Source organism: Corylus avellana, chromosome 3 (genome assembly GCF_965113065.1).
Source record: "Corylus avellana chromosome 3, dhCorAvel1.hap1.2, whole genome shotgun sequence".
Taxonomy (NCBI): domain Eukaryota; kingdom Viridiplantae; phylum Streptophyta; class Magnoliopsida; order Fagales; family Betulaceae; genus Corylus; species Corylus avellana.
The window spans coordinates 1,903,709-1,964,656 of NC_142492.1; the positions used below are offsets into that span (position 1 = coordinate 1,903,709).

The following is a 60,948-nucleotide window of genomic DNA, read 5'->3' on the forward strand; positions in this document are numbered from 1 at the left end:
GGTTTATGTTCTAATCATCATCTTAATGGCTTTATAGGATGCATAACCTCCGTTTAATACATTTCGTTTCTGGGTTTAGACTTGGCTAAACTCTTAAGGCTGATCAATAATAATTTTTTTTTTCAGCTTATTTTAATTCTATTATTGAAACTAATTCAAGGATTTATAGGCTAGTCATAAACTTATTAGAGTAATGCTATTAATTCTTCATACCCAATTATCACACTTATTTCGTACCGATTAACATGTTATATTTTAAGTGATTTTCATGTCAAGAACTTTTTTTTTAATCTATATCAGTAGCTTAAAAGAATAAAAAGAAAATTACTTAAAATACATCACATCAATCAGTATAAGATAAGTATTTATGATAAATGGACGTAAATAGTAGCATTACTCAACTTATTATTGAATATCAAAAATTACTCCTTTTAAGTAGAAATTGGGCAAGGCAAATCAATCCCTAGTTGGGATATTTATTTTACAACCTGGTATATATATCTTTGCAATATGTGAATTAGGAGAAATATGACTATAATCACATGAAAAAAATAATGTTTATACATATAAAATCAACCTAGCTATGATTTTGAATAGTCCATATATATATATATATTTATATTATCTTGGGACCAGCTGGATGACTCTTGAACTGATCCACTGACCTAACTCTTTGGAAAAATCATAAATAGTGTCCCACCTAAATTTCTCTCTTTCTCTAGCTCCATCGAGGATTGATGGGTGAAAGTTTTTGAACCCACAAGGCGACAGAATAGTTGGCTTGGGAATGTGGTGGTAGTAGTGGGTGAAAGTTTTTGAACCCACAAGGCGACAGAATAGTTGGCTTGGGAATGTGGTGGTAGTAGTATAGCCATAGGGCAGATGATGTTTCTGTGTCAGAAAACGACTATTTAATCAAAACCATCAACGATCGTACATGTATTCTGGTTTCTTTTGAAGTTCTAAAGGATAGACATGCATGAATTTTGCAGCCTCAATTATTGCTAATAATTCGGTGAATAAATGTAGAAAAGTTTGTAGGCTTTAGGGAAACTATTTGTTTGAATACTGGTTTAGTTGAACAATCATATATATATATATATATATATATATATATATGTAAGAGAATTCTCTCATGTTTTTTCTGTTCAATTCGAATAAAAAAATTGCTGAAAATGTAAAAACAATTGCTAAGAATTGATAGAAATTTGCCTGATCCTTCTTATATTGGGCTTTTATTTCATGCACAGTAAATATGAAAAGATGTAGCTGCAAAGAAGCTTAGGAGAGAAACCATTGTGTCGGCCTTTCCTCATCTCACATCGCTTTTATGATACAACGAATACATAAAGTGTATACGTTCACATACATGCACCACATGCACAAAGATTGGCATCCTTAGATTTAATAAATTAGGTTTCTTATATATGCGGGTTAAAAATTAGGTGTCTACTTTATTTATAGTCACTCACTTAATTATAATATTTTAAAGTTGAAAAAATTTAACATATAAATTTAATGATTTAGTAATGTTAGATGTTTTAATTATCACGTCAATTTAATTATAAAAAAACATTTATAGAAGCAAAAGCAATAATTCGAACTCTTTTCCTTTAATTGTTTGCTGACTGGTCGTTTACTTGATTTGGATTTTCAACATATATTAAAACCGATCGAAGACAATATTAAAGTTAAGAAATGGAGCCTACTTATGCTCCTTTCTTTTTCTCTTCGTCTTTTCTTCCAAAAAATCATGTTGCACACGTCCCTCCTTGCGTCATTGGGACACAAAGTTTGACCTTCAGCTACATGATCATCGATCTGTATATGATACAAATAATTCAATACTTTCCCCAAAACTCCATCATTGATTCCTCAATCGAAAGCTACATTGTAAATTGTCTACATATATATATATACACGTGTGCGTTATCCCCTTTCTGACGTACCATCTTACATCATTTTATTGTCTGTAAACTTTAAATGCTTATGGCCACTAGCTGAGCATACCCATTTTGGACACAGACAAAATCGTCGGCAATAGACGACTTCTTTTTTTTTTTTTTTAAGATGTGATTGATATAGATGTACACATTTTTGTCGAGGGAATATTATAAGATTTTAGAATTACTTTACTTCAGCTCTTTTATTATACATACTAATACTAATCTTTATATTTATAGATGATATTAAATAAGTGTGGTAAATAAAAGTGAATAACAAAATTTTTATATCATATATTATAAATGAACGGTACGGTTAAGATTATGCTACTTCGATTGGGAATCTTATTTAAAAATAAAATTTTTAATTTGTTTTCTCCTATATTTTTTTGGCCAACCACCATTTGAGACGATGATCAAACCATTTAATTAAGTTGTTTTGGACGGTTGGGTTGGGTTGGGTTGGGTTGGGTTACCCCAGTTGATTGTTATGGGGTTGATGGACCATTCCCTTAAAGCATGTTTTAAGGGCTATCCTTGTCCAACCACTTTCATCTAATGACTCTAATTATTTGGGTGGCTAACCACCCCAATTTATTGTTGAAGCATGGTGACCAGTTCAAAATAGGTTAAGTCTTTTTTTTTTTTTCCTAGATGTTAAGATAACGGAGTTCGTTTCTAACCGTTCATTATAAACGAACAACTGAGGTTGAAGGAACTATACTATATATTACTTTTATTTAATCTTTAAAAGAAATATTTGTAGGAATTATTATATATGAACATATGTTACAAATAGAATGTAAGTCTGATAATAATTACGTCAATCCACATACACAAAACATGTATATATAACTCATGTTTACTTTATGAGTAATGTTACATATATATCACACAAACAAGCTGATATGGTAAGCTCTTGCAGCCATTAATTTTTTACTTTTTAACAATGACTAATTCAATAGCTACTAAATCCATCTTGTCACGTTAGCTTTGAGTATAGGCTAGGAAGATGTGAAAAATTTTCCTGGCATATATGACTTGCTCCCATCGTTTTATCAGAGAGCCCTCCATTGCCTTGGCTGGCTTCCCGCTAGTATTAGTGATGGTCCCTAAAAAATTAATGGCTACCTAGACCTTGTCATGTCATCTTTCAATATAGTTTAGGAAGATTTGAAAAATTTTCTTGGCATATATGACTCATAAACCACGAAAGTGTACTTCATTCCGGGTGTATGAGTTTACACCATGAAGTAATTTATAGTGTGACTTTCCATTTTTCTTTTTCTTTCATTCTAATTAGGTCTTAATATCTTGGGATTCAATTTCTTTGTAATCATTTTGTACTATAATTAGAGTTTTAATTAAAGAGCATAGACTAATCTCTTTACCATAACTGAGGTTTTAATTTTTTTTTTTTATAAAAGAAAAAACCTTAATTATGTTATTTTTATTTGAGGTCTTATTTTATTAGAGGTCTTAAATGACAGCCTACTTCGCCTAAACAATGAGTTAGTTGTCTGACTCAAAACACAATGGATATTATTGCAAAACTGTCAAGTGGGAAAACTAGAACAAGATTCTCGATTTCAAGTTCAAATGAATTGGAGAATATCCAATTACTTATATTTGATGGGTATTTTTCTTTTTTCGCTTTTTGATGAGACAAAATTACATATCCACTCTGATTCATTTGAATTACGTTGTTGTTTTTTTTTTTTTTTTTTTTTGCCTAAAAAGAGTAAGGAGTAAAAGAGTAATAATAAGAGGATGTGAGGGGCTCTTGCCTGAATAAAAAAAGCCTATATGAGCAAAAGGTACTAAAAAAACTGTTCATTCACGTTGTTTTTAAACTGTATAAATTGTCCAAAGAAAACAAACGAGAACTAGATCTCATCATTTTTATTGTCGTCCTTCGATTTATTTAGTCATGGATTGAAGTTATTTAGTGTCTTTAATTAAAGCAATAAACCATATATTATTTATTATCTATTTTATATTATTTTGGTTGGATATTGTGCGGTAGATTACACTTTCATGGGTAAAAAGAATTTTTTAACTGTGTAGTAATTGACAACACCATAGCGAGTGAGTAGTGAGGATTTCACACCTTCAAGTTGAAGCATATTTTAATACATATATAAAAAGCAGAATTAATACACATGAAACAAGCAGAAAGATAAACCTTATAGAGCTGCTGTGGTTGAGAGTTTATAATCTACACAACCAGTACTGCAACCTTATTGGCATTACAAGCTTAGATACAAAGATAGCATAGGACGACGAAGGATTTAATTTGTCTAATTTTTGTTAGTTTCACTTTTCAGTTTTCAGTTTCTGTCTCGCCTGCAGCACCGTGTCCATGGTGACCGTGATGATGGCCATGATGATGGAGATGATGACGATGATCATGTCCGTGGCCGTGGTGACCATGTCCATGCCCGTGGCTATGGTCACCATAGTTGACCTCCTCCACAGCCTCAGTTTCCTCTATAGATAAAAGTGAGTTAAATTCACAACATGGCTATGGTATAAACTATAATTTCAAAATTAAGCATAAGTGCTTAAACAAATCCTATATATGAAACACATGAAATATTTGGTGCTCCCTAATTTGTTAAACAAATGTAGAGATGCAAGGCACATGTCATTATACTAATATAATTAATGTCATGTTTAAGCACTTATGCAATTAAAATGGATTAAGACTTCGAAGTACTCTATTTTGTTTTTTCCTCGTCCGAGGGACGTATATTATCACTTTGAGAAATGTTGCGCATCTTAAATTTTCTTTCCAAAAGTTGATTCTTAAATGATGTGTCATAATCCCATGAGTTCGTGACATACTTCCTAAAATCATAAATCTTATGAGATGATGACACATCATTTAGAAACTAAGTTTTGGAAAAAAAATTTGGGATGTGTAGCACTCATCTATCACTGTATATGAGGAATTTGCACATTATTAATTAACTCAAAAAATAAGGAAGAAACTCACGGGTTTGAGCGGCCTCAGCAAGCAGCTCACGAGCTGAGACATGGGAGATAAGAAGCACAACAGCAAAGACAAGACCAAAGAGAAGAAAAGTCTTGGAGTAACCCATTTTTCTGCTAAAAAGGAAGAGAATTGGAGACAATGTAGTACTCTAAGATGATTCTGTGTGTAAGTGAAGGGTGAGTTGCTCTGCATTGTGGCTCTCCCTATTTATACACAAGTAGTAGGGACTAGCTAGGGAGGGAGCTGGTAGCAATTGGGCGGCAAAAGTTTGCTTTCCTTTTGATGCTACTGATAGGATCAGTGCGCCAAGTAAAGATTGGAGTCCGACAGTCTTTTTCCTTTAGCAAAAGGAAATGATTCCATTACCCAAAAATAAAAAAAAATAAAAAATTGAATTGGATATGTATGATCATACTCACAATGTTGTCATTGTATAAAGTTGAGCTTTCATCTAAGATTGAAAGTCGTGGTACGTGGACAAAAGGGAAACAGATCCTCTTCAGTCCTAAATGGATTAGAGAATATCCGATTAAAAGTTAAGATTTATTTTTAAAAATCTTAAGGCCTCAAATGGGACATCTGTCTCACTACTAAAATATAATAAAATATTATTTATCGTTAAAAAAAATAAAATAATAAAATAATAAGGGGTGGTTGGTCACCCCATTGCCACCCTAATTAAGGGGTGGCCGGCCACCCCTGGGGTGGCTTCACATGGCCCTTAATTGGGGGGTGGCTCAAGGGCCAAATCAAAAAATAAAATAAAATTGATCTAGGGTGGCCTGGCCACCCCATTTTGCCCTAAGGGGGTGGCTAGCCACCACTGGGATGACTTCGGCCACCCTAGACCGGCCGGTCTGGGGTGGCTTCGATGGCCCTTGGGGGTGGTTCCCCCAAGGGCAAACCCATAATTTTTTTTTGGCCCTTGTGGATGGCCGAACCACCCCCAAGGGCAATGGGGGTGGCCAACCACCCGCGATCATTTTTTTTTTTTTTTTTTTTGATTTGGCCCTTAGGGGTGGCTCGGCCACCCCCCCAAGGGCCATAGGGTGGCTTCAACCACCCCAGACTAGCTAGTCTAGGGTGGTCGAAGCCACTCCTTATTATTTTATTATTATTATTATTATTATTATTTAACTATAAATGATATTTTATTATTATTTTAGTAATGGGACAGATGTCCCATTTGGAGCCTTAAAATTTCTAAAAGTAAATCTTAGTAACTAGATATTCTTCAGTCTTAAATGGACTGTAGAAGATCCGTTTCCAGCCAAAAGTGATGTACCCATTCATATCACATTAACTTGTCTCCATTCCTTTGCAGAAATTAACCTTTGCAATTTTGCATGTTCGGGTATATTTTGTGGTTTCTAGCATTATTAATATATACTCTCGTGCATGGAAATATTTTTGTTAATTAGATTTATCAAGCTTTTAGTCTTACTATATATGGGGATAAACGAATATTTAATTAATGTTTTAATAGTTGAATTTCTATTCTAAGCAAATATCCGAGCTAGTTTAATGTTTTAGTTACCATCTTAATGGCTTTAATTAGTTTCTGGGTTTATATCTGGCTAAACTCTTATTAATTAAAGCTGATCATTGACATTTTTTATCAGCTTATTTTAGCTCTATGATTGCAACTTCTTAAAGGATTTATAGGCTACTCCTATAAATAATGTCCCACCTTATCTTCTTACTACTCTATATCTAGGAATGGGTGGAAGTCTTAGAGCCTGGCCACAAGGAGACAGAATAGTTGGCATGGTATAGGACCGATGATGTTTCCGTGCCTTTTTTGATAAATATATATATATATGGGCAATTTCTATTAACAACTGAAAACAAATACACACAAAACCAGCAAAAGCCAGCTATTTAATGAATCAAAACCCAGCAACGAGGATCATATGTAATTATGTATGATGGTTTCTTATAATTGAGCTTTTCTTTTTTGCAAATCTAATATTGTGAAAAGATGTAGCCCCCATGCAAAGAAGTTTGGGAGAGACCATGCATTGTCAGCATTGTCTCATCTCACATGGCTTTTTTATCTCTTCATGATTTTCTCGCTTTTTCTAAAGATCTTCTACCAAATTGATTTGCAAATCAATAAGGTAGATTCCCCTTCTCTTGCTATTGCTAACGGACCCGAGAAAAAAAAAAAAAAAAAAAAAGGTACTGTTACTCATTACACCTATTTATAATCATGCTCATTTAATTAACATGATCGACATATTTTAAATGATTTTTCATATTAACTTGTGTACAATGAAAGTAAAGAAAAACATTACTCAAAAAAAAAGAATTCAAGAGATAGAATAAAAAGAAAAAGAGATTATTGCTTTCTTATTTTATAGATCTTTTTGACAAAAGTAGAGGGGACTTTGCTTGCTAAATCAAAAGATGGCAATTAATTATCTATCCTATTTGATTTTGTCTTGAAAGCTTTGTACTTATCGATCGCCTTGTCTTTCTTTTGATACAAAAGTGCGATCTTTCTTCTGATATAAAGTGTATATTTTCACATGCACAAAGTTTGGTATGTTAGATTCCAAGAAATTATTTCTTTTATGTGCAAATAAGAAACTGATAAATAAAGGCATTAGTTGTGCGTCTAAGCCCCAAGACAACCTTTCCTATTAGTTATTATTGAAAAATGTTTGAGTATTATTACAATTTTCTCTCATGTGATAATATCTTACAAAATGAAGAAATTCATCATGTAAATTAATTTAATTTTTTAATGTTTCAAAAATTTTCACTACTTTATGTTTAAAAAATCATCTTTTTTTTTTCACTACTCTTTTTTTTTTTTTTTCAAAATAACTACTTTCACTATTTTATTTGAATATTATTTCTTTTCAAATCACCTATATTTCATAGTCATGTACATCTCTCATAGAAATCTATTTAAAAAAAAAAAAAACTAAAAAACTAAAAACTAAAATAGCTAGGGAAATATAACAATTTTTTCACCCAAATTTATGTTTTAACTAACCAAAAAAGCCTTGTACTCAGGGTGGAACTGTGTAGGCCTTTGTCTCTCCAAAATTTTAAAATTATCCTTAAAATTTAAAATTTTATTCCTAAAATTTATGGGTTTTTATGAAATGTCTCCCTAAAAACGAAATTTTTACCCCTAAATTTTTATTTTTAAAATTTTGTCCCCCACTCTTAATTGTCTAGTTCCTCCCCTGCTTGTACTCATCTTGCACACGTCGTGTCATTGGGAGTCTGGGACACAAAAAAAAGAAAAAAAAATTGAAACCTTTCCCCAAAGTTTTTTTTTTTTTTTTTTTTTTTTTTGTAATATCCAAAGTTAATTGACTCGGGGACCATATGTTGTGTTTCACGAGTGATGATGGAGCCTTTGGTATGATTAAGTCCCATCATCTTATGTTATTTTTATTGTCTATAATTATAAGAGGATTGCTACACATCCTAAATTTTCCTTCAAAAAATTAGTTCTCAAATGATATCTCATCATCTCATGAGATTTATTATTTTGGGAAGTGTGTCACCAATTCATGGGATAGTGACACATCATTTGGGAACCAATTTTTGAGAAAAAAATTTGGGATGTAAAGCATTTTTCTAATTATAAATTGATATATGCCTATGGCTGAAGAACCGGTGTTTTTTCGACATAGACGTGTAAGCTGTGATTGATAACAAGTCATGAGTGATACGGAAATCGGGTGCACCGCTAATGTGCTAGTTAGTTATTGGTGAGGGATTAACGTATCTCGTAAAATCTCTATAATTTTAAAAAATTTTAGAATATTAGAAAAAATGTAAAATTATTTAGTGCATGAAAATTTGGTTTTTTTTGTTAGAAAATCACACCACGTAAATTTTGAGTTGATGTATAGCATTATTTTTTGAATTAATTTCTTCGCTAAAATTTAAAAAAATTTGGTGATTTTCTTTTTGGGTCATACGTTTGGGCCGAACATGAACTTCAGGGCTCATCAAGTACAGTCCCAAATTGATATTGCAAACTTTGAGTTAGGGCCTTAGGCTACATAAGGCTGTTGGGCCCAATTTTGCATGCCCATATTTTCGCGGTAACCAAACAGCCATTAGTGTTTCGTTCGTGGTGAGATCTCATACTCCGGATCGATTCTGAGTTCGGTTTCATCAAACCCTAAATCAAAATTCAAATTCCTAATTGTTCTTGCGGGAACTGGTTTTTCTCTCCCAGATCGAAGGGAAAATCGACATGGGGTTCTTGGTGACAACGCTAATTTTCGCATTGATTGGGATCATTGCGTCTCTGAGCACCAGAATTTGCTGCAACAGAGGACCCTCCACTAATTTGTACGTTTCTCATAATCCAATCCATTTTTTATGTTATTTTCTTGAGGTCATGTTTGTGTCTCAACTTTTGTGTGTGGGTGGGTGTGTTATATTGCTTATTTATAAAATCTAGGTTTCTCAAATCATCTGCACTAGTCAGATGCTAATGAAATACTATCTGATGGTGGTTTGAGTGATTATGGTAATGGGGCATTTAGATTTAATTGAAATGTTCATCAGCTATCTAATGAAAACTGTGCATGTTAATGTATTACTCTTTATTCTTTTTGAAACTTTTGTGTGTATATGCTTTCAATCATCTTATATTCTTCTGGTAATGTGCAAAATGGCCTAATCTGCTTTTTTCATTGAAGGTTAATGTATTATTCTGTATTCCTTTTGAAACTTTTGTGTGTATCTTATTTCAATCATCTTATATTCTTCTGGTAATGTGCAAAATGGCCTAATCTGCTCTTCTCATTGCAGGTTCCACCTAACATTGGTTAATACAGCAACAACCTGTTGTTGGATGATGTAAGTGCATGTTTAGTTTGCATGTTTTTCGTTTCATCAGCTATCACTAAGTATTCAAACATCAGAAGTCCATCTAATTTGATGTTGTATGTAAAAGTCATTGCACATGTGCACCTCTTTAGGTAGCACTTCATGTACACTTTTTTTTCTTTTTTTTTTAAGGTCGAGTCATAGCCTAACCCCAACTCCACTAAGGGGATAGCAATAACAAGTTGGTGGAGGATTAATGGACATGGGTCTCGTTCCTTTAGCATCATGTCCATTGATATCCTCCCCTCACCAACCCAGTGGGATAAACTAGGATAAAAAAGGGACATTTGATCAAGTTTTGGCTTAAGTACTATAAAAAAAAAAAAACTACAGCACATGTTATGTAAATTTTTAAATGGTCCAGATTTAATTTCAAATTTTTTATGAGAAAGAAAGAGAGAGTGTGAAGTTAAATCTGGATTGTTAAAAAAACTATAGCACATATTCTATAGTTATTTTTTACTGCATCTAATCCAATTCCATTTGACCAACGCCATGAGATATCATTCTCTTTGAAGACAATAAAAGCCTGTTAATCTGACTTTTCTTTTCTCTGTTCTAGTTGGTCTCAATTCTAATTTGAGAAAGCTTATGTGTAGTTGTTTCTTGGTTGTAATGTATTATTCTTGTTTTGCTTGTTAGGTGGGCGATTGTATATCTTGCACAGATGAAACCACTCATAGTCCCAATTCTGAGTGAAGGAGAATGAAGTTCTGTGTGGATTTACATACGGTGCATTATTAGTAAACCAATAACATGGGTTATGGATTGGCTAGCAGAGCATCTGATTTTGGATTCGCGGGTAATTCAGTATCTTCTTGTGTATGTAATTCTTGTTTAGAGCATGAACCTTGAATTAGTTTTGCATTGTTGCTCAATATTCCATGTGATAAAATTGTTATATTTTACCCTTCATTTACTTTCTGATATCATTCTATCAGACAGTAAAGGTATATATATATATGTAGTTTGAATGAAGTAAGTGATGATGTACATTTCTTTTTAATTATATCAATGCTATAAAGAGATAACCTTGCATTATCTCTACATGTTTATTTTTGAGGAATGCTACATGCTGCACAAACATCCCACAAATATCTCACAAAACTGACGTGACAAGGTTTAGTAGTCATTGGATCCGCCCTTGTTAAAAGAAATATATCCCTACTAGACCTTAACACGTCAGCTTTATAAGATATTTGTGGGATGTTTGTGTGGTATTCAACCGGTCTATTCCACTCCTCCACTCAATTGTCTTTCCATCATCTTGCTAGCTTATGCTTCATCCATTGCGTGCAACCCACACGCCGTCTTGGCGCGCATGGACTACACTTGTCGATATCATTTCTTGTTTCTTGCGAAAGATCCTTTGCTCCCCCCTCCACCTCTCCTCTTAATCTCCATGGTTGGTGCCCTCTCTTTTGCCTATGTAGCCTTCCAAGTCCAAGTACGATGTCCACTAAGCATTCATCGCCGGGCACCTTCTTCATCGGACATTGTGTTAGTGCTCCTCTACGACAGTTCTAGTCTAGTCATTATCAGTTCTATCCTCTTTATTGAGACTCAAGTTCTCTTGTCGAAATAGCAATTGTTTCAAGCAACCCATTCACTAAATAGTCTTAACAACCGTCGTTTTTAACAACTTCCCTTTTTTTGGATTGTATGCCAAAAATCTATTGGACCGAGCCAATTATTCGACCATTCCCATATGTTAGGTTTGTTCTTGCGATGTGATGTTTTTACTAGAGTTTTTATTTGGTACCAAATCTCTTTTGTTTTCACTCTTCTTTTGTTAATGCAAAAAACAAAAAACAAAAAAAAATGTAAAGTCCACCTACCCCTTCAAATTATTGCTTAATTGATAATGTTCTCCCCAAATTTTCAATTGTGACAATGTCTCCCCCAAACTATTAAAATTTGTCAATGTCCCCCAATGACGAAAATACTCTTAAAATAAAAATGAAAAATTCAAAACAAAATCTAAAAATAATTTTTTTTAAAAAAAATAAAAACAAAAACCATGGTATGGAATTAAATTTTTTTTTTCTTAAATAAAAAAAAAAAAACAATTTGTTTTTGTTTTTTTTTTTTTTTTTTTCTTCAAATTTATTGGAGTATTTTATTTTTTTTTCTTATTGAAAAAAAATTAAGGTCATTTTTTTTTTTTTTTAGCCTTGAGTGGACATTGTCAATTTCTTGATAGTTTAGGGGGACATTATTGAAAATTTTAGGAAGTATTGTCAATTAGGTAATAGTTTGAAAGGGACATGTAAACTTTAAAATAAATAAATAAAAAAAGTGTATTTCATTTTTTTTAACCGTGCTGCAGTTTTGTTATTTATAGGCTAAGAAAAAAAAAAGTTAATTAATGAGAGAGAGAGAGAGGGAGAGAGGGAGTGATAAAATCGCATTAAAGAAAACAAAGTAAACGACAACGGGAGAAAAGAAACGAAGAGAAATTACAGTTAAAAAAATCGTAGTAATAAATTTCCTCTTTTTACGTTTCATTTTTTGGTTCATGAATGCCCAGAGCAAACCTGGACAGAGCATAGAAAACTTTATACTATGCCTCTTTCAAATCTAAGTTTTCCAAATTAGAAAACTTTTGTATTCAAAAGAGAAGTTAATTCTTTCTTCAAAAAAAAAAAAAAAAAAAAAAACTTGTGTATATAGTTATGAATTATGACCTAGTATGAAATTAAATTTAAAATTTGCTTGCTTTTATTTTACATAAACGCGCACACACATAAAAGAATTATATGTATTTGAGAAGTATTAGGGAGTCAAACAAATAAACTTAAAAAAAAAAATTTCAAATTGACGTGGCAAGGGTTTTTAAATTTTTTTTTTAAAAAATGCAATTATCTCTCTCTTATCTGCCACTCACGGTCTGTCACGTCAGTTTAACAATTTTTTTGGGTTCATTTGTTTGGCTCTCTAACACTTCCCTATGTATTTACGTAAGTTCAGACCCTCCGGCAAAAAAATTCTAGTTTCACTCATGTCATTGGTCTGAAACTACCATATCAATAATGTAAGATAATTATAAAACAAAATTTTAATATATATATATATCAAATTTTCAACGTGAGTAACCCAAAATATTTGATAAGACGGGAAATTTAATTCTCAAATTATTGATCATAGATGATACCATAAATCGAATTAGGATTCAAAGTTACATAAAGGCCTACTCAATAGAAATGCTAAATAAATGGAGGAACCTCTTGCCTTCTATAATTACCTGCACAACCACAAGTTCATTATGTTTATGTGGCAATTAAACATGGACCATCTTCAAAGACCCTCCCATAAAAAGTCAAGCCTCCTTAAATGAGGGATCATGAGGACTAATGACATATAAATTTAGTGACTAAATAAAAAATGTCACATCAACTATTATATTAGTGATAAATGTTATACGCACTCTTACTGCTCACTCTCTATCACCGTGCCATGTAAAGAGTGCGCATTTGAAAATGTGTAAGTGAAAATGTGTAGCATTTCTCTTACTTCAATTTATTAAAAAAATAATTGTAACAAAAATTAAAATACCCTTACAAGTTACAACACTCAAAAAATAATAATAATAATTTATATATATATATATATATATATATTAATCGATATTTTTGCGGTGTTTACTCAGGAAACCAGCCTGTTTATTACTTTTTTTTTTTTTTTTCTTAAAACAAAACAGAAAACATAGGTTCAGCACACGGGGGCGGGGCCCATCCAATCTTCGTGACGTGCCACTCCCACATATCCGAATCCACCAAGAGAGTGAAAACTGAAACGGTTTTGTTTTTGTTTTTGTTTTGAAGTTTCTATTAGTTCATTTTCCTAAAACCCTAAAACCCATTTCTTTCTCTCTGTCTCTCACTTCCTGTGGCAATGGCAATTCTTCAGCTCACAAACGCAAACGAGCTGATCTCAACCTCTTCAATTCACACCCCATTTCACCAAAAGACATTCCCTTTTAGAGAATGCCTTTCTCAAAGAAGATGTACTTTCCGGAAACAACACCGTTTTGGGGTTGTCAGCTGCTCCTTTGCCCCAATGGAATCGGCCAAGATTAAGGTGGTTGGCGTCGGTGGTGGTGGCAACAATGCCGTTAATCGCATGATTGGTAGCGGTTTACACGTGGGTTTTCGTTTACATTTTTTGGGCCTAGGCCAAACTCCGATATTCCAACTCTCTCTCTGTGTCCCTCATTTTGGTTCTGACTGTGTTTTGAGTATTTTGTTTGATGCCCATTTGTGGTTTTACTTCAATTATGCCCTTTTTTCGAGTTTTCATTTATTCCTGTAAGTATATATATTGGTCATTTTCCGCTGGTCTGGTTACATTATAAGCTGTGACCATTTGCGTTTCTGTTAATTATGCTTGTAATCCGCATGAAGATTCACTTTTGATGGTCTCGATGGTGGTTTCTTGTGTTGTGTGTTTGTTGCGTGTTTGCTTCGTTACCGGCTAACACAGTTGTAAAACATTTCCATTGCTTGATATGCACATGCATTTGTTGATTTTGTTCAGTGCTTTCACCTTTTTTATTCAAATTTTTGGTGCATAACTTCCGAATTGGATTCTTGAGGCCTTGTGTTGTTTGAAGTATACATGGGATAGTGTTAAACTGGAAAATAAGTCATTATTGATCTTGATGTTTTACAATTTTGACATTTCAGGGAGTTGATTTCTATGCGATAAACACAGATTCACAAGCACTATTACACTCTGCTGCCGAGAACCCACTTCAAATTGGAGAACTTTTGACTCGTGGACTAGGTCTGGTGTTCTCATTGATATGTTTAATTAACTATTTTGAATCTTTAGGCATTGACCACACAACCAAGGCCAGTGGTCTGGTGTTCTCAGCCCACTCACACTCATGTTTGCACTTTGCATAATTTCCATTGTGGACTTATTTACTTTATGGTGGTAGTATTGTGTCTATTGATTGAATTATTTGATAGAGCTGCAGGTACGGGTGGGAATCCACTTTTGGGGGAACAAGCTGCGGAGGAGTCTAAAGAAGCCATTGCAAATGCTCTTAAGGGGTCAGATCTTGTGTTTATAACTGCTGGTATGGGTGGAGGAACAGGGTCTGGTGCTGCCCCAGTTGTTGCCCAGATATCCAAAGAGGCAGGGTATTTGACCGTTGGTGTCGTTACCTATCCTTTCAGCTTTGAAGGACGTAAGAGATCTGTACAGGCAGGTGTCCTTTTGGTCTTTATTTGGAATTTTTGAATAACTTATCTGTTGTTCGCTAATATATTAAATCCAAAACTTCCTAACCAAATGTTGAGAAGTGCTTTAATTGAGGCATCATCCACATATCTTGAATTGAATGGAAACAGATGTCATACGTTTTCTTTCCTTTTGGACACATGTTCAGACTCTTCGGTCTAAGAGAATTTCCCTTGCATTTGTTCTCCCATAACCTGTTTTGGAGCTAGAAATATATTTATGACTTCAAACTTTTCTCTATTTGCTTTGGATAGACAAAATCAATATTCAAAGGATTGCCAAAAGGTTGGACTCCTTGACAGATGTGTAATGTATCCAACTCTTTTTTAAGCTGTACTTTATAATTTGTAAATTGTAATTGCCAAAAAGTTACTTTTACATGAACAGATGTTTATTGAAAGTGCTTCAGTAATTGAGCTCCTTCCATCCACTTTGGCCAGGTTTGGGATTATGTGATGTCTTAAGATGTTCATGTTCTTAAAAAAAAAAAAAAAAAACAAAAAACATAACCCTGTTGTAGTGCTTATCATTATTAATGTGCACTATAGATGAGTTGCTTAGCTCATCTGTAAAATATATGTTAATGGTAGTGTAGAGACTAGACACAGAACTAAGCTGGAATTTTATGATATTGCGGCAGCAGCTTTGATGCACATCAATTTCTATAGCTTTAGGAGTTTCAAGTTATATTATATTTACTTTTCTTCAGGCATTGGAGGCTATTGAAAGGTTGCAAAAGAATGTTGACACTCTTATAGTCATTCCAAACGACCGTCTGCTGGATATTGCTGATGAGCAGATGCCCCTTCAGGATGCTTTCCTTCTTGCTGATGATGTTCTACGTCAAGGAGTCCAAGGAATTTCAGACATAATCACAGTGAGTGTTGTGTGAAACACTCAACTGTATTTCTACATTTCAATCACTTGCCCATTTTATTTAAGAAGTTGAAGTCCTTGGCTACCTCAGTTAAGCATAATATGATTGCATTATTGATTATCTATTAATTAGTGAATTGCACACGCACACAATGCCCTAACTATTCCTTATTATTTTAACGTAGCCATATCTGCTTCTTTTCCCCTTCCTAAACATTATCATTCTGCTTATCCTAGATAATTTGAAGATTGAAACTTTTGCAGATTCCTGGACTGGTAAATGTGGATTTTGCAGATGTAAAGGCAGTCATGAAAGACTCTGGAACTGCAATGCTTGGAGTAGGGGTTTCCTCCAGCAAAAACCGTGCAGAAGAAGCAGCTGAACAAGCCACTTTAGCTCCCTTGATTGGATCCTCAATTCAATCAGCTACAGGGGTAGTGTACAATATTACAGGAGGAAAAGACATAACCCTGCAGGAAGTGAATAGAGTGTCTCAGGTACTTGAGATATTGGTTTTTATTATTCTATACTCTAGTCAAAGAAGGCACACGGTCGAATTCATTTTGTATTTAGGGAAAATTACAGTTTACCCCCCCAAAGTTGTCACCGATTTGCAATTTCGCCTCTAAAGTTTCAATTTTTGCAATCCACCCCCTTAAAGTTTCAATTTTTTTCAATTCAACCATTCTGTCAGTCAAAACCGCTTTGACTGACAGAACAGTGATCACGTGCGACGCACGTGATCACTTAAGGCGTTTTAGTACCGAAAATGCCCCCTGAATATTATTTTTCACATTCTGCAGTCAACCACCTCCGAATCTCTTCCATTACAAATCTCCCATGCTTCTCCCTCCATGTTCTGGTGCACTGCAAGCTCTTTAGAGATTCAACAGTAGATTCTCTCAATCTCTGCGCCACTTTCGTTGCTACTGTCTTCAAATTTTGTTAGTGTATCATTTCCTTCACAAATTCATCCAATATTTTCGGAATCTGTCTGCTTTTCCATCAGGTATTGTTTTTCTTAAGATTTGAAGCATACCCATCTGGTTTCTTAATAATTTATGTCACGGGTTTCCTCCACACTGTTGTTGCCCCTCTCCCTCGCTGTTGCCTCCAAAAGGAAGAAGATTGATCTTTCCTTGGCCAAATGGCCCAAATCTCACAAAACTATTGGGATTTTGGCCATATTCAATCCCGAAACACCTTGGAAACGACAATGGAACTACCAAATTGAAACAATTGAAACAATTAAATCCAAGAACCGAAGTCCTTACATTTCACGCATAAACAACCGTAATTCAAAAAAATTCTCAAATTTATCACAACCCAGTACAATGTGAATGATCGAACATATGATTCTAACATCTATTAACATAAATCAACCATCAATTCCGATAAATTAATCTTCTCTGTCATTGCCGGAAAGGGATCAATATTTTCTGTTGTTGCCGGAGAATGACCTTTGCCGAAGAATCCAAGAATCATTCGTTCAAATGAACAGGGGAACATAGAAACAAAAACGCCTTCTTCCCAAGACTTGCTTTGCCTCTTCCTGCAAGACCCTTCTCACTCTTTCTCGTTTCTTGCTGACCAATAGCAGATCGATCGGTTTGGCATGGAGAAGATGAGGTAGGCGGAGAAGAGAAGGTAGGGATGGGGGCATTTTGGGAAAAAAACAACCAACAGCGATCACGTGACTTGCACGTGATCACCGTTCCGTCAGTCAAAGCGGCTTTGACTGACGGAATGGCTGAATTGAAAAAAATTGAAACTTTAAGGGGGTGGATTGCAAAAATTGAAACTTTGGAGGCGAAATTGCAAATCGGTGACAACTTTGGGAGGGTAATCTGTAATTTTCCCTTGTATTTAAATTGATGAACAATATTGAATTATTCCTAGTGCATGTTCTCACATTGATGCATGCCTGACATTCCCCAGAAATCAGCAAGCTGAGTTTATAATTACTGCATCCAGTGCTGGGATTTTTCATCTCTCTGTTTTCGGGATTCAGCATACTAATATCTGCTTATGTAATAAACCCTTTTCAGGTTGTTACAAGTTTAGCAGATCCTTCTGCTAACATCATATTTGGAGCTGTCGTGGATGACCGCTACAACGGAGAGATTCATGTTACCATCATTGCTACAGGCTTCTCGCAGTCATTTCAGAAGATACTATTAACAGATCCCAAGGCAGCAAAGCTGATTGACAAAGTTGCAGCGGGCCAAGAAGGTAAGGGAATGCCCTTTCCCCTCAAGTCCACAACCTCACCTTCAACTGCACCAGCAAGACCGGCTCTGCGAAAACTCTTCTTTTAATGCCTTCTTGCTTCGTTTTTTCAACTACTTGTGCTAATTGGCTCTGTAATGATCTCGAAGCTAAATGTATGAGAACATCATTTTGTTTTAGGGGTTGCTCGGTTTTTATGTACGTAGGTAAGATAATTGGAGGTACTCTCATTCTTTATCATGCTTTCTATTATCCTCTTCTAACTAAAGCCTATGTTTGTACAATCTGTTAGATCCCCAAAATCTTTTCTGTTGTATCAAATTCATATGTTGAACAGCAAGTCCGCTGAAGCATGTGCAAGGAACAAAACGCATATTACTAATTGCGCCATTCAACTGTCAAATGGTCACAAACGCCCAACAATACCCAGTAGAATACCTACAGGCTTCAAGAAACAAAATATACAAATCCCGGGTTTAGCTTGAGTGCAGAAAGGACACAAGCTAAGGGTGCCACGGGTCCTATTTGCTGATGTGGCAACCTTACCAGCGTCATGTAAATAGACATGACATAGGCTTTGCCCTTCCTTTAGAGAGTTCAGATTAATGAGTCTACCCTATTTAATAAAATAGATCAACTTGCAAATCAACACAAACCTAACTTAAAATTAGCAAGTTAGAGTTTAAGAATTTGATATGTTTAATTAAATTTGTCGGGTTAAAGTTTGTCCATCCAAACACAACACGCAATATTCAGGACTGATAATTTTTAAAAAAATTCACAAATCCAACACGAAATTAGTAAGTTAAGATTAATGAATCTGGCCTGTTTAATAAAATAGATCGAGTTATAATTGATTTATATAATCTAATAATACCTATGCCCGATAAAACCCAAGCCAGACACAAATACGAATTATCACTTCTTGGAGGTGAGTTGCGTATACCTCAAAACAAACTCGAACACAGCTGTAAAGAATCATATTATTGCAAACAAATTATCATAGAAGAGAGATTCCTAAAAAGTTGGCGAGCAACTTCCAATTTTGGACTAACAGACATTTATGAACAGAGAGTTTACATGTTCGCTCAGTATCTATACCCTCCTGTTAAAACGGGAATTTAACAGATAATTTACACATTCTAGAGAATGATTACTCTCCTGTTGATATTGAATTAATCACAAGAAGAAGGACAGCTCAGGTTTTGGGGTAAAGGAGTACAAACTTTCACCGAAAAATTCAAACAAAGATGCCAACAAACGTCCTGCATCCATGTCCTCCTTCCACGCCTGAGAGAGAACACTGGACGCTTTTACTACTCTACCACCAACCTCCCTTCCAGACATGTTTTCAGTTGGTAACTGCCGGGACATTGATGACAAACCAACATTGGAACCCCCTACAGCAGTTGAATACCCACCTGTAGCCCCTTGCCTGTCAGTTTGCATGGAGTTCATTGGTATAACACCCATTGTGCCCTCTGTTGCCATTTTTTTGTGTGGCGGTTGCTGCATCAAGTTGTCCGTGCTTGCCTTGCGTTTCTCTAGATTGATAAGAAAGCAGAGTGGATAAAGAGGATCAGGTAGAGGTAGAGCATTATCGTAAAAATCAGGTAAACAATCCTAACTCCAAGGAGTAATATGAGGTTTTTCCCCCTCCTTTTGGCTAGGGGTGAAAACTTTCAGTTAAAAGACGTGACGTGTATCTAAAAACAAGTCATGCAAATAATTGATGTGGTTACATCTCAAAGAAGATTTGAAATACACAGGCTTCCAATCAATCTGTATGTCAAACTATTATTTAATTATATTCCAACTTAAAGATTCAAGCAAGAAACACATGCGCACAACCGAGACACTTCTAAGAAGTTCCATTCATGAGAATATATGCAATGTAATGAATTAAATTTACAACACTATTTACAATTCCGCATTTCCTTTCAAAACAACATAGGTAACCCCATTTTTTCCCCTCTTAATCATCTCCAGGAAGGAACATAAAAAAACCAATTACTAAAAGCTTATACCGGCCATTAAAATTTCTTCCAAAAGACACCCTAAGACTTGACCTTATGACATTCAGGCTGTTTGAGTACCCATTTTGCATATGATCCCCTCTCAATGATATTTAAAACCAACCATTAAAATTCATTCTTTGGCCAGTAGAATTCTCTCTTCATTGAACTTACCATCAACCCTAAGGGTTGGTCTTGAATGACTCATGTAGCTTATGTGCTTGCTTCGAACCCCCATAAGTATGGTGTAGTGGGTGAGGTCTTGGGTTCAAGTCCCATGGAGTGCATGAGTAACTTATTAATAAAAAATTAAAAGAAAAATGTTTAGAACACTCGACCACAATCCATTCAACTTTCCATTGAAGGCAATCTAAGAAATTTCTTTGCAATATGCCCTTAAAGCTAGCCTTCCATCATCCAAACAGTTTTAAACTCACAATATAGGGATGTTCTTTGCAGAACACACAAATATGCATTATGTATGTATCTATTGCACACTAAATGTTGATGAGACGAGTCATACTTCGCATGGTAGTTGCAACTTTCCAATTGATCTTCCAGATGGCACGAGTTGGTGGAAAGAGCAAACTGCGGAACATCTTGAGCTGATCGTACATGCATTGGCCAGCCGCAAACTAGAAGGTTGATGGCTTTGTTAGTTCCATAGCACATCCAAGTCGAATAAAAAAATCCTTCAGTTGAAGGAAAAAATCAGTATAATATTGAAATATGAAATCACCAGCAAGGCCCCATAAACACGCCAAGCTTCAAGTCTCTTCATCTCGTTCTTTTGCTTCTCAAGTAGCATTTCTGGCGCCAGCAGTTGCAAATATGGCTCAAGATTTGGTAATATAAGCAGACGAACCTGCTCAGAGTTTAAAAGTATAACAAATTTCACAAAACCAGCATAACAGATGATTTTACAAAGCAAAACACAAGAAACTAAGAAATGCACAATAATGACAACAATAACTGCAATTTATTGCATAACATGCTTTGCGTGGTTCAGTGTGGAAGAGGGAGCACAGGATAAAGTAAAATACCTCAAAAAGTAAAAAAGTTATTATAAACAGCCTCTTCTTGAGTTAAAGAGTGATTTGAAAGAACTATACAATATTTCCAATTTCAAAAACTGCAACTTTATCCCACAAAACATTTAGCATCTCCTTTTTCCATAAAAAAGCAGAGATATGAGGTTACCACATTGGGTCCAAGGGCTGCTAGTCCCTGAATTGCACCAAAATGTTGAGGCAACGCTTTGGTTGGGTCTAAGAACGCATGGAGCAGAGTCCTTGTGATACGTGGCTGAAGATTGTGATAAACATGCCCATATCTGAAAAAGGTTTACACATAAGGAATGTAAATTACTATCTCAAATGAGAAGACAAATTAAAAATGTTCCGTATCTTCCAGTACTCTTATCTCTTCAAATATAACTTACACGTGAAGCAAACTAAAACTAAAAGGCAAAATGAGCAGTCATTGCAGTTTCAGAATGAACTCATAATTCTAGATCCCAAGGACAGAGGAGGCTAGGTTAACTTAAAGACGGCTTTTAATTCAAAGACAAAAAGTTGCCCTCGCTTATATTCTACAGTTTGCAAAAGTACATGTATCACACTATAAGGCATCATGGACATGACTTTATGCAGAGAACAAATTATATGGTGAAATTTCAACTAACACGCCGAGTAACTTCCAAACAACCGAATGCAGAAAATAGTAGGAATTCATTGTGCGTTTCTAGTTTCTACAATTGTGTTGTAAGATGTATCATTGAAGCTGGAATGCCGACATTCTCAGTCAAGCAAATCTCCCAGCAAGCTTTATATTATCAATATAAAACAGAAAGAAAATAATCACCTTTTGCATATTGAAGCAACCAGGTTTGCTGCGAAGTTCCTAAGCTCCCAATGGTTGTCAGAAGATCTATTCCCTAATCTTTTCGCAACAAGGCATGTCATAACAGATGGCATCAACTGGTGTAGCTGAATTAAATTAACATGATATTTAGATAGACAGCAAATAAACCCTTCATATTAGATAGACAGCAAATAAAGCTTTGTATTATCAGATTAGGTCTTCTCCAAAACCAGCAGTGTTAAATTGCAGCACCACTGCCAAGCCCATGGCTTAGGACCTAACAAGGCCCAACAATGTGGTAATTCATTAAATATCAACCATTAAGAAATTCCTTTCCATCGCATTTTTTATACCCGGTTGTGCATTCAAGATCAAAGGTCTACTAAATCATTTGGTATCATCATCCAACTAGAACATTATGAGGTTTCCTATCTCTTTGTTAAAAATTTCTCGTGGTAAGCCCACAGCTTTAGATCATATTTAAAATGAGACACAAATGACTACTAAATCCTTCTGATAGTTATGTTGAGGACTGATAGTTCAGCATCAAAGCTTGTGATGGTTATACATGTACGTGAATTAACAGTTGTGCCAATAAAGTGACATACTTACATAAGGTTCGATATGAATGTGTGGATTTTGAAGAAGGCTTTGAACAACGCGCATCCAAGCAAACAGGAGAGGGAAATTATTTAAATTACGTGTAACCTGGGATGAATTTGGGAAAACATCAGTTCAAAATGAGCAAGAAAAAAGCAATCTCAACCAAAAGTAAGCTAAGAATAGACAATAAGAAAGATATAGCTGCAAGATCACCTCATCAGCGATGAAGTATGTGAAATAAGGAACTAAGGGATGCAGTCCTGAATTTGTTGCCAAGCTCACTAATGCTTGTTTGAAGAGGACGGACCCAGACTTATTCCGAGTCAACTCTATGATTTTTTCATAGTATAGCTGTAGAGGCAATAGCAAAAGAATCTTCGCATAAGAATGTTCCATGAATGGAAATACAAAGAAGATATGCACGGTAAGAGATATGGAATATACCTGAAGCTCCCTTGACAGAAAATGCTTAACAGGTAATTTAACGTCAATGGGAAGTCTATCTTCTGTGTACTCAGATTTTTTGCCATCAGATGGCATGGCAAGTGCTACACCAAATAAACATAATGTCAATGTAAAAGCACCAAGGATGGGGAAATCAGACTTTTAAACAAAACAGATTAGACTAATTAAACCGCACCATAAGACTAGAGCTTATAATGAACTAGGAATTACAACATGTGGAATCATCAAACAGAAATGTTCTTGGTAGCAAATGCTTTCCAATCAGAAGTTACTAGACATACAAGCAGAACACGTGATTAGCGGGATTAATATGATAGAACATGAGATGTTCATTTCACTAACTGTGTATGCCTATCTCAGCAGACTTAGCATGATACTGACTAGGAGATTCTACAGTTACACAACACCAATCTAGTAGAGAACATGTAACAAACTGGGAAAGCGTTAACCACATATGCACTATTACTCCAAAAGAACTAGTCAATTTGAAGTTCTCTAGAATCACTTATAAAGCTCAATCTCGCCTAGTAAGGAACTAAAGTGGGACTTAAAACCCATGAGTGCCTTTTATAATACACCCACTTTATGTGACCTAGTCATTCCCAATGTGAGACTAGGGCATTACAATCTCCCCCCTTAAATCCATGGTGTCCTCGTTAGGGCTTAGTGTGACGTACCACATTGTCTGGGTGTGAAAAAGAGGATGTGATTATATAGAGCATGCTCTCTCTAAACGGTATGAGGCATTTTGGGGTAAATCCAATAATAAAAGCGTGCGGGCTTGGCCCAAAGCAGACAATATCATATCATTTAAGGCAGGGTGTTACAAATGGTATCAGAGCCGAAGCCCAGCCTGAGATGGGGGAGCATGCACAAGCCCATGAGGGTCGCTAGCAAGAACGCTGGATTTCAAGAGGAGGGTGATTGTAACGTTTCACATTGCCTGGGTGTGAGGAAGGGGATGTGCTTATATAAAGCATACTCTCTCTAAATGGTATGAGGCCTTTTGGAGTAAATTCAATAATAAAATTGTGCATGCTTGACCCAAAGTGGATAATATCATATCATTTAGGTCAAAGTGTTACACCTAGTCATGCAATGTTCCAGTACCACATGGCGTTATTAGGATGCTCTGATACCGACCTAGGGAAAGTACTAGCCACATTTGGGCTATTGCTCCAAAATGCCTAAACAATTTAGAACTCCTTATAATCACTTTTAAAGCTTAGTGTCACCTAGTAAGGATTCAATGTGGGACTTAGCACCCATGAGTGCCTTTTATAACCCACCCACTCTAAATAGGCTATTTATCTTCCCAATGTAGGAGTGGGTTATTACAGAATAGATCCCTCATTACATCAATTATATTGCACCTAATTTTAGCTAGATACCTTCAACTGGAGCATTTTCTGGAACTGCAGGTTGAACACCTTCAATTGCAAGCCAGTGAGCAGTAACTGATGTATCAAGTGGTGCTTCAGTCAAAGGTGCTTCAATCACCTGTATAAATCAGGAAAGTTATGAGATCTTAAGAAGTAATTTAAATACTGTAGTTATAACAGTAGAGTTAATGTTATTTGTAAGAATGTTCTTACGTTTTTAAATTCCACATCCTTGTCATCAATGTAGAATAAATCCTTGTGTCCAGCAGCCCTTTTGAACCTCAAGGAATCTCCAGATGTAAAGCCATATATTGGCTGAAGCAGGTAGAAAAGACATAAGTAAGAAAAATGGAAACCTAAGTGGCAACTTACTGATAAACCTCTTTGAAATTAACTAGAGCATTCCCTTTTTTGGTGATCAATTTTGTATACCACGTGGCAGCCAGAGAGGATGTGCACATGTTCAATAGATTTTTTTGATAAGTAATGAATTTCATTAGAAAAGCAACCCCAGTACATGGGGGGGTGTATATAAGAGAGACTCGAAAACAGAAATTAACATCTAAAATTCAAAATATTCCCCATGTTCAATAGATCACTCAAGTGTCAGCAAGATCACCTCTATGGCGGCCACATAAGTAAAATCACCTCTACAAAATGGCCCAAAAAGCCCTAGCTCAGGTACCACAAATTAATGGGGATATATAAAATATAACTGAGCAACAAAAGATTAAATTATTTAGGAACCACATTTTAAATGATCTAAGAGGATAAAAAGAGACAAGACGAGAACCAAAAACAGATACAGCAAAAGAAATGTCAGCTGAATAATAATACTACTTACCTCCACGTTTCTTAACTTAAGCGCATTATCCACATCATCAGATGTCAGACTAGTCCGCCTCGAGTGGCGCATGCATTTAATTGCCTCCTGCATTTTCAGAAAACATAAGCGTTTTCAGTTTCCTTCGAAGTCTCAAAACCCCTCCATTGTACTCCATTACCCACATACATTATGTAAGCTACAGTACCAATAAAGTCTCCCCAATTACAAAGAATAGAAAGCATAACTTTTTTTTGTTTAGATATCACTAAAAGCGTAAGACGCTCCAAGTACACAAAAAGTATATATATGAGAAAACACCTAACTTGCGGGTCAAAGCATAGAAAGCATAACTAGAACCTCAATTCTTGCTATCTGAACTGTCAAACCATCTCAACCACTCTACTTTCATCTTCAATGATAGAATGCGCTTCAATTGCTCACTTTCACTTTTACCATTCTTATGTACTAATCAATTCAACATGTGTACACATTTGTGTTTGTGTTTGTGTTTGTGTGTGTAAAATGCAATAGGGTGTTAGAAATTGGAGTTAGCATTAAACAAACTAAAGTTTTAACACCTGGGTTTCCTCAGCTCTCCAATTAATTCAAGAACCAGCAAATGCACTACTAGCTCTTGCAATTTCTGACTACTTCAATGTCCAACTAGTACCACCATGCTACACACTATAACACTCACAGTTGTACCAAAATTGAGCACAAATTTAGGAGCACCAGCATCAAATGACATACCTGCATGATCTCACGGACCCGGTACTCGACGTCAGGAGCAAGAACGAGAACAACATCTGAGGACAAATTGGTGATTCCAATGCTCTGTGCAACGACCTCAATTGCCTCCTTTGGCACAACGCTCATCTTTATATATAGTTCGATTATATACACTTCAATGATCTACTACTTGCACCAGAAACCTCCGTACAAAGCTTCCGTAAAGCTATTACGCATTCAAAAGTTCCAATTCAAATACGTATATAAGATTAACAAAAAGAGGAATTTGAAAATATTAGTACCTGAAAACCGGAGGGTAAAATTTCTGATTTTAGGGTTAATTGTAGGAAACGGGAGACAAGTGCCGGTGAAGGTGAAGAAGAAAATCCATGGTTGTCACGTCACTAGTGGAAGGTTTGCTGGGCTTGTTTTATGGGCCTTGGAAATTGAAGCATTAGCTCATCTCCAGGAGTCTCAGCCCAACATAAACGAACCCAGCCCGCTATTGGCCCAAGGCATATTAGGCCATAGCCTTTTTGTCTTTTCTCTTTCTCTTCATCTAATATATATATATAGATTCCGAATGGATTATGAGTTGAGATTTATTGCATTCAAATTTGTGCATGGCTCAAAATTTTGGATTGGCTTGAAATTCGGGTTTACCGTTAGATTAGATTTTTGGGATAATTTGACGGTACATATGTAGCTCAATGACGGCATGGTCCATGACGCCTAAGTGGCAAACGCCGTAGACCATAAGATAAAATACAATTGACAAGCTCATTCGTTTGGCTCCGAAGACCAAAATCAACAACTTTGGAAGGTTCGACTAGGCTTGGACCCTAAAGGATGTGAGCAAGAAGTGTTGGTTGTACCAATGGATCATTGTCGGGGCAAAATTGTGATCATGATGGTCGCTGAGGTGTCGATAAGAAAATCAAAGGGGAAGAGATGTTAGGAACAACATTGTTTTGGAGGATTGTGTGGTGGAGATCTGCTTGAAGAGTTGAAATTCCAACACAACCCAATTTAAATTCAAAAACCTATTACTGACCCCAAGCCGTGGCCTGTTGGGAGCCGATTAGGCAGCTTAGGTAAACTAAGTAACCTCAGATTGAGCGAATATCGAGCGAGTTTGGCCCGGCCCTACTTGTACTAGAATTATGTGGGAAGACATAAGGAAAATCCAATAAGATCAGCTCTTTCTCGAAATATTCTTGATCAAAACCATTCCCATGCATATTGCAAGATATATAAGATTCTCATGAACACATTTTATACGTAGAAGGTTAGACAATGGAAGAGCTCGCCATAAGAGTTGGCAAGAGAACAAGAAGTCTGGCAAGCCAATACCTTATTTCTCTTTTCACATTGCAAAATAGATAGAAGAGAAGATAAATATTTATATATTAATATGCCGATTACAAATGTGATTTACAAATTATCTTAATACCCCCTCAGCAAGTCCGTCTCACAAACAAAGCACCAAAAGAAGACAAGAAAGCCCGACGCATTGTTAGAACGATAACATGAAACAATGAAAAACCAATTCACACCAACAAACACATACGAAGAGAAAGATGGCGCGGTGTTTTGCCATTGTTGGAATTACAAATATTTGATCAACAACCATATGACAGCAACCAGAAGCACGATCCCAATAACTGACAGGAGCATGCACATGCATGAGCAACCTCCCTTGGTGCGCTTATTCAAAACCGCCAAATGCTTCTGAACCCGCTGTTTTTACCATAGCAAAGACCACATAAGAAACATAATTAAATTTCAGCCATCAAAGAATAGAGAGAGAGAGAGATTAAAATCAGATTAACTAGTGAATGCACATCTACACCCTATTTGGTTTACTTTCTACAATAGAACCCTGGGAGAGAGTAATGTTTGTTTATGGACAGAAAGAAGGGAGGAATTGAAAAAGGAAATGACATTTTTGAAACATTTGTTCCAAGAAACCAAATCTTACCTACTTTTAAGGAAAATTTAGGTGATACAATGTGAGAATTTTTAAGTTGCTTTCTTCCTTCTTTTTTTTCTTTTTGGTATTGTGCATTTTGCAATGACATCACCTGCTAAACTATGAGTTATTGGTGCTAGTTAAAAAGTAGTAGCGAATGTATTACCCGTAACCTGGAGTCCGTAACATCCACATGTTGGTCCAAGTCATCCTGCACAATAGAAGAGTTGATATTCACAGCACTTGTCAATATCACTAAGTATTTAATTTTAGATGGGAGTCAAACATTTTAAAAAGGAAAGGTAAGTAACTAAATGAATGAAAAGGGTGGGAGAAAACACATACGATCAGCCTAGTATGTAGGTCAAGTTCTTCGTTGACTGCCAATGCAATATGTTTTGTACTTACTACAGTCTCCTCCAACTTCTCAAGACCTTCATCTTGCTCTGTTTCAAAGAGCATGCCACATAAGGATTCATATTGCAAAAACATAAGCCATACAATATAACAAGGAAAAGTATTATTGTCAATAAAGTGATTAGCAACTTGCCTCTCATAATTTGCCGTTGAAGACCAACATGGCCAGAGTTGTCCAAGCCAGCTGCTCTGCTCATGGCATCAGCTTGCTTTATTTCCGGGCCAAGCAAGCTGTCCCTGTTAGCAAAGTTTGACATGTTCAATGTTGACGCCATCTGGTTAACTTTTGATCTCAAATTTGCAAGCATGTCCTTGCGACGATTCATCTCTTTCTCTGATCTGAGTATCACAACAAGCATATCAATAAACTTCGGATAAAAAAATAATAATAATAAAAAATTAAATTAAATTAAAAAATAATAATTAAAAAAAAAAAAAAAAAAACTATGAAGTTTCTTCAGAATGTCAATTCACGCAACTGAAAAGAAAATATTGCCAACTTGATCAAAGATAAATGTAACTCTCACTCCATCAGTGAACAGGTGTACCAGCAAGATATTAACATAATAATTTTCTTACTTCTATAGGCTAAAATCAGAAACCTCAAAGTTATTGTGAGAATACACCGTGGATTGAATAATATGAAATTTAATTATACGGGATAGATACTACTGGTGTTAATAGAAGAAGGATAATATGAAAATTAACAAAGAAAAAACCAGACATTTCAACCAACCCCTTCCAATTTCCCCTTAGCTCTTTTTCTAGTTCACAATCCAACCAGCATTTGACTGTTATATTAGAGCATGCCAGCTAGTAGTTAAGTCATGAACTTTCCCATCACCACAAATTCCAGTGCCCAGAATATACAAGGTGAGACTTTTACGCAGATAAATGACCAGTTAGAGTGAAATAAAATGTATAGCAATATAAGATGTGCTACCGTATAACAAACTTCTCATTGCAAGAGGATTATATTAATCACCAACAGCCATAACAATTAACATAGACACCTTCCTCATGGCAATATAAGCAAAACAATGGCACATTATAGTAACAGAAAACTGGAGTAAAATAGAAACATTATGATCGTAAGAATAATGAAAACAATAGATCATCAAATAAGGAAAGCATGGTAAGACAACATTTCTAGTCTTAAATCTATTCTGAGGTGATCGCAGCTCCTTTTCTTAAAACGTTAGTGCAGTTTAACTAAAAAGACTTACATGGGCTGCTTTCCAGGAAGCTTCGACAAAAGGGACTGTAAGCTATCAAGTCTAGTCCCTAATATTGTGATCTTTCTCCGTATAGCAGATGCATGACGCTGAGCATCTGGTCCTGATGTAGGCAATGAACTTCGTTCAGAAATCATGCCATTGATATCATCAGCAAGTTTTAATGCTTCATTAAATTCCTTCATCCATGAGTCTGCAGAAGATGCCATTGACCCTGAAAGATACAGGAGAAATTAATCAGTATGCAATTCAATCAACGATAATATCCTTCCACAAATTCATGATAAAAGAACTTCAGCACTGATAATAACACACAATAAATAAAGCCTTCTCATTAAGTCATTGAACAAAATGATGAAAATATAATCAAAATAAATATAAGCTAGGGCATGGACACAGGAAGTAGAAGGATAATAGTAAAATATGCATGAGACCTAAACGTTTAGGTTAATAAACCTTTGACGGATCTTACAGAAGCTGGTCAGCCTAAGACCCATAAAGGCCCATATTAGGTATTTTACGGGCTATCATTACCTGCATGGCTATCTATAGCTAATTATGAGTAAATGCAATCACATAGGCATCCAACCAGTGTCTACTAGTTATTAAATCATCACCAACTAACCATATGTGTCGATTTGACTCGATTATTATCAAAAAAAAAAAAAAAATCATCACCAACTAAGAAGTAGTCTCGTAGGACCACCTTCTGCAAGCAGCCTAGAACCAAAGAACTTTTCAAGAAGATGCATATTAATTTAAATTCATAAAACCATTACTGACTGTTCTTTTTACAAAAAGAAGTAAGAGATGAAATAATTTATACTCTAGCAGAACGCTGCATGCATACATCAACGACACTACCCATTCCTTCAGAATTAACTAATTAAACAGTTGGAAACTTTTTTTTATAATTTTTTTTGGTCCCAAGGGGAGGAAGAATGAGAGATTTAATCTAATGACTCCCGCTTCATGTGTCGTGTCGTGATTGTCGATTGAGTTACCCCTAGGGTCTGAATTTACCAACAGTTTAATTCTGTTAATTCAGTCTACCAACAGTTTAACAGAATTAAACTATTGGTAAACTTATCACCGTAAAAGCCTAAGCAGCCAAGAAACAAGCCAAAGCCATCTCACTAACACCAGCTAAGCTACCCCACTTGATAATTTCGGGGGCAGACACCCAATAGCTTGACTACGTAAACAAATTGCAATAAAATTTGACAAAAGAAAACATATCCCCGCATGATACAAGTACAGCTCTTGTTTGCAAAATGAGGTCTCAGCTCAACTAAGCCTTAATCCAAACTCCTATAAGCCAACATACAAATCACCTAGGATGAGCTACATGAATTGAATCCATACAACATCCCCCCTCTCCCCAACACAAAAATAATAAATAATAAATAAAATAAAATGAAGCTAAAATTCAAGATAAGGCAAGGGAGAGGAGGCTTAAATCAAATCAAAACATACCCAACTATCTAAATATTCATTGAATTATGAATAAACATTTTATTTCAAGGGTTTCCCAGTTCAATGTCTAATAATAGAAATAATATCATAGATTCCCCCCTAATAACAGAAAACCCAGAAGCTATTCTACCCCAACATCCAAAATTACTGATTCATAAACTAGAGCATGAGAAAACCCATGATTAAACACTACAAATTGCATACTTCTCAACCAACCACATTGAACAGCCAATCTCGATCGAAAACTTAAAAAGTTGAAACAGAATTCACTTGTATAATACTATAAAAACGACAAATTTTAGGCTAACGCAGCTCGTGAATGAGTAAAGCAAGCGGGAAATACACGATCGTGTCGGAATGAGGTTTGGGATCGAATGGAATTGAAAGGGAATTAGCAGAAATAGAAATACCTGTTGGGGAAAACGAATCCTAAGGGAGAGATAATTGAATTTGACGGTGATCGAAACGACGTATTCGGAATGTGTCGAATTTGGAATAGGAGGTAACGTACGGAACCAACCACAACCGCCACTGTTTGTCCGCCTCCGTTGTCGTCTGGAAAACTATTATATAGAAACCAAGTTGAAAAAAGAATTACGAAAAAAAAAAAAACCAAGTTGGAATAATTCTTTCACCACGATGTCGTTTCCTAGTCCCATCTTATGTGGGAGTCGAGGAACCTTATGCACCACATTTTTTCTTAACATTAATGATTGGTTTTTTTCATTTTTTTTTCCATTTTATCTTATAAATCAATCATTATATTTATAAAATCATATATAAGTAAATAATAGACTCTATAAATTTAATTGTTAATTTATTAAATTTGTAAAAGAATATAAAAAATAAATAAATAAATTATTGACATCAATCATTTATCTTTATTTAATATTTAATAATGTTGACCTGGTTGTTCCAATCAGTCCATTGTGAAGGGTGACAAAAAAAATCACTCAAAACATGCAACCTCGTTTAATATGAAATTGGTGTAAATAGTAACACTATGAAAAAGAAGAAGAAAAATAATAATAATACAATGATGGTTCGACCTTATCACATGATTCACATCATCATAGTGTATAAATGTATAAAAAAATGTGTTGAGTATAGTATTACTCTTCTTTTTTTATCTCTCTATTCTTTCAATGATTTTTTTTTTTCCGGAGTAATGTGAAAAATCATATTATTATTCTACTATTATCTAACCATATTGACCTAGCAGTGTCAATGTGTCTATCAATTATTATTTTTTAAGAACAGCTAATTAATATTACTACATCAATAAAGTGAAATAATATTACAATAAAGGGAAAAATCAACATACTTCTCTCAAATTATCACATAATTGACAATGTCCCTCAAACTTTCAATTGTAACAATGTCACCCCCTAAACTACAAAAAATTGTCAATGTTTCCCCAATAACAAAAATAGCCTTAGTAAAATAAAAATAAAAATACTAGAACTTCTAAAAAAAACTAAAACTAAAAAAATAAAAAAATAAAAATCCAAAGGGTGGTAAATTTAAAATTTGGAAAAAAAAAATTATACGAAAAATCTTTTTTAAAAAAATCGATTTTTTTTGTTATAAAAATTGGAATATTTTTATAATTTTTTAAATGATTTTTTCCGTTTTAAAAAAATTAACAATTTTCGTTTAAGAAATTAAAAATTTTCATTTTCTAAAACAAACAAAAAAATTCTGTTTAAAACAAAAAAAAAAAATCTTTTAAAAAAATTCGTTAATTTTTTTAAAAAAAAATTAAAATTTTCGTTTATATATATATATACTTTATTTATTTTTTGAATTTATAAGAGTATCTTTGTCTTATTGAGAAATATATGTTGACATTTTTATCTTTTTGCTAACTTTAGGGGGCATTGACAGTTTTTGATAGTTTTGGGGAACATTGTCACAATTGAAAGTTTGGGGGGACATTGTAAATTGAGTGGTAGTTTGAGAATAATATATGGACTTTACCCTAAAATAAAAGTGTAGTAAAAAGCTATCCTTTTTGTCAAGCATTTAATTGCCCTAAATTTATGTATTACCACACCAATTCAATGAAATATAAGTGTGATTGTTAGCATTATTTATTGTTTAATATTCCCTCTAATAATATGTCAAGAAACTTTGTCAATTAGATAATATTATAAATTGCATAGCTTTCGTCGTATGATGAAAATTGTGTCTAGACTGAGACATATATATATTTACTCCGATAGAAATCAAATTCAATATGCATGTTCATCATACGTGGGTTTAGAGTGTTGAAGAATATGCAAAATACATGGACCTTTTTTTTTTCTTTTTTTTTTTTAAGGGTAAATCTCTTCTCATTCTATAAAAGATTCAGAGTATAAAACTTTCACATCATAGAACATAAAACTCTTAAAAACATAGGCAAAAGCTATGAACTTACAAAGTATACATCGAAAAATCTAGCAATCAAATCGTATCTATGACCTTCAATCTTACCCATGTACAAACTTCATTTATGGCATAGATTTGCTCATGGCAGACTAAGTCTAAGATATAGGTAGATCATATTCCTTAACTGGCCATGAGAGATAAGTCCTCACACCGAAAATTATCTGTCATCAACTCAAAAGCAAAAGCCAAAAAAAAAAAAAAAAAAAAAAAAAAAAACAGTGGTAGGCTCACACAAAAGTGTGTGAGTGAGATTCACGCGATTCACGCTCCGGTGCGTTCAAACCACAACCGTCACGTGCCGACCGAAGGGAAAACGTCTGTTGTCTAAAGTACTCGTTGGTGCTGGGGAAAAAGGTGTGATGACACATATAGGACTTGAACCAACGGCAAAAACATAGATCTGCTTCGGAAAAAGCCGATTTAAGAACCCTTGCAAAAACGGACAAAGCCAAAAGATCAAGAAGTAAAACGAATGGCAAGGCGGAGTAGACGGCCAAAGCGGTGGAGGAGGTTGGGCGCTACTGCTGGAATTTAAACAAAATCTAAAACAAAAACAAGAAAAAATGGAGGAGGTTGGGTTTGCTATTTTTTTCAAAATACATTGACTTAAATAGCTTAGGCTAACAGCCTAACACCATATCAAACATTAAACTTACAAATATATTTTTAATTGACAAATTATAAATGCACTCAGCCTGTTTCAAGCCCACTTCAATCATATAATTTGTGCATGCCAATTTTGTTTGGTTTTCACCGATACTCCCTCTCTATGATATTATTTTTTGGGATAATTTTACTTTACACCCCTGAATTATTACGCGATTTGATAAGCCCTCAAACTTCAAAACCTCTCAATTTGAACCCATCAACTTTCAATTGCAATTAATTTGAACACTTCCGCCAGATTTAGAACGTTAAAAGTGAGATAATAATGTTTATACCCGTGACTTTTTTTATAAAATTTTAAATTTACCCTTAATTCCTTTTTTTTTTTTTAAAAAAAAAAAAAAAAAAAGAAGAAGAAGAAGGAAGAAGAGGATTCTGGCCTTGAGACCCGTGGGTTAGGCCAGACCCACACGGGTTTGGCCATGACCCACGCTGGGTCTTGGCCAGAGACCCGCGTGGGTCTAGCTTGACTCAACAGTTTGTTTTTTTTTTTTTTTAAGGAAAATTAAGGATATTTGTCGTTTTGGGTGTTGCCGTTAGAAGTTAACGGCTAAATCTGACGGATGTGTTCAAATTAACTGCAATTGAAAGTTGAAGACTTATTAAATCGCGTAATAATTCAAGTGTCTAAAGTCACGTTACCCCTTATTTTGTTCTATTTTCTTTCTCAATTGCAAGTAAGGCTTCTTTCAAGCTTGCTACCTCACTCGTTGCTTCTTGTTGCGGCTTGCCCCAACCCTGTTGTGCTCGTTGGTTGGTTGCTGCTCACCACGAATATTCTATGAATAAGACAATGTATGGAGAAGCTCATTTTTTTTTTTACTCCAAAGATAAAGATAAACAAGTAAATGTGAGATAGTTTTGGGAGTCCAATCTAAATCTTATAGTAAAAAATGACAAATGAATATGGCTAATGCAAATTCTCTTTTAACTTAATTTTTCTTTAGTGGCACATTCTTTTAGCACTCAATTCCGTGAAAGAATAGGGCAACATAAAAAGACAAATGAAACCAATTGATGCTCTCATTCTATTGGTGCAACAAAAGTGCTTATGTGGTATAACAAGACAATGTAGTAAGAAAAAATCTCTTTCAGTCACTTCGTAGACCAACCCCTCTTTTTTATGTTTATTTGAATTTGTGTTTGCATACAGCCCAGCATGCTTATGTAAGGAAAGAATGATTAGAATTTTAAAACTAAAACGGGCTAAAAACCAAAAAGGACAACAATACACAATGGTACAACGCAATTACACCAAAATAAAGGGGCACCATTGCAAAAACCTCGAGAACACAATCGAGGCCACATAATAAAGGAAGTGAACCACAGTAGTATATTACTAAAAAAAGTGGCAGATTCACAGAGAGCGAGAGATAGATAGATAGAGGGAGGGAAAGAGAGAGAGAGAGGGGGCCAAAGGCCAAATCGGCGTGCTCTCTAGGTCTGAGGAAGAAGAGGGTTCAGCGTGAGAGAGAGAGATGTCAGACCTAGACAGGCAAATAGAGCAGCTGAAGAAGTGCGAGCCTCTTAAGGAGTCGGAGGTGAAGGCCCTCTGCCTCAAAGCCATGGAAATCCTCGTCGAAGAGAGCAACGTTCAAAGGGTCGACGCCCCCGTCACAGTAAGTCCTCTCTCTATCTATCTCTCCATATATATGTAGGTGTGTATGTATATATAGAGCTTGTGTTGTTTTGATTTAGTGGGAATACTAAGGTTTATGGGGTTGGATGGGTTTGTTTAATTTTTGGGTTGTTGGTTTGATTTGGCTGTGAATTTCAATGTTGGATTTGGTTCTGGCAAGTGAGTTGTGCCTATTTCTTTCATGTTGTTGAGATGTGACCTAAAATTGAAGGAAGAAGCTTGCTGTAGTGTTCGATTTGGAGTAATTGAAAGTTGCTAAAATAGTTGGATTTAATCCATGTAATAGTTATTTATTGGAGAAATCAACTGGGTTAGAGATACTTGTAGGGCTTAGGATTTTGAGCAAAAATTTGAACATATGGCACTAATTTTGGGCATCTAAGCTTTGTTAGAGCAGTTCATGATTGGGAGGTGGATGTCTTTGCCTCTTTTTTTAATTTGTTGTACTCAGTTAGAGCAAAACTGGAAGCTGAAGACCAGCTTTGGTGGATCCCCTCTAAAAAAGGGTTGTTCGTTGTTAGCTCCTTCTATAAGGTCCTTGTTTGTAATGGTGACATTCCTTTTCCTTGAAAGAGTTTTTGGCAAACCAAGGTGCCATTGAGAGTGGCTTTTTTTGCTCGGTCGACGGTCTTAGGAAAGATTCTTATCATGAACAATGTTAGGAAGAGGCATGTCATTGTGGTTAATTGGTATTATATGTGCAAAAGGGATGGGGAGTCCATGGACCATCTTCTTCTCCATTGTGAGGTAGCTTGCGCATTATGGAGTGCGTTCTTCAGTCGTTTTGGGCTTTCTCGGGTTAAGTCTAGAAGAGTAGCTAATTTGTATGATTGTTGGTGGACGGGTGGTAGCTCTCAAAGTGCTGCTGTCTGTAAGATGGTACCTTCTTTTTTTCGTGATGTCTTTGGAGGGAATGCATTGTTAGATGTTTTGAGAACCGCAAGAGGATGTTGGCGGATCTTATGTTCTTATTTTTGAATACTCTATTAACTTGGACAGCTGTTTTTTTAGCTCCCTTTGTGCTCAACTTTCATAATTTCCTTATTATCTTTTCTTCTTCAAGTTAGGTGTTTATTTTCTATACTTCTTGTGTACTTGGGTTGTGCCTTTCGCTTTTTAATAATATTTCAATTACTTACTAAAAAAAATTGGGCATGAATGATGATTTTTTTTTTGGAATTCGTGTTCTAATGCTAAGAGTATTTTGTTGCTGCTTTCGTGGTCTTTCAAGTTTTAATTTTTTGGTTAAACTGAGCTTTATGGGAATGGAAGGTCTAAAATTGCTTTGGTAATTACTCTACTCAGTTTGAGTTTTTCTTTATGAATTAGGCAATCTGTTTAGTTAGATTCCTGGTCAGTGATGGATTCCAGTTTAATCAACATAAGAGAGCTTTATAGGATTCATTGCTGCATCAAGTGTAAGTCTTTGACTTACCAAAGAATGAAGTACCCCTTTTACAGGGTCGTACAGGCTAGCCTTTCTGTTATATCTGGTTGGGCTTTAGGTCAAACCTAATTAAAATTTAATTACTTCAAAACTTTGCCCAGCCATTTATTTGCAATAAATTTTGATTTGCATCATTTGGGTGCTGTTCTTTATGAGATCTTGTAGATCTCCTAGATGTGGCAAATTAGGAGACACCTCTTATTTGGTGATTGTGAAACTGACGAGAAACTGGAAGTTCCTATTCTTTTATGGAACTAAAATAGGTATAGTAGATGATATCATAGAAGGTGGGATTCTATATATTAGTGCTCCTGCATCATTCTTACTCATTATAAATTAAGCAATGTCTGCTGGTTAAGCCCCCTAATCTGATTCCACTATGAGGGTAAGTTTTTGTTGTCATGATGCATTGATTGGCAGACTACTGCACTTTCGGCTATATCTTGCTCATCTGAAATGGGAGGCAAGGAAGGGGTACAGTGTCAAAGTATCTAGTATTTAAGCCTCGTTGATGTTCCTTTTGTAGTTTGATAGTAATACAAATCTGTATCACTTGCAAATGCTGTTTATCTTTAATCATAATTTGATTCCCCCTTTTACTTATCTCCTCTACATTTAGATGTACTAGGAAGGGGCAGGGAGGATGAGCAAAATCTGGAGTTGAAGTAGGGAATCCAGAATATATCATCTATGTTTAAATATATTCCATTGGACAATATACATTTAAACATATTCTATTGGTTAAAATCATGATTGTGATTCAGGCCGACTGATGTCAGTTGGATATCTTTTTTGATAGATATGTGGCGACATCCATGGGCAATTCTATGACATGAAAGAGCTTTTCAAAGTAGGAGGTGATTGCCCAAAGACTAACTACTTGTTTCTTGGAGATTTTGTTGACAGAGGATTTTATTCCGTGGAGACATTTCTGCTTCTATTAGCCCTGAAGGTAATAATTTTGCAATATCCTATTTATGAAATTAAGTGGGAGCTTGTGTCAAATGTAGTCAGCCTTGCAGGTTGTTGCACTTTCTATTTATATTTCTCAGATTTTCTTTTTCCTTCCTTTTGACCTTGTCTTCCATCCATTTCATTAGGAGGTTCTCATTAGAAATGGCACTTCTGTGGCTTCTAAAACATGGTCCTCTTTGTGAAAAGTCCTTGGTTGAATGTTTATTTTCAGTAGATTGTCATTCATCTCAAGATTTACTTTGGACCACCACATTGCATAATTGAACCAATAAGGTGTTTTAAGCCCTATCTTTGTCCATCGACCTTTGTGATCGCAGGTATGTGCAGCCACTATTAGGCTTTGCGTTTAACTGGTGGGAAGTTGGCTTGGTGTTAACTCCCGAAAATGTTGCTTGATGTTTTAAGAAAACTACCCCGAATTTTAAACAATCTGACTCTTGAGAAAATGATGTATGACATAAAATGGAGGAAGAAGAGCTGCAGCAGGTGAAGAAAAACTCCTCGTGAATTTGGAAGGGTCAAACAGATGTTCTAAAATACAGGAATGCTTGCTAAACCTGAAGTCATAAAGCTTTGGGTACAGAAGTTTTCAAACAAAATCCCATATAAGAATAAACTCACTGTTTGTCACAAATTAACTTCAAAGTCATGTCTAATTAAAGATACTTTGTTGACTCAATATTGATCTTAAAAATATATTAGCTGCTCAAAGAGAACCCTCCCCATCTGCTCAAAGAGAACCCTCCCCATATGAAATACCTATCTACTATTCCTAGTAGGTCCCAAATATAGTGATACAGCAGGGACCAAAAGTAACCAAGAGAGGCTCTTTGTGAAATATCAAAGATTTATGTCATCATTTGAATCTTCTCACATCAAGTAAATCTTCACAATTGCATTGTCTTTGTGGGATCTATTGAAGTGGTTGTGCAGTCAAAGTGACGTCTGGCATCAGACTTTTTGTTGAATTGGTTGAGTGTGGAATGTGCATCTTGATTTGCAATTTGCCAGTGTCAGATTGCAAAAATCAATAGACTACACAATTGTAATATTTTCATCTAGTCTTTTGATGTATTGTTGATTTATTTTTTTGTTACTTCAAACATTAAGTTTTTCAACTGATAAATTCATTCAGGTGAGGTATCCAGATCGGATAACTCTCATTAGAGGGAACCATGAGAGCCGTCAGATCACACAGGTTAAGTCTCTTTAACTGGTATATATGTTTCAACTTTTTATGCTCTTAGAGTATTTCTTTTCTTTTATGTGTTCAGAGCATTTACCATTTATTTGTACTATTCAGGTATATGGATTCTACGACGAGTGTCTACGTAAATATGGCTCTGTGAATGTTTGGAGATATTGCACTGATATATTTGATTACTTAAGGTTTGGCCATATCCTTTAAAAACATAAGATACCTGTCTGTTAGAATGTAAGGGAGCTGTAAGAATGTAGTGATGGGTGGGGGATGTTAGGATAGAGATTGGGATTTACTACAACTAGGCTGCCTGAATATTAGTGAAGATTCTTGTGTGTTGCCTAATCATCCTTTCATTTTTTTTTTTTTGGATGGTCAGAAATTATGTATAAATGTAACAACCTAGGGAAAAAACACTAGTCATATCTGTGCTATCATAACTTGTCAATTTGAAGCTTCTCTAGAATCACTTATGAAGCTCAGTTTCACCTAATAATTAGGCAATGTGAGACTTAGCATGCATAACTATTTTTATAAACCACCCACTCTATGTGGGCTACTCATCTTCCCAATATGGGACCAGGATGTTACAATAAATTTCATATCGTTGGATGGTTGGGATCATCAACTCAATTTCTTGCATGTTTCTAAGAGTCATAAGTGTGTATCATGAATATATCACTATGCTGCTGCCTTTATAGCATGGATACCACAATATGCTATGATATCCAAAGTTATTTAGATTGATGAGATACCTTAAAGAGTTCTCTCATATATTGGTCTCCTTGCATGTCTCCGTGTCACATGGTGTCTGGTCTTTTTAGTACACCACCTTGTGCATGTTTATGAAGTGTTTTGAAAAGATGTTTTTGTGTTTTGATTTGAAAATAGTTTTTTTGATGTGATGGAAAGTTGAGACATGTTTTTGGTGGGGTCCACACTTGAAAAGTATTCTCTGTGGGGCCTACAGAAGAAAATTGTTTGGTAAAATTTTTAAAAAGTGTGTTTTAGCGTTTCTAAAAAAAATAAAATATCTAAGAAGTGTTTCCAAAACATAAAAGAAACAACCAAACCAAAAAAAAGTAAAATAATTAAAAATGAAAAGTAAGGGTGGCTGGATAAAAAAAAAATCAGGGGCAGCCAAACCCTCTTGGCCATTGGGTTGGCCACCCTCTCTATCCTGTTGGGGTGGCTGTGTAGCCACCCCCTCCCGTCTATTGGGGATGGCCGCACGGCCACCTCTCTATTTTTTATATATTATATTTTAATAAATAATAAGTCAACCTTCATACTTGAAAAAAATAAGCAAGTACTTTCTCAAAATATTTATGAGAAAGTTTCTAAAAAAATTTGTGTTTTATTTTTTGAAGTCTTTTGTTGATTAAACATTGTTTTGTGTTTTGTTGTTTGAAAAATATTTCGTTTGGTTACTTGTTTACAGAAAGTGTGTTTTTATGTTTAAAATGAAAAAAAAAAAAGAAAAAGACTTTTCAAACATGCTACCAAGCAAGCCCTTATTACCCATCCTGCAGGTGCCCTGGATTTTAATTTTGTTATATTAGGGTGTGTTTGGAAGCAAGTAACCAAACTTTCATACCAAAGTTTCATTGTTTTCTTTCTATACCATTTTCCACTTTCACGAGTTCAAGATACTGTATAGTTGAAGCAATTCTTAAGAGAAGCAGATATCACTTTACCATGTGAAAGTAAGCAGAGCCTTTTAAGTGACATGCAGTAACAGTAGTATACTTATGCCTTACTTTATTTTTTAAAGTTCTCAATTGACCATCAAATTTTACTCTAGTGGCCAATTAAAGTCTTTCTCCATTTCAGTTGCTTCCAACAGAACCTAGATTTAGGTACTTTTGTCAAGTCAGTCTATTACTGCTTCTAAATTTTTACTGTGTTTGTTTCAGTCTATCAGCTCTCATTGAGAACAAAATTTTCAGTGTCCATGGAGGCCTCTCTCCTGCCATATCAACATTGGATCAGGTCAGAGAACCCATCCTGAATTTGTATATATACTCTGAAGATTGATATACTAATAATGTTCCATTTGCCAGATACGAACAATCGATCGGAAGCAAGAAGTACCTCATGATGGTGCTATGTGTGACCTCCTGTGGTCTGATCCTGAAGATATTGTTGATGGTTGGGGTTTGAGTCCCCGTGGTGCTGGCTTTCTATTTGGTGGCAGTGTTGTTACTACTTTTAACCATGCAAACAACATTGACTACATATGTCGTGCCCATCAGTTGGTAATGGAAGGATATAAATGGATGTTCAATCACCAGATAGTTACGGTCTGGTCAGCACCAAATTACTGTTACAGGTAAATTATAAATTTTAGGTTTGTCTCCTTTGCTTTGTTCTTGTATTTATGGTTGGTTTCATTCTTGGACGTGTTTGCAGATGTGGTAATGTAGCTGCAATACTTGAGCTAGACGAGAATTTGAATAAGCAGTTTCGTGTGTTTGATGCTGCTCCACAGGTTTGTACATATACTACACTGGCAATTCATTACCAGAGGAAAATATGTGTTTTCTTGTCTAATACAAACGGCTGCGTACTCTTTATTTAAGTTTCTCATTGCTAGTCTGAGTTATACCCTCTTGAGAGGAATCCATACATTGAGCTGGTGCAAATATATGGCTTTTTATTTACTAAAAGCACTTATTTGATCTGTTAGTTTTTAATTATTACTTTGTTTGGTAAGGTTTGTAACCTGAGCCATGAACAAGAGGCATGTTACCAATATGACTTGAATGGTTCTAGTCTTTGAAAGGATAGGGATGCACTACTAGTTGATCTGGTTTCTGCAATCCTGTGATTCAGACTAGATGGTTATATCCATGTGAGCTGAACTGTTTTCAGTTTTATACAAACAGATGACTGAAAGGCGTGATCTGTGTGTATGGCAGCCCATGGGGAAGAGATGTTTCATGATGTACTTCAACATTATAAAACACTGCTTCTTGATTGAATTCACTCTTGCATGCTGTGCTACACTGAAAGATTAATATGATATGCAGGAATCAAGAGCGGCGCCAGCCAAAAAACCTGCACCAGATTACTTTTTATGAGACCAATTTGGTAAAAGTTTTACAATTTATCATCCAATACGCTTGCATTGATAAACAAGAAGATATACGGTCGCACGAAGGAGATGATCTTATGTAATACCAAAGGAAATCTGCACATTGGCTGCTTAATGATCAGTTCCCCCAAATGACGAGCTAGCGGTGTACTTTTCTGTTCATGATTGGTTTGGATTATTGGGTTTGCATTTCTTGTTAGCCTGCTTTTCTTCCATCTTCGTTAATTATTTGTAACTGTAGTGTTCATTACATAGTCTATGCGAATCATCAAATATAGAAAGCCAAGAGGGGCAGGGGGTCTTGAAAAGGTATGGAGCTTTGGTTCCATCTACAGGGTATGAAAAGTATTGGAGTAGAAACAATGGGTAGGTTATTGTTCAGAACAACATAATGGAAAGAAGACATTCATGTTGGGTTTTGCTTGTTCTCGACAATAAACATTCTTTACGATCATCTTCTCTCAATATGATCAACTTGTAGAACCCTCTGCTTGCTCTCATGTTGTATTATACTGGTAATCAGGATCTCAAACCATAACCGAAGTATCATCAGGTGAACGTGGCTGTATCTGAATGATGTCTTCATTATGGTCGATATCCTCCTTTCTATAACTTTATTTGAAGAATATCAGGTCGGTTTGTCCTTTGCAAGTAGCAGAAACATCATTAACTCCAGTAATGAAAATAGCAAAAGGGAAAAAAGAAAAGAAAAGAAAGGAAGGAAGATTATGTGAAATGTTTATAAATTAAATCGTCTTTAATGTAAAAGGCCTGATAGGCCATGGAACCGTTTACAATTACATGGACAATTTCCTCGGAGCTATCATAACATATTATCTGTTTGATAGACTGATGATGGAGTTCGATGTTTAGAGTGTGTTTGGCCTTGAGATTATGCAAACCAAATGCACGTTTTTGTAGACAAAATGGTGAAAAATGTTCAATTTGGAATTAAGTTTGAAAAAATAGCACTTTAAGAATGTGAAAAAAATTGGGGATGTCTTAAAAATTCACGATTTTAAAGGTTAAATTACAATTTTATCGGTATCTAAGTTACATTTTCATTAAATGCATTATGACATCGTTTTTTCTTTAAACCATTAAAAATCAAATAGACTTTAATCATGAAAGAAAACTCGACAAAATAACTTAAAGATGTCTATCCAATTAACAGTTCATTATACATTTTTTTTTCTTCATTCTTTGCTATAAAAATAATTAGAAATTTATCATGCTAGCCTGGAACCGTAAAATTTCCCATGGTTCCCAACAAAACATAATAACAAGTAATGCCACTCTACTTATCACATTAATTTTAGGGTTATATACCTTTTTACCTTGTCTTTATTTTTTGCTTCCTAGGGATTAGTTTTTATCATAGGAGGTACATCGGGTTTACATAAAAATAGAGATGGTACCTCTATCTAAATTTCGTCTAAAATTTGACAGAAAGCTACTTCAGCACAATTAAAAAATCGACACGTTTCCATATACCTAATTAAAAAATAATAAAAATTAAAAACATTAAATAGATATATTTAATTAATTTTATATAAAAAAAAAAATTAAAAAAAATTGGGGGTGGCTGCCAAGGGGATAGCTCGGCCACTCCCAAATGGCTGGATTGGGGGTGGTTCGGCCACCCGCAAACCTCGGTCACCCCCAATGGGTTTGGGGGTGGTTTCGGTCACCCCCATTTGGCCCCCTTGGAGGTGGCCAGCCACCTCCTAAATGGCCAAAGAACCACCCCAAATATATATATATATATAAACATAATTTTTTTTAATGTTTTTAATTTAAAAACAATTTTTTATTTTTTTATTTTTAATTAGGTATATGGACATGTGTCAATTTTTTAATGGTGGTGATGTGGCTTTCTGTCAAATTTTGGATGGATGTATCATCTCCGTCTTTATGTACACCCGAGGAGGCAAAAAATAAAGTTGATAAACCACATGAGCCAAAAATGTATTTAACCCTTAATTTTATATAAACTGTCGTGACTTGTTTTGAGTGATTTATTTATTTTTAGGGTAAATATATTATAAGTCCCTGAGTCAACCCGCCAAAACTAAAAAATTCATAAGTGTTTTTTGTTTGACTTTTTACTTCCTGGGTCAATTGAAATGCCAATAAAATTTCTACCGTCAAAATTGTGTAGCCGTCGTTAGTTCCAATCAAAATACACTGTTTTATCATGTCAGCATAATAATTTTTTTATTAATTTAATTTAAAAATTAAAAAAAAAAAAAATTGAAGGGGTGGCCAGCGGTGGGGTTGCAGCCACCAAGGGGTGGCCAGAAGCCACCCCATAGGAGTTGGGGGTGGCAACCCCACCGCTGGCCCACCCCTTTAATTTTTAATTTTTTTTTTTAATTTTTAAATTAAATTAATAAAAAATTATTATGCTAAAATGGCTAGGATTAACGGCGGTTACACAATTTTAGCTGCAAAAATTTTATTAGCATTTCGATTGACCTAAGGAATAAAAAGTCTAAAAAAAAAAACTTAGAAATTTTTTAGTTTTGTCTAATTGACTCATAAACTTATAATATATTTACCGGTTGACATGAAAAATGATTTAAAATATATTAAGTTAGACAATATAAAGTACAAATGTGAAAGAATAGAAATACACCGCAACAAAATGTATTAATGTACGAGGTACAAGTTAACACAGTCCGAGAAGATTTCAACTAAACTTTTCCTTCACGATTGGAATCGCACGGATGCGAATCTTAAGCATGGATGCTGTTCTTCGGCAAGTTGGAGAGACCACGCGCCCCGCTTACCTGAGGTGGATACGTGTGGGCCTTGTTCTTAGCAGCCAAGATATCATCTTGTACCAAGTCGGCCGTGTCGATTGTTTACTCAAAATAATGAAGAAAATTCCAAAACCTCAACCAAAAAAACTTCTTTTACATAAACTCTCATAACTTCAACCTGCTGCTTTCTGGGTTTCATCTCTACCTCCTCAAAATCAATGGCACCCACTATTTTTTTCATTGTTTTATCACTTCTTTTCACTCTTTCAACTACCCGTATTCAATCCAATGATGAAGGCTTCATTTCTGTGCAAATATCCAACAGGGGTCTTGATTTTGCCAAGGATGTGCTAATAGACAAGGCCGTTTCCTCTATTGTTCCTCTTCAACTGCCTGATATTGAAAAATCTGTGAAAATCCCAGTTGTTGGCAAAGTTCATGTTCTTCTTTCAAACATTACAATTTATCATGTTGATGTTGCTTCCTCGTATATTCATACTGGAGAGACAGGTATTGTCTTAGTTGCTTCAGGTGCCACTGCAAATTTGAGCATGGCTTGGCAGTATTCTTACCGCACTTGGTTGGTTCCAGTTGCAATTACGGATGACGGGGGCGCATCTGTTCAGGTATAAAGCCAGCCTTTTTATTTTGCTTCGGCTCTAGTTTCTGTAAATTGATAGATATATGGCTGAATTTTGCTAATATAGCCATTTTTCTTTTGGCTCGCCTTTGTCATATTGTTTGCAGTCGATTTTAGCTATACTTGAGATAAGGGCCATTGACCTCTAAATATCTTGATTCAAAAGATACCATAGTTGTGTCATATAACAGAAATCTCAAACAAGCATATTTGACTATTAAAACTAAGGTGGATAGGCCAAATATATTGAAAATAATCTGTTTAGTGGCTGACATAGAGTGAAAATTGTAAGAATACTCTGTTGCTAGCAAAAGTGTTCAGAGATTTTTTCTCTTGAACTTTACTTTCTCATTAAATACTGCTGTTTCTATCAAGGTTGAAGGTATGGAAGTGGGGCTAGCTGCAGCTCTCAAGAACCAAGATGGAAATCTTAAGCTCTCGGTGCTGGAATGTGGATGCCATGTGAAAGATATCTCAATAAAGTTGGATGGTGGAGCATCTTGGCTTTATCAAGTGTAAGCAATCCTCCTAAATAATTGAAGTCCTCTTGATAAACGGTTTGTTATCATCTATATATTGTAGTCGAGAAGGTGATATTTTTATGTGGTGTGAGATTGCAACTTAATTTCCTCAAAATCTCTTATGACTGCATATGGTGCTACATTTGCAGTATGTTGAACTGCCCCATTGCCATATGCTAGTGATTCAATTCACCAGTCTGGAATTCAGATTTACTTCTCTTTTTTGGTCAACATTATTTTCCTTTTTCAATTATTTGTTATGATCCCCATCAGAGAGTTTTTAGTTGCATGGGGAGTTTGATTGTAGATTGTAGGAATAGAGTGTTAAAAGCTTCCTCTTTCCTTCCTCTTATTCAGTTCTAAACATACCATTATCCATGATTCTATCCTAGCAGACGAGATTTTGTTTACATTTTAGCAACTTATCGGCATTCATGCGATTCCCTAGCCTGTTCCATCTGTAGTAAAATTGCCAAATTAGCAAACTCTCTACATCAAGAATCTCCACCATATATTATAGGCTTTTATAATTAGTAAAGAGATTACTTTTAAGTCTTAAGGGAGCTCAAGGTCAACATCTCATACAAGCAGAGATCCCTTCCCACTTCAATCGTACTAACTTGAAAAGACATCAGTTGATTAATAATACACTTTTAACTTTTTATTTCTTAATGATGTATTAATCTCTATTATTCTCTCTCTTAATCAGTCTGACTATTGGTCTTAATGAATCTTACTAATTAAACAATGAACTACTTATGCACTTTATTCCTTTACTTTTATTCCAGGGTAGTGAATGCTTTTGAAGGAAAAATAGCATCTGCAATTGAAAATGCTATTTCCAAGAAAATCAGAGAAGGGATAATAAAGCTTGACTCCTTATTGCAATCTATTCCAAAAGAAATCCCAATATATCACACTGCTGTTTTAAATGTTACTTTTGTGGACAATCCTGTGTTGAGTAATTCTTCCATTGAAGTTGAGATTAATGGCCTAGTCACAGCAAAGGATGCTGTTTTAGTCTCAAACTACATCCATAAAGGATGGAAGGATACTTTTTTCTGCAGTGGTCCAGCTAAGATGATCCAGATCTCATTACAACAAGATGTTTTTAATTCTTTATCATTAGTTTACTTTGATGTAAGTTCTTTCAATGTCAACTCTTTGTTTTCCACATTATTATTCAAGTGCATTTAAAAGGATCTTTTGCAATTAGTTTCCGTATGGTGTTTTAAAAGCATCAAGCTTTAAGCTAGGTGGTGCATTTTTTGACATTGTCAAGATGGGACATACTACCTTGGCTGGCTCTGGCTTTGTCTTGGTATGCTGAATTGAAACTGAGTTGGGACTCAGGAATGAAACAGTTGTCTGAGCACTAACTCACCTTGGACATGCCTGAGTTGCACACTTGTATTTTCTGTAATGCAATTGCAGTTGGACACCTGAACTAATGCTTTTTTTTCGGTCAGGCAGATTATATGCACTGGATTGTGGACAAAATACCAGATCAATCCATTTTGAATACAGCTGGATGGAGATACATTGTTCCTCAACTGTACAAGCAGTACCCAGATGATGACATGAATCTTAATATATCTGTATCTTCTCCACCAATTATTAAAGTTGCAAAGGATGTCATTGGCGCCATTATTAACTTAGATGTGACAATTGATGTTGTGGATGGTGGTGAAGTTATACCGGTTGCTTGCATCTCATTGGTACACTTGATTGAAACATCTGTCTGTAGAAACTGTAAATTTTTATGCACTACGTTTTCCTTACACTTCACTAAATTATTTCTTTACTTTTTAACTATGTGACAAATTAAGTAATCATGTTATAATATTTGTGTGAACTGTTGTGAAATCTAATGAATGAATCTTGATATGGCACCAGTTTTTTTTCTTCCATATTAAGTACATATAGGAACACCATTTCACATATTGTCTAAAGTTGACAGTTGGAAGTATCAGTTTGTTCTTCATGAGGATCAGTAGGTGCTATTTGTTGGTGCAGGATATAAGTACTTCAGGTTCTGCAGTAATCTTGAGGAATAATCTAGCTGGTAGAGTCAGATTGGAGGACTTCACTGCATATTTGAAATGGAGTGAGATTGGTGACCTGCACATGCATCTTCTTCAGGTTAGTGTCATTTCTGTGTCAGTCTGGAGCTACTTAATGATGCCTGGAAATTGAATGGAACTGAAAAACGACCAAAGTTTTTCTTAACTAGATTCTGAAATACTTCCTAAGAGTTTTATTTATTTATTTCCATTGAGCTATACTTCCCCATAGTGGCCTAGAAACTTTGACCAATTATATCAAGCAATGTAAAACTCAATTATTTCCATTGAGTTTTATTTATTGCATTCTCTTGCTAGAATAAAGAAACATTACTTTCTGAAGTCACTATGAATCTCATGCTGTGTTGATCTCTGCAGCCAATAATGTCAACTGTCCTCAAAACCGTAATCTTGCCGAACGTGAACTTACACCTGATGAAAGGATTTCCTCTGCCTCTCCCTCAAGGTTTTACACTCCAGAATGCTGAAATTGTCTGCACAGATTCAAGGGTTATAGTTTTCAGCGATCTGGCCTTCACAGAACAATACCATCTTAGCCAGAAGCTACTTACTTCACTGCATCTAGGTACTTGAATATCATGTAAACAAAGTAGGCACTTCTATCAGTCTATTCTGTGCATATAAATTTAGAATTGTACATGTAATGTTTGCTCAAAAACTAAATAAGATTTCTGTTGGGTTGTTAGTTTTGTGATCCATATTGCTTAAATGATAGCTTGAACAAAATTTGTAACACTTGGTGCAATTGAAGGAGGTAAAAGTTTTTGAGTTTGCTTGCGAAGGATAATGTGATCTTTTTCATATTGAAATAGGCTATGTGAGAATTGTTTAACAAAAAAAAAAAAAAACACAATGGCTCATTGACAATGCGTTTTAGAGGGTGTTTTTTGTTTTGAGTAATGCTATAAACCAAACTTTTATCCTATAATTATTTCACAATATTAACATGTCAGTCCTAACTAACCCTTGAACCAAAGATTGGTTGGGATTGTCGCATCTGCATCGTAAGATATTTATAGGATCAAAATGTAATTTTTAGCATTTCTTTTTTAATTTTTTGTTTTAAAAGATGTTTTGATGTGACATAAAAAATGAAAGTAGTTTTGAATTTTGGGTTGTTTGTTATTAAAAAAAAAAAAAAAAAAAAAAAAGATGAAAAAAGTTTTATCAAATAAAGCCAATACAATAAGCCTACCTAGTCTAGGGTTTGTGTTGGGGCCATGCACCATCTGTAATGTATCTCTAAAATTTCCTAAATCAACTATAGGCCTAACACATAAGTTTCAAGCATGGGCCTCTGATCCATTTCCATCCTAGTGGGTCCAAAAATGCAAGGAAATGAAGAACTTTGTGAAAAAATGACAAGGATATTGATTTATAAAGGAAATGTGGGTTATACAAATTCAATGGTGGTTTGAGAAAGAAATTGATGAAAGATGAATGAGAGACAATATCTGGTCTCTTTCTTAAATTCAGTCTATAAAACTGTTATTTGTGATATGTCTCTTACCATGTGAGAAGCACGTAACATGAGTTAGCAAATAAAAATGACATGTTTTAGCAAGTAAGAAGCACATTTTTTTTTTATTAATACGTGCTTTTTTAATAACTTAAAAGGACACATATTTCTTTTTTAAAGACTAATTTGTAAGAGTTTTTACAACAAATTTCTGTCATTTAGAACTTGGTTAGGGAAATTTGTTGTCCTACTTTAAATTTATAAAAATAAAAATTTAGGGTGCCAATTTGAAAAGATAGAAAGGAGTAGTGGCATGATTGAAAAATGTTGGAAACAGTTGGCTCCCACGCCCTTGCACGTTAAAACCCGGTTTCCAAACCCGAACCCGTTTTATATTACAAATAACGCTTTCGCTTTCTCTCTCTCTCTCTCTTTCTCTCACAAAATCGCTCTGCTCAGCCACCCCACACCCAACCCAACACCCCTTCCCTTTCTCTCTCCCAAAACTCACCCCCCTCTTACTATTATCACTAACCCAACACACAAATCTCTCTTTCTCTCTCCCTAAATTACCCGCCAAAAAGGTCTCTCTCTAATTAACGTACCCTAATTTAAACCACAAATTCAAAATCCCCCTAAACCCCTCTTTCCCTCTCCCTCCCTCTCTCTCTTTCCCTCTCTCGCATGTCTAACCAGGGCTCTCTCTCGTGCAGGTCCTATACAAGCAGTTCGCTGAAACGGCGTCGTTGGCCTCTAGGGCTTGTTCTCTCTGAACAATGGATCCGACGGTCGGGGTCGAGCCAATGGAGCTGGCCGAACCGTCGAACGGAGGGGACGAGGACTTGGGGGCCCGGACGAGCAAGAGGGCCAAGATTGGGCCTGGGCCTGGGCCTGGGACTGGGCCGGGGCGGGAGCTGAAGAGAGTGGCGGAGATCGTGCTGGTGCTGTCAGCGATGGCGAGGATGCGAGGCGGAGGGAAGGGCCCGACGGATGCGGAGGTGGAGCTTATGGTGGAGGCCAGGGCCAAGCTGGCAGAGGCCTGCGCGGCCCTGGCGCCCAAGGACGTGGTGGGCCGGGAGGCAATTGGGGCGGTGATTGAGGATTTGGGGCTCAATGGCAAGCTCAAGGATCAGCGGCTAGGGTTTCGGACTCCCAAGTTGACTATCAAGGAGAAGTTTGATAATGCAAAGAGGAAGGTCAGGGTTCTGATTTAGATTTGAATTGTGTCGTATGCTATGTGCTAGAATTCAATTTTTTTATAAGTATGTGTTACACTTAAATTCACTGCACTAAGTTAGATTTGAATTTGTGTTATATGCTATGTGTTAGAATTAAATTCACTAAACTTGAGCTTTTGAGATATTTCTAATTTATTATGATATGGCAATAGGTGTAGTTTACTTACCGAGGGAGAGTCTGGATCCACATGTAAATGGGTGTTAGAATATTCTAAGCCAAGAGTCTAGGGTCATATGTGAGGGAGAGTGTTAAAATATTCAAAATTGAGTAAATTCATTATTTACTATGAGTTTAAGCTTTTGAGTTAAGGGAATATTTATCACGATGTTTGGTTTGAGTTTTTTTGGAATTGGTGTCAGTAATGTTGATTATGGAATTGTGTTATATTTGTTTGATGGTTAGATGATACAAACCGACCAGAATGTGGGCTCTGTTATGCCCTGTCTGTGGAAGTTGAAACAGACGATGTGGCAAGGGAAGTTGAGAGCATGATGGGTTGTGGGTTGTTTTTTGTTTTGTAACTGTTACTTGGCTGTTAATCGTAGTGGTACGAGTCTCTAGTAACTGTTGTTCTCTGTGTTGTATAACCAGTTTCATGCTCATTGAGCAAGGTGTGAAGAAAGTATTTGTATTTGTACTGAGGTTTGACTCCCACCTGAAGTGGAACCTTTTTATTCAAAGTTTACTGTGTTCAGTGTAGTAGAGTGCTTATGTGCCCATCATTGGAGAATGTGGTGGAGGATATGGAATTGAGGTTTTGAAATCTTAGGTTTCCATGTTAGATTTTAGAATTTTGAATCTTTGTGTTAGTTTCATCAATTAGTAACCATCAAAATTGTGAAAATTTCTAGAAAATTGGCTTACTTGGTTTGAGGATCTTGGACTTGGTGATTAACCCAAGAATGAGTATCTCAGAGAAAGTTGGTGAAACGTAGTTTGATTGAGCCTGACTTATGTTGAAGAGGGTTACTGTCATTCAGATGGGTCCAGAATTATGTCATGCAACCAGAGTGTCCTAAGTGTATACTCTCCTTCTATTAGTCTTCTAGTCCATGTGTATTCAATGTCTTTGATATTGAATTGCAAACACCAAGTTAGAGGCTCCAAATTATCAAAAACTTTTTTCTAGGATTTAGTGTTTAATGTGCTAAATGATTAATTTATTCTCTGATATACTTTGTAATGCTTCTTTATTTCCCTAGATGGATGAGTCGAAGAATTTTGTTGCACATACTACTGCATATACTTCTCACCCCGTGCAACCAAGCTCTAGTACATCAGCTGAAATCAGTGGGGCATTGCATACTGTGCGTACTTTTCCATCAGATAAACCAAGTAATCTGCCAATTTCTTCTGGTGGCATCCCAGCTTCTTCACCTTTAGGTCATGCTTCTGCAGTAACTTCTACTTCCATACAATATCAATTGCCGACTAATGAAGTTAGACCAGGTATTAGAGGATTGCCTAGTGGTCATTTAGGAAGAGATTCTTCTTCCTTATCAACGGCTAAAGTTGAAAGAGGACAGTTCAAATTGGATGGAGGATCAAATGGGTCTTCTTATGCATCGCAATTACAAGGTAATGTTCCCCTCTTACGAAAATTGATGAGAGGGATTTTCTGTTTTCAAAATAATCTTAAGATTTCTGAATCTTTTATGTTTGTTGTTTAATACAAAATTGAAAAAAGTATCAACCAGAAAAAGCTTAGATAGCCTGCCTGGAGAATTCTAGCACACATAAGAGACTGGCCAAGGGCATTCTCTTTGCTATAGCCTAAATGCTTGACTGGAATTTTGTTTATATTCACTTGAAAGCTATTTTTTGCTGCTTCAGAGAATAGTGTTTTGACCTTTGTTGGAATAGTTAGTTGGGTAATTGTGCTTGCTCCATTACCATCAACCTCTTTTTATTTTTCGCTGGGGGTAGGGTTGTTGGGGGAGGTGAAGTTACAATGGTAACTTTTAATTTATATTGTTGCCATTTTCTCTTCTTAGCTTACAGTTTGTTGCAACTAACCTGATGGCTCTTTCCAGTTGCTTAAGCTATGATTTTTATTTATTTATTTTTTTTGATAAGTTGTAAGAATTTATTCTTCATATATTTCTGTTTGCAGCAAATGCTTCTGCAAACCACCCACTGGTGAATGCTCCTACATGGTCTGTACAAACCCAATCTGCCTCAGCAGCTAAAAGTGGGCAAGAAAACAAGGTGCCAAATAATAGTTCTACCAAGGTTGAGGGAACTGTTGAAATAAATATGTCACGAGTTGCTACTCAAGGAGCGAGAGATCAGAGCTTTAGGCCATTTGTAACTCAAACAGCACCTGGAAATTTGCCAAATATACAGCAGCCTCTGCAGGGAATGGGCTTTGTCCAAGCCCCTTCACTTGGTAATAATCACAATGAAATTGCTAAACTTGTTCAGAAGTTATTACAACCACAGCGTCCTGATCACCCTAAGTGGAATCCTCCGTCAAGGGATTACATGAATAAGGCTTTAACTTGCCAATTGTGCCAGCTTACCATCAGTGAGGTTGATAATGTTCTTCTTTGTGATGCTTGTGAGAAAGGATATCACTTAAAGTGTATGCAGCCTAATCAAAAGGGAATTCCTAGAGGTGAGTGGCACTGCATGAGGTGCTTGACGTTGACCCAAGGGAAACCTTTGCCCCCTAAATATGGTCGTGTCATGAGAAGTGGTACAAATCAACCAAATTTGTCTCCTGAGATTCCTATGAAGGTGTCATCTTCAGAGAAGAAAGTGGGAACTTTAGATCCAAAGGTCAATCAGCTGAAGATGACAGCAAATGGAAGCTCTGCTCTACATAGTCCCACACATGCTAGTAGTGCAGGCACCAATCATGTTGAGTCAGCGTCTGATGTAAAGATTCCTAATGCAAGAGAAACTCAAGGGAATAACAGCATATCAAGCAGTAAAATTATGGATGACAAAACTTTTTCTGGAGCTTCCCCTAATATCCCATCAAAACCCTTGGGGGAAGCTAGTTATTCTCCTCCTGTTGGCTCATCAAGTGTAAAGTCTGCTCAAAATCTTAAAGATCATGAGTTATCTACGCTTGAAGAGAGATCTTTTCAACAAAAGACAGAGTCTCCTGCTAAAGTATCTGAAACAGTAAGTAGTAAGTCTAATCATTCCCAACCCTTGCACAACTCGCAAGTTGTTGACTGGAGAGACCTGCCTAAATGTGCTGAGGTTCCATCAAAGAATTGTGATGACAATGACCTTGCTGTCAAAGATCCTGAAAAATCTCAGATAAGAGAAAATCTTGACTGTACTTCAGTATCTGATACTAAGCAAGATGACCAACTTGTTGCTCAGGCAACTCCTTCTGGGGGATTTCAAACTTGTACAGGGAGTGAACGTTCTGGGTTTCCTTCAGATGGCTTGCGGAGTGTGGAATGGATTGGCAACGTTATCCAAGTTTTAGAAGGGAAATCGTTCTACCAGTCTTGTAGAGTTAATGGAGTAATGTATAAACTGCAGGATCACGCTCTTTTTCCTTCCAACCATGGTGAATTGTTACCCTCGAAGCTTCAGGCAAGCAAATAATCTGGCACTCTATGATAGTTGTAGCTTTAATGCTTGTGCACCTACGCCCATGAGATAACTAGATTTGGTTTTATATATGATATGAGCTCTTTCTCTTGGTTACAACTTGTTTTTGAATTGTAGATCTTTCCTCTTCTGAAATTGCTTATCAGTTGTTGCATCTTGTAAAAATATTTTTCTACCAGGGGTTATAATATGAAGTCATGAATTTTGTTTTTGATTGCAGTCCATGTGGGAGGACAGCAAAACTGGGTCAAAGTGGGTTATTGTCACAAGGTGCTATTTTCCTGGCGACTTGCCTGAGAATGTTGGACGCCCATGTGCCCCTGAGAGCAATGAGGTGAATAATTTTCTTGTATACAGTTTTTTTTTTTTTTTTTAATTATCAACATGAAAAATCTGTGGTTGGTTATATAGCCAACTAATTGATTGACCTCTTGAGATATTGGTCATGTGGATTCATTCACGATCACAGCCATGTAGAACTTGATTAAAAGTGGCATGCACCACTGTGATCACATTTAGTGTGGTGTGTTATGTTAGTTAATTGAGATTCTACCCTCTCCCTCTTCTTGAATTGGCATATGAATGGATGGTATATGCAATAATTCATATAAAGTGCATATGAACTCGTTGCTCTGTTATAGGTCTATGAATCAAATCATGAAAGCACAATAATGGCTGGTTTGATCCAAGGCCCATGTGAAGTTCTGCCTCCTGCGAAGTTTAGTGAAGAAAGTGAAAGACGGAGTCAGGCAGGACCCAATGCAAGTATTGGATTACAGCCAGTTTTCCTGTGCAAGTATGTCTCATCATTTCTTACTTTCCAAGCAATTGCTTCATTAGTTCTTGCAGTTGCCCTTGAAAGGAAAAGTACAGAGAATATTTCTTTTACATGGTTCTAGGTGTGCGTACATGCATGGAAATCTGACTAACTTTTTTGTGTAACCATAGTTGGTGAAAATATGCTTTATTTGAAATGTATCAGTAATCTTGATATATGCTATGGATACTTCTAAAACTTTAGATTTTAATGATTTTGTTTTGTGCTCAGTGTTTCATGCTTGTTGTCTTGTGGAAAGGGAAGAGAATGAGAGGAAATAGTGTAAATAACTACCTATATAAGTGTGTAGAATAAGGATAAATAATGGTAGGATGACACCCCATCAATTTTGATGGGTCCTCACCCACTTTTATATATATGTGGGTTTTGTAACTGTTTTGGCTATTTAATAGATTAAGAACATCTTATATAAGCGGGAACAAAACTAAAATTAGAAAGTAAATGGCTCTTTTTATAATTTAAAAAAAAAAAAAAAAAAAAGAACTTTATTTTTTGGTTCAAACATGCTATGCTAATCACCTTTCAATTATAAATAAATATATAAATCATTTTACCACTTTTTATAGTCCGTAGATTTATTTGAACAATTTGGATCGATAAATTATCTATTGTCAAGTGTGAAAGTCGATGATGGAGTGCCACCATACCATAGCTTGTGGCATTCAAAAGTTCTCGTGAAATAATTTAAAACTTAGAAGAGTGAGATAACATCTGTCATGACATTCCTACACAGATGGTTTTCGTGTAACATGTTTCTAAAGTGGACTTTTTTTTTTTCCTCCAAAGACTGGGTTGTAATAATTTTACACAGCAACGCCTCTCTTGCATAGTTAAATCTGAACAGGGTGAGATGGGCCAGAGTAGGTGGAAACCCATCCCTGACCTAAAGCCACATTGGGGTAGGTCTTTAATTCCAATGTAACTCTATCCTGAATAAGTTTGTAATCAAGTTCCACGAGGGGCGGGGCAGGGAAGGGCCCAATTGAATCTGCCCCATTGTAATCCTATGACCTGGTCTGGATGTGCCTTGTGTGCAAATCCTTTAGTGCTGCATGAAGACAATCCAGTGCTTGTTCATTAGTGTTATGGTAATAAATATTAACCAATATGTATTGTTATTTATCGAAGCAGAGAGTGACTTGGCTGATATTGGCTCTTGTTTAACGAGAGGATGGTTTTGTTTTGCAGATGGTTCTATGATGAATTTAAAGGACTTTTTCAACCTGTTTCCAGTTAATCTGCTCATGCACATACATTGGTGATTGATTTGGTTTTCATTGCACCTTTTTGGTGCTCTCTTTTATCAGGTATTTGATATGCGTTGGCCTAACTGTTGTCTTGTTTATTTCTGGCCTGTTGCTTGTGTTGGTTATCTTTTGTCATTGAGAGCATGGGACCTGTAAACGTTAGCTGTATAAACTGCTTGTTTTTTGGAATAATAATACTCTTATGTAATATAAAACGTTTTGTGGGAAACTTTTTAGAAAATGATAATTATGGATGTGGCTTTTTGGTTGTGATTGAATCGGTGCATGATGTGATTAATGGAGTCAACAAAGAATACTCTTTTCACTTTTACATGAGAACATGGAGATAATATATTCTGATTCATTTGACCTTTAGTACAGAAAGTGAGAGGGAGAGTTCCGGCTGGGGTGGGGGGAGGACCTGCAAAGAGAGAAGGTTAAAATAATTGTTCTAGTAATCTTTTATGGGCTTTAGTTTTCCCAATAATGTTTCAAACTTATAGAGGCTGAACCTAAAACCATGTTGCACATAACATGTTTTAGTAATTTACTAGGCAAGTAGTATGCACTTTTTGGATATGCTTGCTACTGTGAAATTAGTTTATTTTAATTATTGAAATAATGGCCAATCAACGTTCTCACCTAACTGAGCACTCATTTCATTAGACATGAATGTCCCCTAGCTTTTGACACTCATCTTTTATTTATTGGATATTCTTCCCCGGAGTTTGTGTTTATTAGGAATTCAAGAGGGCGTGGTTGGGACCTCTTTTTGTTGGGTAATAAGATGAGAAACCTTTTCAGTCTCTCTCTAGGAGATAATGAATCTGATAAAGATCAAACAAATTAAAGGCAACAACTAATTTTTTTTTGATTTGGATACATATGCTATGCTATCCATGCAATCTCAAGAAATTTAGAGGTATAGTTTCTGATGCTTGCATATTATGGCTTCTCTAGAGATGTTTTAGAAGACTGTTACGGCTAGAAAAAAGCATCAAGATTGAGATCAATGGCCATGACACACACAAATGTTTGTTCAATAATAAATGTGGAAGTTTACATCTAATTTTGCAATATATGGAGAGGTTTCATATTTTTCAGTTTGTTGTCATTGTAGAAATCTTAGGGTGTGAACCTTATATTTAAATATTTTATAGTTCATATTGCTCTTCCCTTTGCAACCATCTATGGAGGGGGATCTCTAATGAATTATTTGTTTCAGTACAGGTAGTTTATAGCAGATGTGGCATTCAGATAATTGACGGTTGAGGAAGCTCCAATATTCATTCCCTGTACAATATTTAGCTGTAATCTTAGTTTGTATTATCTTCCAATAGCAATTCAATTTGTAATTTTTGTTGCCCTCTTTGGTGCCTTTATGACCCACTATTACATTATCACACCCCATCAATCATAGAATGAATTTCTGCAATTTCTCTTTATACTTTTTGAATTGTTGACTCCATTTTTCAAAGACGCTATTTTCTTAGTGTCGGAATTTTTTTTGGTGTTGACAGAAAGGAGTGTACGTGTTCTTTTGCCCTGTTAGTCTAAATCTGTTACGTCATGGGAATTGAATTCCTTGTGAATTTATTGTATCCACTTCTTTATTCTCTAATTCAAAGCTTAAGGCACAATTGCGGTTGTACAGTCTCTCTTTAATATATATATATATATATATATATATTTTTTTTTTTTTCTAATCAATGCGGGAGAGGGAAAAAAGGGAGAGTTACAGTGGTGTCTTTCCCACAATTGATCCTAAATGAAGAAATAAAAGGATTAGACATAAGAATGTTTTCAAAGATACGGTTAGAAGCGGCTCATTTAGTAAGCTGATGTTTCTTTAAAGTCTTTAAACTTCGTCTACAATGGCTAAATATAGAGCCGAAAGAAAAGAACAAGAATGAACAATTGAAGTATTACCCATACAAAAAAAAAGTGTAATGAGGAATAAGATCTTAAGGTTTATGTCATGGGTGAGATTAGATTGTATAAATCTAATAGTTTATATGTTGTCATATGATAAATATGTTGTCACATTATTTAAAAAGTTCTAAATATCATGGCATTATGTACTTCGTACAACAAAACAAAATTCGAACTATGATCATCTATTTCACTTGAAATAGAGATGATTTTATTTAGCTTGTTGAGTGTTACAATATTGATCTTCTGTTTCACAAATTCAATTGTGATTTTAAAGTTAATATTAGTTTGGAAGAACGCAAAAGGGACATAAAGATGTCTTCTAGCATTACCTAGTAGACTATATCTTTTACAAATGAGAAATGTTTGTTTTCATTCTCTTACACATCTCGTGTCCCTTTTCGTATAAGAAATGAGCAAATCTACCATTAAAATTGTGAGACTCACATATATCAGTGTCACAATTTTAATGGTAGAATTGCTCCGTACAAGAGATGTGCAAATCCATCATTAAATTTATGAGACTTACATGTGAGTCCTACAGATTCAATGGTAAATTTGCAAAAGAGAAGGACAATAGATGTGTAAGAGAGATCAAGATTCCCTACAATTTCTTTAAAATTGTAGAATTTTCAAGTTAGGTATTTCAAACATTTTTAGGCATTGAAAGGCTTGAAAAGTGCTAGCTATTGAAAATGTGGCATGTTATTGAGGTAACCAAGCATAGTTTTCTTTGCAAAAGGCTTTATCTTCACTTTTGTAGATACACTTCTTCTTCATAAAATAAAAAGACAATTTTTTGCTCAAACTTTTTATTAGCATAGAGAGCAACGACGTGAGAAAAATATACTTAATTTTCAACTGGAGCATACCACAATTTTAATAGATAGTATTTTTCAAGCATTTCGATGCTTAAAAAGACCAAAATAATATAATTTGAGAATCTACTATTTTTTTAAAAATTGTAGGGGATCCTAATCCGTGAAAGAGAATGACACCAAACACATCTCTTTCCATATTAGATTGATATGTATCCTACATATCCGATGGTTGATTTTCAAAAGGGAAGATGAGAGAATACTGAATAGCAAGTTCCAGGTTGATAGAATATTCCTTGACTAGAATTTACCATTTAGGTTTGAGATTTAATTACCTTATTTATATCATCTCCACCTACCATCTTTTCTTTATAAATAGGAGACATGTCTATTATTGTAAATTAATTGAACGAGAGTACAATGTACTCCTTTGGACTCTTCCTTTTCTTCTCTTTTCTTCCCAAATTATTCTCTTTCTTCTATATTTTACATAAATTTCCACACTCGATATTTTATAAATATTGTTTACATCTTTGCTTTAGACACAAGAGAAAAAATGAAACTGCTTGGTGATCCAATCCCTTCTCGTTATTGTAGTTCGAAATCCTAAATTCCATGCAGGCCTACGTTTCCCAAAACCGTTGAATAAAGTTATTATGACGGGTATAGGCTTACAACTCTTCCAAGTTCTATGGTTGCTTCAGAAGGATCCATTCGCATTAATTTCTTTGGTCTAATTATTATTTCTCCTCTCTCTCTCTTTCTCTCTACACGGATCTGGGTTCCCGTCAATTTGTTGTTCTAATTGCTAGCATACGAAACTCAGTAATACTTATTCTCAACAAATAAATAGACTGTCCGAGACCTACTCAAACACATGGAGGAATCCCATGATAACTAATCTCATATTTATTGTTCATACTGCTGGAATCTCTTTAATTGTGTCGCCACCATCTTAACATGATAAATTAGATGGCATGTGGAATCTGGAAAATTGCCTCATTTCATCCATGCATGCCGTTTTTATCACACTAGCTCATTTGCAGGAAAAAGCTGCAGGATAGGGATAAGAAAATCTCCACCCCATTAACCAATCAAAAGAAACAAAAGACCCACTTCTATATCTAGCTAGGGAGTAACAAACTGCTCAAACGTATTTATGAACCTACAGATACATGTGAAAAATAAATAGAGGCTATAAATTAACCTAGTAAATTAATGTTTC

At 35.4% G+C, this 60,948-nt stretch overlaps 7 protein-coding genes across 9 annotated transcripts; 5 read left to right on the plus strand and 2 right to left on the minus strand.

Annotated features, from left to right (window-relative positions):
• The first annotated feature begins 9,025 nt into the window (after nt 1-9,025).
• LOC148586683 (V-type proton ATPase subunit e1-like) lies at nt 9,026-10,855 on the plus strand. Its single transcript, XM_088514843.1, has 3 exons — nt 9,026-9,267; nt 9,733-9,780; nt 10,453-10,855. Exons 1-3 carry the CDS (start codon nt 9,170-9,172, stop codon nt 10,517-10,519), a joined length of 213 nt encoding a protein of 70 aa, XP_088370969.1. The 5' UTR covers nt 9,026-9,169; the 3' UTR covers nt 10,520-10,855.
• Nucleotides 10,856-13,630: 2,775 nt separating this feature from the next.
• On the plus strand, nt 13,631-18,384 carry FTSZ1-1 (homolog of bacterial cytokinesis Z-ring protein FTSZ 1-1). Its single transcript, XM_059588577.2, has 6 exons — nt 13,631-13,953; nt 14,496-14,595; nt 14,792-15,021; nt 15,767-15,934; nt 16,198-16,431; nt 17,983-18,384. Exons 1-6 carry the CDS (start codon nt 13,705-13,707, stop codon nt 18,250-18,252), a joined length of 1,251 nt encoding a protein of 416 aa, XP_059444560.2. The 5' UTR covers nt 13,631-13,704; the 3' UTR covers nt 18,253-18,384.
• Nucleotides 18,385-19,127: 743 nt separating this feature from the next.
• Nucleotides 19,128-26,433, minus strand: LOC132175072 (transcription initiation factor TFIID subunit 6). Its single transcript, XM_059586886.2, has 13 exons — nt 26,349-26,433; nt 26,068-26,272; nt 25,336-25,422; nt 24,705-24,806; nt 24,501-24,609; nt 23,089-23,192; nt 22,858-22,995; nt 22,654-22,749; nt 22,042-22,166; nt 21,379-21,511; nt 20,918-21,043; nt 20,702-20,813; nt 19,128-19,707 (listed from the first exon to the last, which is right to left on the minus strand). Exons 2-13 carry the CDS (start codon nt 26,191-26,193, stop codon nt 19,343-19,345), a joined length of 1,623 nt encoding a protein of 540 aa, XP_059442869.2. The 5' UTR covers nt 26,194-26,272; nt 26,349-26,433; the 3' UTR covers nt 19,128-19,342.
• Nucleotides 26,434-27,561: 1,128 nt separating this feature from the next.
• LOC132175282 (syntaxin-51) lies at nt 27,562-31,739 on the minus strand. The gene is made up of 6 exons (XM_059587168.2): nt 31,557-31,739; nt 29,662-29,884; nt 28,569-28,774; nt 28,364-28,464; nt 28,185-28,229; nt 27,562-27,786 (listed from the first exon to the last, which is right to left on the minus strand). The coding sequence occupies exons 2-6, from the start codon at nt 29,877-29,879 to the stop codon at nt 27,655-27,657; spliced, it is 702 nt and encodes a 233-aa protein (XP_059443151.2). The 5' UTR covers nt 29,880-29,884; nt 31,557-31,739; the 3' UTR covers nt 27,562-27,654.
• A 3,862-nt stretch (nt 31,740-35,601) lies between these two features.
• LOC132173752 (serine/threonine-protein phosphatase PP-X isozyme 2) lies at nt 35,602-43,058 on the plus strand. The gene is made up of 8 exons (XM_059585346.2): nt 35,602-35,864; nt 38,131-38,283; nt 39,442-39,504; nt 39,610-39,695; nt 41,424-41,499; nt 41,571-41,839; nt 41,920-41,998; nt 42,540-43,058. The coding sequence occupies exons 1-8, from the start codon at nt 35,724-35,726 to the stop codon at nt 42,588-42,590; spliced, it is 918 nt and encodes a 305-aa protein (XP_059441329.1). The 5' UTR covers nt 35,602-35,723; the 3' UTR covers nt 42,591-43,058.
• A 2,241-nt stretch (nt 43,059-45,299) lies between these two features.
• LOC132175149 (putative BPI/LBP family protein At1g04970) lies at nt 45,300-49,387 on the plus strand. Its single transcript, XM_059586991.2, has 6 exons — nt 45,300-45,995; nt 46,385-46,524; nt 47,319-47,670; nt 48,000-48,248; nt 48,547-48,672; nt 48,972-49,387. Exons 1-6 carry the CDS (start codon nt 45,588-45,590, stop codon nt 49,185-49,187), a joined length of 1,491 nt encoding a protein of 496 aa, XP_059442974.2. The 5' UTR covers nt 45,300-45,587; the 3' UTR covers nt 49,188-49,387.
• A 1,100-nt stretch (nt 49,388-50,487) lies between these two features.
• On the plus strand, nt 50,488-58,418 carry LOC132174879 (uncharacterized). 3 transcript variants are annotated; one of them, XM_059586613.2, is made up of 8 exons: nt 50,488-50,657; nt 50,787-51,269; nt 52,515-52,890; nt 53,426-54,870; nt 55,109-55,222; nt 55,530-55,684; nt 56,915-57,033; nt 58,199-58,418. In XM_059586613.2, the coding sequence occupies exons 2-7, from the start codon at nt 50,850-50,852 to the stop codon at nt 56,961-56,963; spliced, it is 2,559 nt and encodes an 852-aa protein (XP_059442596.2). In that variant the 5' UTR covers nt 50,488-50,657; nt 50,787-50,849; the 3' UTR covers nt 56,964-57,033; nt 58,199-58,418. The 3 variants fall into 3 exon arrangements, with proteins under 3 accessions (XP_059442596.2, XP_059442595.2, XP_088370388.1); XM_059586612.2 differs by having other exon boundaries at nt 58,204-58,418; XM_088514262.1 differs by having other exon boundaries at nt 50,488-51,269; nt 58,204-58,418.
• Nucleotides 58,419-60,948: the final 2,530 nt, after the last annotated feature.

What these genes read in the sequence shown, in the direction of transcription:
- LOC132174879 (XM_088514262.1), top strand. Translation starts at nt 50,850, where the DNA reads ATGGATCCGACGGTCGGGGTCGAGCCAATGGAGCTGGCCGAACCGTCG. An exon ending in TTATGCATCGCAATTACAAG is followed by an intron (nt 52,891 to 53,425) that starts GTAATGTTCCCC and finishes TTCTGTTTGCAG; the next exon opens with CAAATGCTTCTGCAAACCAC. An exon ending in GTGCCCCTGAGAGCAATGAG is followed by an intron (nt 55,223 to 55,529) that starts GTGAATAATTTT and finishes GCTCTGTTATAG; the next exon opens with GTCTATGAATCAAATCATGA.
- LOC148586683 (XM_088514843.1), top strand. Translation starts at nt 9,170, where the DNA reads ATGGGGTTCTTGGTGACAACGCTAATTTTCGCATTGATTGGGATCATT. An exon ending in AGAGGACCCTCCACTAATTT is followed by an intron (nt 9,268 to 9,732) that starts GTACGTTTCTCA and finishes TTCTCATTGCAG; the next exon opens with GTTCCACCTAACATTGGTTA. An exon ending in ACAACCTGTTGTTGGATGAT is followed by an intron (nt 9,781 to 10,452) that starts GTAAGTGCATGT and finishes TTTGCTTGTTAG; the next exon opens with GTGGGCGATTGTATATCTTG.
- LOC132175149 (XM_059586991.2), top strand. Translation starts at nt 45,588, where the DNA reads ATGGCACCCACTATTTTTTTCATTGTTTTATCACTTCTTTTCACTCTT. An exon ending in ACGGGGGCGCATCTGTTCAG is followed by an intron (nt 45,996 to 46,384) that starts GTATAAAGCCAG and finishes GTTTCTATCAAG; the next exon opens with GTTGAAGGTATGGAAGTGGG. An exon ending in GCATCTTGGCTTTATCAAGT is followed by an intron (nt 46,525 to 47,318) that starts GTAAGCAATCCT and finishes CTTTTATTCCAG; the next exon opens with GGTAGTGAATGCTTTTGAAG.
- LOC132175282 (XM_059587168.2), bottom strand. Translation starts at nt 29,879, where the DNA reads ATGGCATCTTCTGCAGACTCATGGATGAAGGAATTTAATGAAGCATTA. An exon ending in ACCTACATACTAGGCTGATC is followed by an intron (nt 28,230 to 28,363) that starts GTATGTGTTTTC and finishes TCTATTGTGCAG; the next exon opens with GATGACTTGGACCAACATGT. An exon ending in TTACGGACTCCAGGTTACGG is followed by an intron (nt 27,787 to 28,184) that starts GTAATACATTCG and finishes TGGTAAAAACAG; the next exon opens with CGGGTTCAGAAGCATTTGGC.
- LOC132175072 (XM_059586886.2), bottom strand. Translation starts at nt 26,193, where the DNA reads ATGAGCGTTGTGCCAAAGGAGGCAATTGAGGTCGTTGCACAGAGCATT. An exon ending in ACATTCATATCGAACCTTAT is followed by an intron (nt 22,167 to 22,653) that starts GTAAGTATGTCA and finishes AATTTAATTCAG; the next exon opens with CTACACCAGTTGATGCCATC. An exon ending in GTTGCTTCAATATGCAAAAG is followed by an intron (nt 21,512 to 22,041) that starts GTGATTATTTTC and finishes AACCTTTTTCAG; the next exon opens with ATATGGGCATGTTTATCACA.
- FTSZ1-1 (XM_059588577.2), top strand. Translation starts at nt 13,705, where the DNA reads ATGGCAATTCTTCAGCTCACAAACGCAAACGAGCTGATCTCAACCTCT. An exon ending in GAATTTCAGACATAATCACA is followed by an intron (nt 15,935 to 16,197) that starts GTGAGTGTTGTG and finishes AAACTTTTGCAG; the next exon opens with ATTCCTGGACTGGTAAATGT. An exon ending in AAGTGAATAGAGTGTCTCAG is followed by an intron (nt 16,432 to 17,982) that starts GTACTTGAGATA and finishes AACCCTTTTCAG; the next exon opens with GTTGTTACAAGTTTAGCAGA.
- LOC132173752 (XM_059585346.2), top strand. Translation starts at nt 35,724, where the DNA reads ATGTCAGACCTAGACAGGCAAATAGAGCAGCTGAAGAAGTGCGAGCCT. An exon ending in CCATATCAACATTGGATCAG is followed by an intron (nt 41,500 to 41,570) that starts GTCAGAGAACCC and finishes TCCATTTGCCAG; the next exon opens with ATACGAACAATCGATCGGAA. An exon ending in TGTTTGATGCTGCTCCACAG is followed by an intron (nt 41,999 to 42,539) that starts GTTTGTACATAT and finishes TATGATATGCAG; the next exon opens with GAATCAAGAGCGGCGCCAGC.